At 42.4% G+C, this 71,523-nt stretch overlaps 2 protein-coding genes across 6 annotated transcripts; one reads left to right on the top strand and one right to left on the bottom strand.

The window, feature by feature from the left end:
• The first annotated feature begins 21,095 nt into the window (after nt 1-21,095).
• USP44 (ubiquitin specific peptidase 44) lies at nt 21,096-39,603 on the top strand. Of its 5 annotated transcripts, none has more exons than XM_064702092.1 (6): nt 21,096-21,127; nt 26,237-27,739; nt 36,072-36,270; nt 36,743-36,851; nt 37,625-37,830; nt 38,218-39,603. In XM_064702092.1, exons 2-6 carry the CDS (start codon nt 26,312-26,314, stop codon nt 38,415-38,417), a joined length of 2,142 nt encoding a protein of 713 aa, XP_064558162.1. In that variant the 5' UTR covers nt 21,096-21,127; nt 26,237-26,311; the 3' UTR covers nt 38,418-39,603. The 5 variants fall into 5 exon arrangements, with proteins under 5 accessions (XP_064558162.1, XP_064558161.1, XP_064558165.1 ...); XM_064702091.1 differs by having other exon boundaries at nt 26,231-27,739; XM_064702095.1 differs by lacking the exon at nt 21,096-21,127 and adding an exon at nt 21,284-21,490 and having other exon boundaries at nt 26,231-27,739.
• Nucleotides 39,604-43,951: 4,348 nt separating this feature from the next.
• METAP2 (methionyl aminopeptidase 2) lies at nt 43,952-61,491 on the bottom strand. Its single transcript, XM_064702090.1, has 11 exons — nt 61,226-61,491; nt 60,289-60,390; nt 56,856-56,921; nt 56,413-56,515; nt 50,965-51,126; nt 49,142-49,323; nt 48,963-49,057; nt 48,781-48,877; nt 48,146-48,249; nt 45,817-45,932; nt 43,952-44,741 (listed from the first exon to the last, which is right to left on the bottom strand). Exons 1-11 carry the CDS (start codon nt 61,380-61,382, stop codon nt 44,489-44,491), a joined length of 1,437 nt encoding a protein of 478 aa, XP_064558160.1. The 5' UTR covers nt 61,383-61,491; the 3' UTR covers nt 43,952-44,488.
• Nucleotides 61,492-71,523: the final 10,032 nt, after the last annotated feature.

Here is a 71,523-nt window from a genome sequence, read left to right as displayed (position 1 = left end):
AACCCCACTCCAGGCAAGGAGGGGTGGGAAAAGGTGTTATTTCAGGAATCATCACCCAGTAGGATTGACAGCCTGTTAATTGAGTACTTTTGTCTGTTATGGAGTTGGAGAGAAAGAGGTGCTGGTGTGGGACAGGATGCAGAAGCAGCAAAGGCTTTACTGGTTTGTCCAGTTTCTGGCTTCTGGCTTACAGGTATCAATAGAAGAAAGGTGCCTAGATACAAAAAAAAACAACTTCAGAGATGCACCTTGCAAAGATGATTTAAATTTTTTGCCATTTTTCAATGCTTGTACCAAGGTTTCACCAGCCTACAGCCCAAAAGTCTGCCTGGAAATATTCCACACAAACTGTACCAAAGTTCAGCAAAACAAATTTGCCTGGCACGAGCAAGAGACTAGGAGCAGGAATTCTTGCAAAATGCTAATAATGTCAAACTATTTTTCCCTTAGCTGGGAAATCATTCTGCTTGAAATAGAACAGGCAGGAAGATGACAGAGAATTTTTATAGCAGTCCCTGAGCCACAGAACACGAGCAAATTTTGTTCTGTTTGGATGGCTTAGAGAACACTTTCAGCCCTTTTGTGTAGAAGAGTTTTCCATTTAGTGGAAGGGAAAACAGCAATATTACTGGCCTCTGTTTGCATTGCCAGCCTCTGTACTTCCACAGAGATGGAGAGACAGAATTTGCATCCATTTTCCTTCGCATTGCATTAATGTGAATGAAACACATTCGCAGTATGTAAATAGAGGACTTAGCACAGCAACCCTGCTTGCATGAATAAGTCTTTTAAGCTCCTCTGCCCTTTCTGCCCCATGGCTGCATAGATAAATAAAGAAAAGGCCTTATTATATTTGTGGTGGCTAAAATTAAGGGTCTATGCTAAACAAAGTAAACTAAGCCTTCACACTTGTCCCCTATCACTTGCTTGCTGCTCCTTAAATCCCTTTGCTTAGGTTCTGTTAACTTGGTGGGAGAACACTCTTCTGGGAGAGTGTTAAAGCTGGAGCTGTGCTGACAATGGTGGGGTCTTTGCCAGATATGAGGCCCAAAGGCCAACAACTGATGAGCTGCATCCCCCACGTTCATAGAAATAGAGTGGTTTATCCACATTATTTTTGTAGTTACTGAGATGCTGTTAAAACTGAGAGAGAACCCATGACAAATTTTCAGACTTGAAAGCCCATCTGGTTTCAACGTGGTCAGTTGGGATATGATTGTCTGGGGAGTAATTTGGAAGATGATAAACCAGCCACCCTTTCCCAATTACGTATCCATCCATGCATACAAGCATGCATCCATCCAGGTGATGGCTGACAGGTTTTTTGGAAACAAAAACAGAAAGGAGAGAGTGAGGAAAGACTACTACAGCCAACACTGCATCCCACATGCTGCAAAGCACAATTTTGCCCTTCACATGCACCTCCATTCCCCTCAAGGTATCACCCAGTCTTGTCCACATCCAACTGGAGCATGGTACTGTGCACCTCCATTTCTCCCAGAGTCCTCCCAAGCTCCTGCAGCCACATCAGAACTTTCCTTCTCTCCAGATGTCCCTACTTGTCCCCTTCCAGAAGATAGTTCCGGCCACCACTCACCCCTCTCCTCCAAGCCTCTTTAGCCCTCCATGCTCTCTCCCAGTCCTGCTCCCCAGGTGTTTGGGGAACATGGCTGTTGTCCCTTCACTCCTTTGTTCCCCCATAACACTGTTCCTATCACAGCTGGTGGAGTCACCTGGCTCATCCCTTGGTGGCTCACAGATCCTGTGTGAGTGGGTGAAATCCCAGGCCATGGCACCATGCATCTTCCGGGCAGCCCCACAAGGCCATGGTATGGAGCCAGAGTTTCTGGGGGATGCAGAAAGTCCCAAATTGCTAACCCTTACAGACATGAGAGACCTTTCCTATCACTTGCCCTGACCTCTCCACCACACTCCTTTGTATTATGACAGTCCTCTCCTCAGGAAAGCACGGTGCTTTCTTTTAAGGAGTGGGAGAACTTGCAGAGTCTGTACCTCCAACCCTGTGCCTTCAGTCACCTGTTAAAGGAGCAAAAATTAGAGGCTGAAGGTCACAACAAAAAGGTGCTGGGAATGGGTAGGATGAACACCTTCAGTATCACTCAAAAATCCTCTGAGAAACACGCAGCTTCTCTGGGATGCTTCAAATGTTACTCTTCAAAGAGAGAAACCTAACAACTAAAACAAGCTCTTGGTGTTTTCTGCAGAAGGTAGGTGCCATCCCTGGGTAGCAATCAGCATCATCTTCTCCTTACTCCTGGTGCCTTTCAGTTTACTGCCTGCTCCCAGCAAACCCTCCCACCTGGCAAACCTGTGGGTTTGCAGACTCAGAGCAACTCCCACTTACTGCTCAGACCTGGCTCATATCACACTTCTCCTCACAGAAAAAGCCCTGTAGCCACAAGCTTTGCTGTGTCTTCAAGGTGCTCAGGTCCCCATCAGACCAGGGTGTGCAGCACAAAAGAAAATTCACTCCATTCCTTATCATTCCAGTAATTCCTCGGGGAAAGAGAGCCATCTCAATGTGTGGGCAGCCAAAGAGCCAGCACTAGGACTGGCTGAAAGGACTTCATCTTTTCCACACTTGCTGTCCTTGCAGCAGTAATATTCCTGCTGTGCTAATGGGATTAAAAAGAAGGGTACCCAGGCACTAAGAATTAAGAGAATTTGAGTTCAAAACACCATAGAGTTTTCTTTGAAAATGGCCATGTAAACTCACAAATTATTAGCATATAGAGATCAAAACTTCCACATTAGTAAACACAAAAATGAACTTGGCACTTACTCTTAAACTAAAATGTTATGAATGTAGCAGAGTTTATTTGTAGGCCAAGGCATTATGGTAACAGAACAGAAACTTTTGGGGCAGACAGTTATCTGGCATAATAATTCTGTCTTTACTCATTAACAAAGATCAGTAAATGCGTGCTGCAGACACCAATATTGGGAAGTGTCGGGTACAGTGGCGTCTTTGTGAATGAATCGTCTTTCTCTGAGAACTAGACCGCCGATAATTAATTACCTCAATGGCTTTGATCTATTTACTTTGCACATATTTCATCTGTTTTGGTTTGTTACTTGCATTTCAATGACCTCTCACATTACGGAGCAATTCCTTCTGTTGGGAAAATTGCCTTTCCCTTTCCCATGGGAGCATAGCAGTGGACTAACTGCTTCTCAGAGATGACAGGTCCATTTTTTACTTCTGTGAGGATGACTGCACTAATTTAAGGAATCTGCCCATATACAGCTGAGGAGTTCACTTTGCTCCTATGAAGCCTATGTGTGCATTTATAGCAAACTGCAAACTCTCTTTGGACTGTGGAGCTGTTTGCCTATTCCCTCAGTTTTAAAGTTTAAATGTGAACAGAAATGGCAAAGCATCACTTTCATTGGAGATCTGTCTCACTCATAAACAGCAAGATCATCTCTACTTCTAACTACTAGTTAAACACTTAATTGTATTTAACACAGTAATTACAGTGAGATGGAGTGTGTATTGATTCACCGTAGATTTTCCCAGGAGCAGTTTTATTAAGTATTACATGTTGTAAACTTGAGTTTTAAAAAAAGCTTGCTTGCTTGCTTTCTTAGCACATCCATGAAATCCGGGTGGGGCTTTCTTTCAGATTATTGGGATTGGATCATCCTGGGGAGTTTCCAGTTCCTTCCTCCCACAGGCTGTTATTTCTGACTATCTGCTGGTTTACTTTTAACAATTTATGCCATGCATTATATGCTAAAGTAAAAGCAGACCTGAGGAGGACTAGCAAGTATTTTATATACTTTTGGTTTCCATTCTTGAAAAACAACACTGAAAAATGTACAGCAAACAACTTTAACTGGAAGTTCTGAAATCAAATCGGAGTTAATTTTGCACCCAAAAGCTATGGCTGAATCCAGTTGTAGTTTGCTATAATGTTGCCCATTCCCATACAAACCAATACTTCATTTCAGACAAAATTAGTTCTTAGTTGATCTATATGGCACAGACTGAGCTCAAGAAAAGCGCAGTGTATTACCAGAAAAGTTATGTCACCTCATCACTGCAGGAGAGGGACAGCAGGGGTCTGCCAAGGACACTGGAGTGCAACTCACACCCTGTGTCTGAAGGCCAGGGATTCAATCTCCCACCCTTGAATGCTGCAGTGGTGTGAACAACCACAGCAACCTGGTTCTGTGTCCAGCATCACACTGCCACCAGCCCTCTCTGGTGTTTGCCTCCCTTCATCTTTTTTCCTGCAGGAAAGGCAATTTGATTGGTTTTGCCTTGCAGGGTGATACTAGGGCATAAACAACACTTGCTGTCTTTTAGTTTTTTTATTGACTGAACAGCTGCCCTTGAGCTGCACCATGAAGCAAATTAATTTGTCTGAGCTAACAAAGTGTAAAATGTCTTGGACAAAAAGTGCAGCAAAAGGATGTTTTAGCTAGCACGATGCCCAGGGAAAGGAAGGAAGAAGAGGTGGCATCCCACTGGCTCTCCCAGCTCTGGAACTGAGGTGCTTGCAGCCAGATTTGGGGCTGTCCTATCTGCCACTGCTGCACGAGTCCCTCAGCAGTGTCTTGAGAGGCAGCAGCCACTGCAGTTCTAATCCTCTTTTCCTCCACTTTTTGTGCCAGGGAGTGGCCAACAACAGCAACCAAGGGCTGGAATGCCAGTGCTTTATATATCTGACACGGAAGAGCAGTGCTGGCAAGATTTTAAGGCGCTCTGCAAGAGGCAGTCTTTGAACAACACTGTGGGAAGTATCCTGCCTCCATTCATCAGGGGCTTATGCTTAGGGAACACAAGTGCCTTGCCCAGAACCACAGAAAGATAACTTGGGGCTTAAAGAGGATGAGATTTTGTCTTCCAGATCCCAGCAATCAGACTAGCAGCAGGCAACCTTTCCAAGTCCTGTACCATGCTGGCATTTTCAACATTAGAGATGATGTGCACTGGGAGAAACTCAGCAGGAACTAGGAGGGCCATGGCTGCCAGTCCCTTTTGGCAGGACCTGGCCTTCACAACAGCAGGACCTCAGAGCCCCTTAGAAACACTTCTCTAAAGATGCCATAGCGCCCCATCCCTGCCTTGCAGTTACTCTGCTCTCTCACCATGAGCATGTGCTGCCATGTTTCACTGCCCACATTAGACCACATCGTTTTTCCACTGAAAGGAAAATCCCAAACCTGTGTTCCTAGTAGGAGAATACAGCTGGGCAAAGAGGAAATCTCACCCCCCTGACTCCTAAGTTCAACTCCTAAGTTCTGTCTCTTCAGGAAAACAGAAATTTTTGTGTTTACTGCAAATGCTTCCTTTTACGCTCATTCTATGTCACCAGTTGCAAAAATACCTTCTAAAGTTTAATCTAAGAATCTAAGACTTCAGCTCGAGACAAGTCATTAATTTCATTAATTCCTATCAGTCTTCCTTTTTTTTTTTTTAGGAAGAAAAACTCAGGTCCTTGCAAGGTAACTTGCTTGCTTATGTGGTTATCTCAGAGTGCCCTCTTATGGCAAAATTTTAAACTGTAAGGTTTCTTAGGCTTTTCGAAGGTCTTGCAAGTTCAGTTACTGAAAAGTGCAGTCTTAAAAATTACTGAACAATGAGAGGGAAGAAGCCGTGCTTGCCTGATTCACTTCTGTCCTACACAGGACCTGCCAGAGAGTCATCCCGCCAGTCCCAAGCACTGCCAATCCCCTGATCAGCAGCTTGGCCACACCTGGTACCCTTGTGTTTGCCCATCCTTCCTCCTCTGGCAGGAGCATGTGTTCAGGAATTCTTCTAGCGTACTTGTGCTTTACACACACCTACACACTGCTCTTCACATACATTGGGGCCAAAATGTGCCTTTCACGAAGGATGGAAGTTCTCAGTGGTTTCCAAATCGCTACAAACTGGAGGATTTTCTCAAACCCAGGGCTAGCTGTGACAAGGTTTTGCTGAAGCCATAGGTGAGCTCTGCCATGCTGCAGACAGCTCCAGAAAACCAGGACAGCAGAACTACTGGCCACCAAAGGACCAAAAAGACCACCTCAGCTGGCTGGGGACAAATGTGTGAAAGTTGCAGAGCTGTTCATGGGTGGAAAGGAGTGAGCAGGCAGGGTAATCTGCAGCCCCCACCGCAGCTCTCCGAGCCTGCTCTCAGCATTTTGGTCCTGCCTGCTCCTCCGCAGGGAGCTCATCTCGCCCCACACACGGCGGCCTCCTCTGTGAGTGAGGAACGACGCATGCAAAGGAGCTTCTGGCCATTTTACAGCAAGGGTGGAGAGGAATTGACCTAATCTGTGCAGTCATGTCATCTCTCCATTGTACAATTGCCTTAAAAAACCAGCAGTCACTTACTTCAAACATGCAGTCCTCACGAATGGTAGAGAGAGGGCTGCAGAGCGCACTTTCCCTGATCCCTCACGGTGCTCACTGCGGTGACTGCCTGGACATTCGGGGCCGTGCTGGGTGGCAGTGACGGCTGGGATTCCCACCCGGTGTCCCGCAGGCCTGGGGCGCTGTGATTCCCACCCGGTGTTCCGGGGGGACTGAGGCGCTGTGATTCCCACCCGGTGTTCCCGCAGGCCTGGGCGCTCTGTCATTCCCACCCGGTGTTCCGGGGGGACTGGGGCGCTGTGATTCCCACCCGGTGTTCCCGCAGGCCTGGGCGCTCTGTCATTCCCACCCGGTGTTCCGGGGAGACTGGGGCGCTGTGATTCCCACCCGGTGTTCCGCAGGCCTGGGGCGCTCTGTCATTCCCACCCGGTGTTCCGGGGTGACTGGGGCGCTGTGATTCCCATCCGGTGTTCCAGCAGTTTGAGGCGCTTTGATTCCCACCCGGTGCTCCGGCAGTCTGGGGCGCTGTGATTCCCACCCGGTGTCCCGCAGGCCTGGGCGCTGTGATTCCCACCCGGTGTTCCGGGGGGACTGAGGCGCTGTGATTCCCACCCGGTGTTCCGGGGGGACTGGGGCGCTGTGATTCCCACCCGGTGTTCCCGCAGGCCTGGGCGCTGTCATTCCCACCCGGTGTTCCGGGGGGACTGGGGCGCTGTGATTCCCACACGCTGTTCCAGCAGTTTGAGGCGCTTTGATTCCCACCCGGTGCTCCGGCAGTCTGGGGCGCTGTGATTCCCATCCGGTGTCCCGCAGGCCTGGGCGCTTTGATTCCCACCCGGTGCTCCGGCAGTCTGGGGCGCTGTGATTCCCACCCGGTGTCCCGCAGGCCTGGGCGCTGTGATTCCCACCCGGTGCTCCCGCAGGCCTGGGGAGCACCAGCGTGCCGAGGTCTTCCCCATCCACCCAGCAGAGGACAGCAGGAGGGTGGGAATTACTTTCAGATTTGGTAACTCCCACAGCCAGCCGCCTGTCACCGCCCGCAGGCACGGCGGGGACATCCACCTGGGTGTAAACACCTCGAAGGTAGCAGAAAGTAGTCTACACGTGAGAGCAAGGAGCTGATAGCTCAGGTGACATTTTGGTAGCAAGGTCTGGCTCAGGAAGGAAACAAAACCGCTCTGCGCTCAAGTGTTGACAGTTTAAGCCACTACTGCTTTCTTCTAGGACAGTGTCCTGGGTCTTTTGTAGCTCTGTGAGGAGGAGAAACACCAAGGATGTCACCTTGCCAATTGCTCAAATTCCCAGGCAGAGAAAGGAAACTATAGCAAGGGCATTGCTTGTTCTAATAGTGACCTGGAGAAAAACTATCCTTCATTTCCAACCATGCAAAACCAGAGATTATTTAATCCACAGATCTATTTACATTCCCCATCCAGCACCAGTGGGTCCATTTACATTATCCGTCCAGCCCTCTCCTGATGGCAGCAATTTACAGGCTGGGGAAGGCACATACATCACCTGTGTGACCATACAATCCTCTGGAAGAAGTTATTTCCTCTTACAGCTGATTTATAGATAGCGAGGTAAGTGGAGTACAGGAACAGATACTTGACTCATCAACATTTTTTTTCAGTCCCACTTGGCTTCCAGCTCTTAATGGATGTTACCTTGCCTGAAGTTATGAAGCCTCGATGTGACCTCTTTCATTTAGATATTCAATCTGGAAAATCGATACCCTGTGCTTTTGATTGCAAAACCAGGAGTCACACCTGGTTAATGCATTACAGTCCTGCATGGACTGAGAAGGGAGCCCATTTATAACCACAAAACAGCAACTTCAAAACTTTTCTATGGATTTGACGTGAGAAACAGTTATATTGTATGAACGTCAGCAAAATACCTTCCCTCAAAATTAGAAGAGTATAAACAGTTGCCAGAAGATCAAGATTCAACCCATGAAACCAGTGAGGAAGCAAAATAAATTAATGAGCAGGTGCCCCTGCTGTGAAAACTCTTTTCCTCCAGGAGACACACGCTTACCTGTGAATTCATCTTGGGAAATGGGGCTGCACTCCCTGTAGTGACTTAGAATAAGTAATTTCTCTCCCTCAGCCATCTGCTTTCCTGTGTATCAAGTGGAGATTATCTACTTGATCATCTCCACTACGTTTACTGCCTTATCCATCTTGGATGATGGACTGCATGAGCCTGAGGATTTTACAGGCTCCATTGCACTTGTGCAGGGAATGTAACATTTGAGGCTCTCTTTCCAGGCTGCTGCCTTTGGTCCATGAAGCCCAGACTGCAGTCCCCCAAACAAGAGCAGGTTTGAGCATGACACAGTAAAGGGCAACTGTGTTTGTGCCAAAAGACACTCTGCATAGTCCTGTGTGGTTCCCTTTCCAGCTGTTTCCTCCAGAGCTGCTGTGAATGGAGTTTGTTTCCTGGTTCTTGTCCTCAGGCACCCCCAGATCCAGCAAACCCTGATGTTTGCACACAGGACCCAAACACATTTTTGCCCCAGTCCCTGAGCCAGGCACCCTTCCCAGGCCATGACTGCCTCAGTGAACCTTCAAAAAAGCTCCCTATTGCCCTTGGGATCTTGCAGGCTGAGGCACAGAGTCTGTGTTTTAGTTTTTCCGGGCTATTTTCCCCCACATGGTGTTGCAGATGTACAGGCAGCATGATGTGTATCTTCCCTCATCCTTGACAGAGCAGCTTGGAGCCCCTGACAGCCCTCTGTGGAGGGCATGCAGCATCCCACACCTCCTGCCTCTTCAGAGAGGGACAGCAAACTGTGCACAAGTTATCCTGGGTAAAGAAAGTTTTTAAAGGGGTCTTTAAATCATCAAAACTACTGAATATGTGACATGATTCCTTTGACTACATAATTCCTTTATCTCCATTCTCACCCAGTAATAAAGTGGGTATGGCAAAAGCAGGAAAACCCCATGCAAAATTCTTAAATTAAGAACAGACCAACTCAGTGCAGTGCAATTGCCACTTGTAGTGAGGATGAGGAGCTGCCTTCGCTCCAGATTAACCTCTCATCTGGACCAGCTACGTCCAAACCTCTTTGGCCAGCCTCATCCAGCAATGCTTCAGTTTAATCAATTTTTTGACACATGCTGACATCTAAGAGACCTGAATCATGAGAGGTTGTGAGAGCTCCAAATGAAAACACACCAGAAAGACAGCATCTTTTCCCCATGAGGTGGGAGTAAATCCTCTCCTTAAGCTGTCCCAGAGGAGCCTGAACAGATCTGGCTCTGGGGCTTATGTACCAGGGAGAGCAGAGGTATCTGCAGACCTTTAGGGATTAGTTTATAACCAAATGAAAGCAAAGCCTGGATTTCCTGAAAAAATTTTGGTCAGTGTTTAACAAAATTGCCAGGAAAAAATAATTGAGAATTTTTTTTAATTTTAAAAATAGCTCTGTTAACTGAGACTGGTTAAAATGGGCACTTTCTGCAGCCTCAGCAACTGCCTTGTTTTCCCTTCAACAGTGTGGATGTCTTTGCAAATGCTCACAGACTCCTGCTGGTTTTACCTTTTGTTTCAAATAACAATTTGAAAGCCCTTCACTGTGGTTGCCTTCCTTCTGACCACAAACTATTACAGTGGTCACCACTGGAAAGCCCCAGTTTTTATCACCAGTGACCACACCATTTAAGGCCTGGACATTGCAATTTGCTGCACAGCAGCAGTCTGGCAAGTCCATGTAGTGTCCCTTGTGTCGTGTCCAAGTCACCACAGCATCTATAATTAGAGCAGGACATGCCTGTGGCATTGTGGTGAATGCTATCAACAACTTCCTTTCTGCTGCTACTTGCAAGAGGTTGCTTCTGCCATTCCCAATGACTTACAAGCTGAGATGCAAGGGCAGTCTTATTTTCTCCATCTTTCTTCCTACTTTCCTGTCCGTACTGATTTTTATTTCCTTTGCTTCTGATTTGCTCTAAGTGCCTCAGTGGAGGGACCATCTCTTCATCCTGCTGTAGCAGCATCTGTGACTGTGATGGCCCAGTCCCTGCTGGACACAGTGGCAACACAACAGCTCTGTGTCAGTGACGAGCATTCTGCCTGTGACTATGGAGAACCAGCACTCTCCAGCACAAAAAAAACCATTTGAAATGGGGCTCATGAGGTGTGTAGAAGGACCCAGTTCAGTGCTGTATTCCCAGGTCAGTGTATGCCCCAAGGAGAGGCCTACCAAAAAGATTCATTGTCGTGAAAAGCCTGGGAAGTCAGAAAGATGGCTTTGAAATCTAGTCAGTTTTAAAAATCAAAGTAGTTTCTAAAGTCATGTCTGCCAAATGCCCTTTGCAGCAAGCAGTGATTTCACAATCTTGTTCTCCCATTTTTTGCATTATTTTTTCACCTTTATTTCATAAAAGGCTCACTTGTGTGGTGGGGCACAAAAAATCCCCCAAAAGTCAGAGAAAGGATACAGGGAGTAAATTCACAAGGTTGTTGACAGTTTGAAGTAAACAAACAGGAAAGACATTTCCTTGAATTGCTTCAGGCTCCAGTACACCAAGGAGGTTGTTTTGCCCATATTAGGAGAAATTTTTTTCAGAAGTGGGTTTTTTACTGTAATTTCTTAAGGAGACAGCTTGAATTTCTCACTGCCCACAAAGAGCACAACTAGGTCTGCAGTGAGTCCTGGTTCCTGATTAATCTGGCAGTAGAACCACAAAAATTGCATCATCTTCTCCTCTACGTAAACTAGAGCGTCACATCTGTTTTGTAACTCCAGTTGCAGCTTTTATGAAACTTTGCAACAACACTGGGTGACTGTGTGGTAAACTGTGCTAAATGTCAGCATCGGATAACTAGAAGTTGTCATAATCCTAGGCTAGACTCAAAAGTCAATGCTTTCTTTTTACATTTTTCCCTGCAAGCAACAAAAAGCGGAGTAAAGAGAAGCGTCCAAAAAGTTTACAAAAAGTGAAACACAAATGTAAATTATTCTATTGCCATTATTATTACAATAGTATCAGGCATGCTCATTTTTAAAAAAATGAGTTGTTACAGGAAGGAAGAAGTGTGCCTTCATGTACAGAACAGTGGGAGCAGGCATTACAGTGACGGGCTACCCTAGGGGCTGAGGGAGCACCCCTGCTCCTGGATCTGGCTACCGTTTCCCTTCCCTTCTCTTGTTCACAGCCAAGGCTTGGGTGAGCAAAGAGGCTGATTTCAGAGCTCCTTCCATGGGGAAGTCCAGCCTTCACTCTGCTTTCCTGGCCTCTCCCCATCATCAGGGGAGGGAACTTCCACCCTCTGAGAAAACATCAGTAATTTTCCACCGTGTTTCCAGATGTTCATTGTTTGTCTTTCTACTTTATGTAAGGGTTTTCTGAAAGACACCTCAAGGTTTGGCAAGCCAGCTGTCACCCAGAAGAACTTACTAGTACTTAACCCCATGCAGGTGAAGCAACCTGAGAAGCGGGATGAATACAGTAAATTAATATCATACACTTCCTCCCCTATCCCCTGTGTCTATATCATCCATTTAAATGCAGTCCCTTCACTGTAGGAACTTTTTCTTGCTATGCATTCTTACCATGCCTAAAGGAGAAGGATGCTGCCATCAGTCTGTCATCTTGTGGGACACAAACATGTGCATGTCCGTGGGCATGCCCTGATCTTCCATCCAAACCTGTGAAAGTTTCCAAATACACAAATACCATGGGAAAATAAATATATGAAGCATAAATCATCCTTCACGACCAGGTTTGTAGTTTGTGCAGATCCTCAAGCTCCCACTGGAGTCAAGGGAAATGTTGTAAGCACAGAGAGTGCATGCTGCATTCTTTGCTGTGCAATGGGCTCATGTGAGGCAGCTGTTGGCTCTCCACCCCCAGTGTTAGGCAGTAACAGAAGGGAAATGAAACAAAATGTGGTCTGAGCCCCTGGAAATGCACAAGTAGATATAAAGAGCTGGAGTTGAAGAAGGAATTTTTTTTTCTGTGCCTCTGTAAGATTTTATGGTCTTTATTTTTCCCACAGAGGGGTTTCTAGGTAAGAGTTATCTCAGCCATGACGCATTTGAATTATTTGAAAGTCTGGTGACATTTCTATACAAAACTGTTTAATTGTTGTGACCAGGAAGCTGAAACTGTCCGGGGCTTTTTTTTTTTTTTCTTTTTTTATTTTTTCTTTTTCCGTTTTTTTTTTTTCTTTTTTCTACTGAAACCGCTTTTTCCTGCCCCAAAGCCCTCGTTTTAAACATGCAAGAGGAGCAATGTCTGGCAGAGAATTGACTGATCACATTGCAAACGTGTCACCGGGTTTCCATTGGTTTATTTGGGGGACTGTAGCTGTGTCAATGGCAGATCTCTTGCTGTTTCATATGGGCAGGGTTTTTGTCGGACACTACTGTGGGCAGGGGACCAGGGGAACCAGAGGGCTCCTATTTACATCCCAATCCACCTCGATGGCAAATTTTTTATTTCCTGGTCTCTTCTTATCTGCATCATCCTCTTCATATGCTTGTCTCACCAGCTCTGAATTCTGGATAACTAAAAAAAGCTGATTTAAACTGCTGTTCTGGCAGGGAAAAGATAGGCAGGAAACAGGCAGCAAAATGACAAATTTTGGGTTTACAAGTTGTTATCAAAAAGCAAGTGCTTTTACAGCAAAACTGCCTTTATTTTATGTGCCACTTTCACATTCTGGTTTTGCTTCCTGTCTGTAATTTGGTCAGCAGGGGAGAGACATATAAATTTCCTGTGCACGCTGCTAGAAGTTTTTGCCCTCGAAAGCTCAGATCAGCAGGTAGCAAGCTGGGGGCTACGCGGGATCCACACGACAGCAGCAAAATCAGCGCCAGGATCCGTAGGAAGCAATGAAAGTGTAATAACTTGGTAGAGGTGTGATTTAGGAAATCTCTCGTTGTCACATATCTGAGAAGATAACAACCTTAAGACCGATAATAAAAAACGTGATAACAGCAATAGTGTTATCTTTACATTTCAAGTTAAAAAAAAAAAATAAAAATTAAAAGCCCAAAACAATCTTTCATTGTTTCGCAGGACTGGTCTCTCGCAAGTTGAAATAAAGTACTGGAGCAATATACTGTTCTCTAGGGGTTAATGTTACATTAATCAGAACTGACAAGCATGAAAATCATTCTTTGTTGTCTTTAAATTGCTAATTTAAGATTGAAATCTAAAACGCTTGAGCGCTGATCGTTAACACTGACGCTCAAACAAAACCCAAGTAAAATCTTCTCTCCTATGGGCCACTAAACAATTGTTTTACATTTGGTTGAGAAAGCAAATGCAAAGTCTGTAACTAAATCCTAATGTATCGTTTAAGTGTTTCAATTCACAGGCTTTCTTTGGCTAAACTTCAACGAATTGTACTACAGTTTAATTGAAAAGCAGCATTTGCACAGGCATTTACATCTGAAGGCAGAAATAGTGGCATTGTACCATGTGGTGCAGTGGCAGCAAGAATTCCCCCAAACCCAATTTTTTTACAGGTATTTTTTTTCCAGTTGCAGAGGTATTGCAAAGAGCTGTCTCTCAATTGAGATACCGAGCAAAGTCTAAGACACTTAGTAATAAGAAGCTTATTTAATAAGCTCATTAAAGTTTTAAAAACGTATTAAAGGGTACAGTCAAACCTCAGTGCAATGGAGATGGACACCAGATAAAATCAAGGGGAATAACACACCATCAACACCGCAGCTACAAGACTAACCCAAAAAATTGTGTAGCTGCAAACCAAATGGACAGGCATGTCCTTCTTCTGCTTTTTTAATTGAATGGCTGTGTTTGGCCCTTAACAAGCTGTGTTAGGGGCCAAATCAAGTCCAGTTTCTTTTGCCAGTTTGAATATTTGCAGGTTCAGATCTATTTGCAGACACAGCTCCCATCAAAGTCCTTGGATATGCACATTCGCCACTGAAACAAGCTAAGCTGAATCTCCAGGCTAGTTGAAGCAAACTCTCTGGCCTGAAACCATTGAAGTCCAAACCCATCACTGCATCTGTTTTGACCTGTTCCCCGGTGATGAGGAGGGTGGAATAAAGACATCTGTGAGAGAGTCACCTCTGTGAGACTGTACGGATGCTCCAGTGGAGGATGAGAGTAGGAGAAGGGCTGGGGGGGAAAGCAAGCTGTGCCCTCAGTCTCTCTGAGGAGCCAGTGAGCTACAGTAGCTGCATAGCCAGCATCCAGAGCGAAGAATGTCACATTTATCACATCTGAGCACTTCGCCTTTCTTTGCAATTACAGTAAAGCAGGCTTGAGCTATGCAGACATACTTCCCACATCCATTGACCTCGATGGGAGATCCATAGCAAATCCTAGGGCAGAACCTGCGACACAAAAGACGTGTTAAAGACAGAAGCACTGTCATGCAGAACAAGCTCTTAGAGTAGAAGAAAAGGACTCAGCATTTGGCCAAGGAGAGGGGTCATGCACTGAGGGTGCTTTGTATTCTGGGAAGGACGTGGGACGATGACTCTCCAGGCTCATGGGGAGCAAAGGCAGAAGAATACAGGATTCAGGGAAAGCGAAAATGCAAGAGATCTGAGCACTCTCTCATGTGGCAGCCAAATCCACAATATGAAGGCTTCTGCAGAGGAGAGCATGTATCTTTCCTTCTTATTGATAGGAGTGCAACATTGTCCTTGAATCAAGAATTAATTGGAGCAACATTCCTTTGTTAACCCCATCATCACTAAGAAATCTACTGCTGTCTGGACTCAAAGTCGGTTCAAATCTATGTATAACTAAATGAGATATCCATCATGTGCTATGCTCCTAGAGCAGGACTCAGTGGAGCAGGTGAAGAAAATATTGACAAAGGTGTGTTCACCAGTATATTTTGGATTTATAGTCATAAGGGATAAGTCCTGAGTCCGAAAATTAAAAATGTTTCACCCTGTACACTTGTTTTTACAAGAAGTAGTGGGAAGATTTGATTTATGTAATTCTGTTCCATTAAATTCTACCTCTTGACACGTCCAGTGCATTTTAAACTGTTTTCTATGAAAGACTGGCAGAAACAGGACCTGTCTGATTACTTTTAGTAACAATACTTGTGTTAGAGTTGGGACTCAGAAGCTCACCAGCACCACAAGGAGAACAAGCCAAATAGTTAATCATGAAAAGGAACCTTAGAGTCTCAGACCTTTCAATTAATATCAACAGCACATGCCTAAACAACCGTTTGTTAAATGTTCATTTCTATTTTAAGCTCTTTGAAATGAGAGATACTAAGCAAAAAAAAACCTCTACCCTAAAACGTCATTAAATATATTCTTGTACTTAATGTTGTTAATAGGCCTTCAAAGCCCTGAGTCCAAATACTTTTATACTGTTTAACCATTTTACCCATGGAGATAGGTTTGACTGCATTTGTCTGGCAAAGCCAATGTGAAGAAGTAAAGGGAAATCAAATGGGAGGAAGAAGGATTGAATAAGCATGGCATTAACCTTGACAACGACACTTTTCACTCAAATCAGTATTAAAGTCAGTATTTTCTGTTTTCCTTATACTTATGAAGGAAAGTATAAAAAGTCTTGGAAAATTTTCTAATGATTCATAATGTGATATGTACATCTTACAACTTTTGTTTTGCTATTAAATCTGAAGATTATTTGAAAACTCAGGAATCATCACAAACTTTCCCTCTGTTTTTGAAAAATGCATCTTTGGAAAATACATCTGTGTTTGGACCCAGATGAAGTTTGATCAAATGAGTAGGGGTGGGATCCAGTACATCGGCAGACACCCAAGCACAAGCATCCCTACACAGGCCAGTGCAGGGCTCAGTTGCCTAAGGACAAGTAAGGCACCTGCCATCCCTGAGGCATCTGGGTTGGGGAGAGGTGCCCAGGCCCACAGGCAGCTCCAGGAAGTTTGGTTCTTCTCAGACTCTCCCTCATGCCAGTCAGCCTCCAAGAATGCCTTTGGTGCCCAGAGGCATCTATAGAGCTATATTTAAGCAACTAAGCATGTCTGCATTCCTGCTACAGGCAGTGGAGATCCAAAGCTTTATTCAGTTGCCTACAAGATGGCACCTAAAGCAGTGTGAGAACCCCTAAGTTCTGAGACACGTGCCCAGAGCCAGCAGATGTGGCACAGGGCATATGGGAACTGATGTGTTTCCAGAACGATACTCACACACCAGGAAGGACATCCCACAGCCTCCCAAGTGGCACTTGATGTTCGCAGAATTAAATGAGCTCTTTGTGAGCAGATTCAAAGGAGATTGCATCCTAGAGATTCATTGAACCAGCCATCAGCTCCCTGCTTAGGGTCAGCCTAAGTAGAGCTGCAGTGCCCAGTTCAGCACCAGTAAAATTTGAGAAGTCACAGGTTAGCCCCTGTTGTCTCCAGAAGGACATTACAGTCCTGCAGGTCACATCCCAGGTGGGCCAGGCCTGGTTGAACATCTCACACTGCAGAAGTACCTCACAAGTTCTCCCACCTGCCCCCCAGCCCTACTAGGAATTAAAACATTTAGCTGATATCTAGACACCAACATGCAAGAGTCTTCATCTGAACTCCAGCACAAAAGCTTCACAGGTGATGGAGAAAATCCTGTTATTTTCAGGGTTACACACAGAATTTCTCTTTGAGCCCTGAATCTGTTTGTAGATAAAATGAAGGGGGGTTTTGTATCAATAAACATGGCAATACAACAAACTCCCACTGCAGATGTTGCATGAAGGTAAGCATGCAAATATTCCCCAAAGAGGCAAATACTGGTGCATATGTGTTTTGAGCTTTGAGATATGTTTTCCAAAATTTACCTTCTTTTGTGCTGTTTTAAAATGCTCCCACTGTTTCGGAAAAAAAAAGGTTTTCATCAAAGGCTGAACTAGAAAGCATTAAGCTGCTCATATTAACATATGTAGATTTGTGATTTATTATAGTTTCCCTATTGTCACCTATTTTCTGTGTCTCAGACATGCAATTAACTCCATGTAGTCAGGCCCATCTGCCAACATCTACACAGGACATACTGTACTGTTGTAAAAGCAACAGAAGAAATTTCCTGATCACCAAGATTGCCTTGAGCTTCTGGGAAGCTGGATGGCTCTACAGGAGGAGAAATTTGATACAGGAGCAGCTTGACCCCAAGACAGCTCCTGGTGCAAGCAGTGTGGGTGCAGGCAGAGTGGAACCAGAGCAGTGACCTCACATGGAACGCCATGGCTGCCGGGACAGCACCGTACCCTGCAAGCACGGGGACATCCATGGGCACCACCAACCGGGGAGCTGCCAACAAGTCAGAGTGCTCACACCAGCAAGAGCAAAAGATGACTCCATGTTTGTTTAAAGCTTGCTTTCCTTTCTTTAGCTCATGTAAGATTTTATCTCTTTCCTTTTTCACCAGTTTTGAGCATTCAAAACCTAAAATCAGACCCAAACCCAGTGGAGAAAAAGACACCTGGTATCACATCAACTCTCTTCAGATAGACCCAGGAGTCTTGGTTAGCCTACCACTTAGAGTATCAAAAGCTATTATTATTATATAATCACATTTATATTTGCAAAAAATTGACATTTTATATATGAGCAAAAGTTTAGATGCCCCTCTTGGAATAGTAGCTTATGATGCTTCCTTCTATCAAATGCACTAAATAAATATTTTTTCAGTAGTATTAATGCAATAGTTGTATATAATTCTAACAACCATTTAAATACACATTAAAACTATTTGCTATACTGGAACATTTTGACATTAAGTCAGAGGTGGTGTTTCAGTTAGAGGGGTTTTCCCCTCCAGAGAATGTTTTCACACATCATAGGAGGTTACTTACTGCTTATAGGAATTTATTACATTTGCTTGCCTCTTGACAATATATTCTGTATCTGTCATCCATTTTTATAAATGCCCAATGAATTTTAAATTAAACTACATTTGGGAAATCAATTTCAGTCTGTCTCAATAAATCACAACATTCTAGCTGTAATGTCTGGATGGTGGAAATTACTTGAGTCTAAGTAATGTCCCTAAGGCTCAGGAATTCTCTGATCAGCCTTGAATGTTTTTAAGGGGGATGCTACTTAGAAGAATAAACACATGACTCAGAGAAAGGTTAAAGGAAGGTGAAAAATTTTAAGCGGGATGTCACTAAAGGCACACAGGAAGCAGAGCAGATATGCTAAGAGCAGCACACAGCAATTCAGTGATTTATTTGTTATGCCAAGGCCAAATCCCAGCTCCAAATCAGTGTTTTGCAATGGATTAACCAATGTGGCAGGAGCGAAGATGGAAGTCTGCCTTAAACATAAGGCTATGAAACGTGCTTAGTGAATATCAGCTGAAATGTTGTCCATTAACACAGGGAAGCCACACATGAACATGAAAATAAAAAAAAATACTAACTTTATTCTATGTTAAATCAGATACTTGCAGAAACAGCAGAGGCATGGCAAATCTGTGTTATCACTGGAACAGGCTTTGGATGTATAGGCACTGTTTGATGAAAGAGAAAGGAGCCTTAGAGAGATGATAGGACTACAAAATTTAAAATTCCATAAATAAAAAAGATTTATTGAGAATCATAATCACTTTGGGAATAGTTGTTTAAAGTGGCCATTTAGGATATAAAGGGAGCTGGTGACAAGGCCTCAGGCTGTGTCTGAGTGAGTTGGGAGTGGGGGTAAGTATGTGCATAGCTGAGAGCCACCATTTCTCATTTGCATTCCTGGCCTCAGCCTTCCTGTGAGCAGCCAGATCAAAGTCTCCTCAGGATGCTTAGGAAAAGCAGGATTTGGGATTCTTTCTCAGTGCCCTGCATGGTAATGCCCTGAGCCTCACCTCATTCACCCGGAAAACACGGACAAGGCCTCCAAGGTGTGTGGAGGCATCAGGACCTTGGAGTGCCCTTCTAGAGGCGCCCAGAGCTGAGGAGCCCTGGTGAGAGCAGCCTGCAAAGGCAGCTGAAGAGGTCGCAGTAGGGATGGCCAGTCTGATCTGGGCAGCAGATCCAACATCCACTTAACCAACGCACAGGCGTGCACACACAGCTGGACTGAGATCCTGACAGTGAGGCAGCAAGAAAAAGCATGGAAGGGTTAGTTTGCCAACCATGACTCAAGAAGAAACTGCTGGTGTTAAAGATGAAGATAGGAACTTGACAAAATAGTTATTTGAAAATTGTTAAAGTTGTCTTAAAACACCTAATAGGGATATGCAAATGTGTGGAATTACTAAGCAGGAACAATTCCAATAAATATTTTGATTAGGCAACAGTATTTCTCACTTTAAAGTTAGAAGTTTGAAACAGATTTGAAGCCTGGTGGCTTTATCTGTATACATTTTTTATGAGCTTCTGAAAGCACCATGATAAAGTGACCCTGCAGACAAATGGCCACATCCTGCTAATACCATCTCAGCAACTTCATCAGAAACAGAAAGAACGGGAATGCACTACTGGAGCAGAATTGAGGCAACCAGGGCCTATAGATTTAAACATTTAAACTGAAACACATTTCCTCTGATGACACAACTAGAAACACAGAAACAGATGTGTGAGATTTTGATGCTGTCATGAAAACATCCTAATGCATAATGGATCCAAACTACGTCTGGCAATGGCCAGAAGCACTACACTGACTTTCTGAGCAGGTTCACATAAACCACAAGTCAGCCTGCTTCCGCATGGATGCAGAAAATTATGCTGCCCAGTCAGAGGTGTTTTTCACCAGATTCCTCTTGCCCCAAACACAGCCTGCCTGAACACAGAGCAGAGCAGAAGGCATGCACAAGTGTAAATCAGTTCAGCGCCGGCAGAACTGGAAAGCAGCTAAAAACAGTTGGCTACACTTCAGAAACTTTAGTTCTAAAAGTATGAGTGTAAAGAAGAGTCAAATTTAAAAACCAGGACATCTGCAGGACGTGAGTACACAAGTCTTTGCCAATTTAAGTTCCTGTAATGAAACCTGAGACTGAAAAAGTACTCAATACATGGGTAACAAGGGCCTGATAAGAGACTGTGTTTTTTTATCACGTGAGCTGCCTTGCAGAAGTTTCCACAAACAACACGCACAGAGATATGATATGAAGGAGTTTCACGGGTTGTGATCTCCGGTACGGTGTGTGGCTGTCACGTCCAGGCAGCGCCCAGGCCAGAGATGGCTCCTGGTGGCACCTGCGAACCGGGGAGCCAGCGGGCGAGGCCTGGGGCGCAGGGCGGTGCTCAGCCCACGGAGCTCCCTCTGTGCTGGGCTCGGACAAGGATGAAGCCACCGATGCCAAATCACGGGAGAAAATGTAGGAAGCAAAAAGGACACCCACTCCTGGGGAGCCTAAGAGCCCGCTTCTTCCCGGCTGGGTACGGACCCACCTCGGGGCAAACAGGTGCCCCGCGGGCACGGCCGGGGCAGCGGCAGCTCCCCGGCACTCCGGGAACTGACCAACGGCGTTTCCCACCGGGCTTCCCGCGGCCGGCCCCGCGGGACCGACCCGCTCGGCCCGGCGGGCGGGGGAGGCCGGGGGAGGTGGGAGGAGACGTGGGAAGGACTTCAGTTGCCACTACAAATGTGGTGACAGAAGCGCCGCCGGCACATGGCGATGGGCAGGTGGGTGCGGGGCGGCGGCAGGGCCCGGGGCAGCCGCAGGGGTGTAGGTGGTGGGCGAGTGCGGGGACGTTCGCGGCGCTCCCCCACACCGCCCCGCGTTTCCCCGCGGGCCCCGCCGCGCTCCCCGGCCGGGCGGGGGCGTGGGGCGGGCGGGGGCGGCCCCGCGCGGCACTGACGTCGCGGAGGGGCCGCTCCGAGGCGGCGACTGCGGCTCGGGTCGCCCAAGATGGCGGCGGGTGAAAGGTGCGTGCGGGACCGGCGGGCGGGAGCGGCAGCGGCGCTGCCAGCCTGCCCGGGGCCGGCCTGCGGGGAGCAGGTGCCCGGCAGAGGGGAGCGCGGGGCGGGAGACACCTCCCCGCCTTTTCCTCGGGGAGGGGCGGTAGCGGCGGCGCGCTGTTTGCGGAGGGACACCTGAGGAGGAGGTGCTCGTTATCGCGGGGGCGAGCCGCGCACGGCGTGCGGTTGGCGGAGCGGGACCCTGGGACCGCCACCCCCGCCGGGCAGCAGGGGTGCTGCCGCCTGCCCGCCGCGCTCGGTGTGTGGCGGGGAACCCCTGCATGGGGCCCGCTGTCGTGCGCGTCCCTGAGGGGCCGGGAGGACGTCGAGGTGAGGGAGAGCGCGGGAGGAGCGGAGGGCGGCGGTGAGCAGGGCCCGCTGCTCTGGGTTCCTGCCTGTGGTGGCCGAGGCGAAGTCGCGCCATGTCGCGGAGCGCCGGACCTGCTGCGGGACCGGCCCCGAGCCCGGGCCAGCCTTGCCAGGGTGTCTGTACTTGCAGGGCTGTCAGAGCTGGAGCTGTCAGAGCTGTCAGAGATGCTCGTTTTTCTAAACGAGCTCAACTGTCAAGTGTAACTTCAGATGAGTAAGAAGTTCCTGTGTGTTTTAATCAGTGTTTTTGGTGCCTGTGTGAAAGTGCTTCAATCTGTGTTGTTTGTTTATCGTCGAGCCTGCACTGCAGGAAACGCGCGGTTATTTGCAGCAGTAGACATCCAATGTAAAGCTGTGCCGCTCTCTGTGGTGTCCTGGGCTAAATGGCCACTTCTCGGCAGCACACTGCAACAAATAGAGCAAAAAAGGTTAAATAGCACGGCTCCAAGGAAGGGAGACTGGGGGGTTTCTTGTCAAAGGCTGTTCTGTTAGAAATCGGAAATAATTCACAAAATTTCTTTTTGAAGTGCTGCTTTGATTTCAAGTCTAAATTGTTACGCCTGCAGGACTGTACTGCAGCTGGAAGTTACGCACATAAGTGTTTCGTTGAGTTGTTTTCTTAAAGAAAACTCGTTTAAAAAAGCAGTAAAGCAGTACATCTGCCTTCTAGTTACTGAATTTTTTATCTAAAACTTTTGAGTTGTTTAAGTACCCATGATTCCTGCGTTTTCAGATATTCTGCAGGTACTCTGAACCTCATGAGAATCACTTGGTAAACAGTCATCTGATTTAAAAGCCAGAATATAAATGGGGCACAAGAGCACACACACGTGTGTGTATATAATTGTAAAACTCTGTACTGCATTTCTAGTCTAGTGTTGGAGACTTCTCATTTATGTGTCAGGCAATAAATTACACAAGTAGTGACTAAGGATAAAATTCAGCCTTTCGTTTATAGTTATATTTATAAATTTAGCTGTGAAAATCACCCTTAAATTGATAAAATCTTGATTTTTTTTTATGGAGAAGAAATGGAAGAAAACCATCATTTTTCATGACTTCTAAGTTGGTTTTGGCATCAAGTGCTTTTTCAGCTCATTAATTACCCAAAAATTTACATTTTGCCAGCCTTTCTTGAGTGGAACAAAAGGAATTAATGTGTCAGGAAGGCTGAAATATGGTACAATAAAAAAATCCTTTTCTATATATCTTTGTTTCTAGCTTGTGAAACTTTGGTGCAAGAAAAAATTTCTGTGTATCTCTCTGTTTCCATACAACTTAGTGCTTTCAATAGTACTATTCTATATGCTAGTAGTTGTTATTTTGCTTACTGCTTCAGCTCAGGTCTGTGGTAAGAACTCAGAGGGGGGCTTGATCTCTGAAGTGCTGGTCAACTAATTCAAAGTTTCTTTGTGTGTGTGCACAGAACTGAACCTCAGGAGAGAAGAATGCAGAAACTAGGGCTGAATAACTTCCTTTAGGGAATTTTAACATCGGAGCATTAGATTGTACTATTTTATTCCAGCTGCAGTTTTCAGGTGTGGAAATGAGTGTGCTGTATTTTTCCTGTTTCTTCCATCATTGTCACTTCACTCCTGTTTTTTACCCTGAGATCTTTTGCCAAGTTTTGCTTCTAAGGTACAGTTTTTAAATGTTGTGGGTTGATGCAGTCTCAGTACTTCAAACATTCATTATGTCAGTGTGCTGCTTGACATTCATCTGAAGTTTTCTTGTCTCACTTTTGTACTCTAAGCTTTTTTTGCAGTGTTTTCAGATATTGCTGCCTTTTTGACCAAACTGCATTTTGATTTCCTCCCTTTTTTTCAAAGAAAGGCTTCTCCCATGCTAAGATGTTTCCTCCCCCTCCCCCTTCCACGCTCTTTTCTGCACACATCGACGTAGGTGGGAAAATGTCATGCTGGCTTGCTTGCTGGTGGGGGAGCTGGGGCTTTAGGTTTTCCCCTTCGAGGTGCTGATCTTGCTCTTTCGTAGAATTGTGCTGCTTTTGCATGAGGAGCTTGAATGTGCAGTCCTGATTTGCACAGTGGCTGTCTAGAAATCAATGGACTGTTTTTGTCCTCAGTCCAATATCTGCTTAAACTGAGGCATGTAAGCAGTTTTAGTCTTGAGAATGTTTTTAAAAATGTGAAAAAAATAATCTGCTCATATAGTATTAAAAGGAAGGAGACATAAGGCACGGGGTTTACACAATGACTTTAACAAACCCAGAAAGAGTTGACCCCTCAGATTGCTGAGACTGACAGCATTGCTGTGTGTGACAGCCCTGTGGCAAGGCAGGGTTTAGTGTTCTTTTCTGGTCTGCTGGAAAGAGCTGTTACTAGTATATTATGCAGTAGAATCTATATATGTTAGTCCAAAACCAGAAAGAGAAGTCTTGTCCCTTAAAATTCTCTGTACCATATTTAATTATTGCAGCACACTTTACATACGTATTACTATCCTGAATTTTACCAATGTTACAAAAGTTCCCCTTTGCTGTGGAAAAGAGGTTGTCAGACTAGAAGACATGAGATAATGCTGATGATCTTATTTATAAAGACAATATAAAAAGCAAACTTCCTGTGCACAGTTATTTGTAGAAGAACTTAATTAGCAGCCTGCAGATAAGATTGCCTTTTAGAAGGAATGAATGTTATGGGTGGAACAAGATGAAAGAGTTAAGCAAGCTCTTACTTTTGAGGTCTGCTGACCAATGCACACAGGAGATCTCCATGTGTGCTGTGGCTGGTACTTGGTCTGGGAGCTGCTGGATGGCTCCCCAGAGGTTGTGGTGCAGTCAGTATGGACTGGAAACAGCTCTTAGCCAGAATGTGAGAGAGATTAGTAGTAGAGATTAAAAGTACCGTTTTTTAGTTTCTCTACAGCTGGTTCAAGCTTTTCTTCATTACAGAATAAATTCTATACAGCACATGCAATGCTGGGTGCTGATTATGGGCTTAGAGACTTATTATGACTCTTATGTTGGTATCTGTATTGTAACATTTTAAAAGGCACTAGCCATGGGCCAATTAACCAAACAAAGCCATTTTTGGTTGAATCTTTTAATGACAGTTTTTATCAAAGTACCAGATGAAAATTAGAGCTTCTCTTCTAACCATCTGCAACCTTTTACTTGTTTCCCTTCCTTAGTGGTGTCGTGTCATTGTACATTAGGATTTTCTCTAGCTAATGCTTATTTTACACTAAACATCTGTTCTATATTGAGAAACCTATTCAGTTTTTCAGAACTGTAGAAATTGATAAATATTAGCATATTTAAGGCTAATAGCAGGAATACAGGTTTTTTTTTTGGTTCTATCTAGAGTTGTGTTAATCACTCAGTGTTTTTGTAGTATGGTTTATTCAGCTGTAAAGCATAGAATCCAGGACCTTTATATTGTACAGCCTAAGCTGGGTCCAGAGCAAGTATTTGTAATGGCAAACTCATCTCACTTGGCATAGACTGAATATTTGACAAAGCCTTGAACTCCTCAGGTGAATTAATTGTTTCATCTGGCAAGCACTGTACATAATGGTGCTGGTGCTGGGTGCTTTTTGGCCCTTCTGGTCAGTGATGTATATGGTGGGCACAAATGCCCCAGATCAAATGTAATCATTTCCTGATGCATCATAGTGCTGTTACCATTTTTCTCTAGATGTTCAAGATATTCAGAATGGTAAAAACAAGGATGAATCACTGTCTCTTTAATTTTTTGCTAATCAGAGACTGTCTGGTTTGGGTAAATGCACCTTACAGGAAGAAGCAAAACCAGCAGCTTTGAACAAAAAAATACAACCATACAAACTTAAAAAAATATATAAGGCAGTGCTAGCCAGATTTTTAAATGAACTTTTGAAGAGCTGAATTAGAAAGTTTTTATAAAGTTTGTGGTAACTGATGTAGATACCTCCTGGTACTTCTGTCTTAAGAAACCAAGTTCTGCTTTGCTAAGTTACTCTTTCAGAGGTGTTAGGATGTTGTGTTAAAATGTAGATATTTAAGATACTTTATTATAGAAATAGTATAATGGGCACAGAGGAGCAGAAAGTTAATTAAAGGTATGGATTAATTAAGGGTTTGAGTTGTATAAAGCTTCATTTGTCTGAACTGTTAGCACTGTGTAAACATAATAAATTTAAGTGAACTTTGCACTTCTGCACCTGTATGCTTAGAGGTAGAATTAATAGGAGAATTTTGGAATCTCAGAATGGTTTGAGTTGCAAGGGACTACAAGGATCCTGTAGTTCTATTCCCTGCTGTGCAGAGGGACACCTCCTATTAGATCCAGTTGTTTGACATCCCATCCCACCTGGCTCTGAACAGTTCTAGGGATGGGAGCATCCACAGTGTCTCTGAACAGCCTTTGCTACTGCTAAGTGGGTATTCTGTAACAGCATCTTTTAACAAAATCAGTGCCGCTTAATAAAAAAATCCAAACCAGGCCTAAAGCGTAGCTCGTATGCTTCAGTCCTGAGCCACAAAGCCCTGGCAATACAAACAGGGGTATGCAGGCAGTTTAGTGTGAACCTGGAGCAGCTGTTGAAGGTGTGTGGCTCCACGTGACCGATTTCTGTCACGTGTTTGGTGGCACTCAGCTGGATGATGATAGTGATCTCCCATCTTAATATGAATTTGGTACACCGACTCCTGTAAAAGGGATACAGTTGGGTATTTATGAACTATAACTTTTTTTTTTTTAGTTGCAGGTTGAAATATCATGGGCAGAAAATAGTTTGGATGATGTGTTTTGCCAGCATATTTCTGCAATTTCAGTTTTAACGATGGATAAGTGTAAGCACGTGGGACGTCTGCGCCTGGCCCAGGATCACTCCATCCTCAATCCTCAGAAATGGCATTGCATGGACTGCAACACCACGGAGTCGGTGTGGGCGTGCCTCAGCTGCTCGCACGTGGCGTGTGGCAGGTACATCGAGGAGCACGCACTGAAGCACTTTGAGGAGAGCAGCCACCCCGTGGCGTTGGAGGTGAACGAGCTGTACGTGTTCTGCTATCTGTGCGACGATTACGTGCTCAACGACAACGCCACCGGAGACCTAAAGCTCTTGCGGAGTACGCTGAGCGCGATCAAGAGCCAGAACTATGAGTGCACTACTCGAAGCGGGAGGACTTTGCGTTCCACGGGCACCGGCGATGATTCCTACCTTGCGCACGGCGGCGCCCAAGCCACGCTTCGCAACGAAGACAGGATGTTCACTGCCCTCTGGCACCGACGGCGCGCCGTCCTCGGCAAAGTGTTCCGGTCGTGGCTTGAGTTGACACCTACTGGAAAAAGGATTTTGGAAGAGGAAAGACGTCAAGAAGAAGCAGAGCTAAAAAAGGACGAAGCTAGGAAGAGGAGACAAGAACGAAAGCGTGAGTTGAAAGCAGAGATGGAGAAGATGCCTCCAAGAAAGAGCAGTCGTTTACAAAATCAGATTAGAATGTCCTCAAAACCAGAACCCTGTCCTCAAAGAACATCACAGAACATGGAATTTTTGGCACAGTTGGAAGAAACATATACCTCAGAGGAACTGAGATTGAAAAAAATAAGTGACTCTCCAATTAAACGAAGGCCTACAGTGACTCCTGGAGTAACAGGGCTGAGAAACCTGGGAAACACATGCTATATGAATTCTGTCCTGCAGGTATTAAGCCACTTACTTATTTTTCGAGAATGCTTTTTAAAGCTTGATCTCAACCAAACTCAGGAACTGCTGGCAACAGCAACCAATGGTAAAACAAGATCTTCATCCAAACACCTGTCAATAGCTGCCTCGACATTACACGTGAATGAAAACCAAGAGAAAGTAAAGGGATCATATTCTATGAGGCGGCCTAGTTTATCCTCTGGATTAAGTGGAGGAGCATCAAAAAGTATGGAACTTATTCAGCCCAGGGAGCCCAGTTCAAAACATATTTCTCTCTGTCATGAGTTGCATACTCTATTCCAGGTTATGTGGTCTGGCAAATGGGCACTGGTGTCTCCTTTTGCCATGCTTCATTCTGTGTGGAGACTAATTCCAGCCTTCAGAGGGTATGCCCAACAAGATGCTCAGGAATTTCTCTGTGAACTTTTGGATAAAGTACAGCAGGAACTGGAGACTACAGGGACCAGATACCCAGCTCTCATCCCTGCTTCTCAAAGAAAACTTATAAAGCAGGTTTTGAATGTGGTTAACAGCATTTTTCATGGACAGTTGTTAAGTCAGGTATGTTTTATGATTACTTTTTAAAAGGTGTTTGACTAGAGTAAATCCGGAACTATAAATCATTAGTCAGGTATGGACATACTTCAAAGGTTTATACGTTTATAACTGTTGAGGGGAGATGGTGAGGATATATTACACAGTTTCAGAAGAAATATTACACAGTTTAAATAGAAGCTGCCTTGTAGCCCTCCCACTACCAAAAACTAGGCCATTCAACCCCAATACACCTGTTAATCATAAAAGTCTTACATTTGTTATTTTAAAACACACCTTTCCACCTACTGAGAAATACTTGTATTTGCTGTTAAGCACCAACTCAGAAGAATTTACAATTTCAAGTATCTGCCTTATCACTATAGTGCTACTAGATAAAAGGTGTTAAGGAAGGTTAATCTAGTGATAGTAGGAACTGATTAGGTAATGGATGTCAAACGGGATATTATTTCACTAAATAGCTTGAATTTGAGCTTGATTACCAGTGAGTAATTGCATGTCATGATTTTATGTACAGAAATACTAATACTTCTTTTCTATTGCAACACAAAGATGGAGAAGGCTCTGTCAACACAGGAACCAAATTTGTGGGGTGGAGGCAATGGTGGTTCTCCTTTCTGCATTACTTCTTTTTTTTTTCCCTACTTCTCAGCTCCTTGTTAAGTATTTCAGTGTGTTCACTGCTATTATGCATATCCCAACAGTGTGTATAAGTGTCTGATTTCTGACTGAACAAACAAGTGCTTTTTTCTGTTAACTTCATCTAAAAACTAACCACATTGCAGCAGGAACAGAAGTTGGGAAGCTCCTGGAATGGATCTGTAGTATACATGAGCATGTTAACTGAGGGAGTGTGGAAGCATTTGATGAATATTGTGTGTAAAGAAAAGGCTTAACACAAAAATGTCTGTTCCTGGTATTCTGACTAGTTGATTGATGGTTTAATGTTTTAATATGTAAAGCTAGAAATGCAAGTGCTTTTTGACTAAGGTAGGGTTGTTTGCTGCTACGATCCCTGTAAAATTCATAGGAAGGTGACAGTCATTTCAAGTTTTGTGAAGCTACTGGAAACTGTTGGATCTATCAATAAAACTGGATCATCAGCCACCTTCTGCCTGGCCCAGAGTACAGCACTTCTGTGGCATACTTCCTTTCCTTGGGCACTAGGTATCTTGTATCAGTGTTGCACAACTGGAAGTGTTTAGTACATTATGTCATTAAAGAGTTTTTTGTTGGAAAATTCCATTCCTCTCCAAAATAGCAATTTTGCCAGCAAAATAAGGTTATTTTTTTAGGAATAGTCACAAGGTTTGCTTGCATTGCAAACCTCCTTGCAACACAAGGATTCATTGCTGTAGTAAGAATTTTCAAGGCTCTAAAGACACAGCATCATTTCAGTAATAACTACTTTCACATATTTTTTAGCTTTATATGGAGAAATTTGTGACTAGAAACCCTCCTACCTTCCTGAGACCAGGAGAGGAGTAGTGAGAATTCTCTAATGGGTAAACTAAAACAAAACCAATACAAAACAAAGAAAAAATCCTCACTTCCACACTACTGAGTAAGCCAGAAAGGGAATTAGGCAGTTTTGAGGTATCCTCTGAGTTCTGTGACTACATCCAGCTCTTACTGCAGCTGCTCCATGTCTGTGTGCAGAATACAGCCTTGATCAACTCAAGAATGCCTCACTGAAGTGAGAGGAGCAAGAAAGTGTATTGAGGCTGTTATCTAGTAATTTCTCCCTGGCTCATGAGGCAGTTCCCACAGACTGTTCAACATTTTACCCCTCCCTGTGGTCCCTTTGTCTTTAGCCACTTCTTTTTTTTATTAGTTTTGTCTTCACCTGTGGTTTTGAACATGATAAATATTATAAGGAAAAGGTAAGCCCTGAAGATTTAAATTCCTTCCTTGTAAAATAGATTCAGGTCATCTTAACAATTTAGTCCCTGGTGTTTGCCCATGGAAAGATGAACTCTAGAAACTCTGTTAGGCAATTATTTTCCTTTCCTCAGTAAGATTCCTACATCATGATTTCACTAGGCGTTTGTCAGAACTGCTTTAATGAAGTTAACAGAAAAGGCAAGAAACACCCATGCAGGGCTGGAAAAAAACCCCAAACTTCTTGCTGTGTCATTGCATCTTGGACAGGGTTAGCTCTTAAAAACAAGGAGTGTATGTTTAGTCCTTACAGGCTTAACTTTATCTACTACAAGATAAAGTAAAACTGTGGTAAACATAGTAATAAAAATAAATATAGTAATACTGTGACAGTATTACAGTTTCTCTCTAGAAGATAACTGGAGCTGTTCCAAGCTGCCCTTATTAAAAATAAGACAGGATTTTATTCTAGAGTGTTAAATTACATCTTACTCGATTGAAAAAGGGGGATTGAGGAGCATGTTTCTGTGTGCAGTTGCCTTCCATTTTAGAACCCCTGAAATGTTACTGTACTTATTCTTTGTACAGAGAATATAATTTCAAGATACTTGATTCTGTGAGCTGCTCAAGTGCCATGAAGTCAATATTCCTGACCTTCAAACCTCAGGAATACTATGAGCTACTCTTGATAGAGAGCCCAGAGGATCCCTTACGGTGCTGATAAGCTGTGTGTTTACTTAGGTATCACATTACTTTCACATGTGCAGCTCAACTTTTCCCCCCTTCTTCTAGTTCTAATTTCACTTGAAGGGAAGTGATAATCCTGAGTTTGCCATCAGTCTGTTGCTATTGAAGTGCTGCCTGGTTCAGCACTAACTGAATTTAGGATCTAAGAATAAGTAAGCAGAGAATTGAGTGTTTGAGAATCTTGTGCTTTTTGATAACTAGATGGATAGTTTCCTAGATAACTAGATCTTGTGCTTTTGATAACTAGAAAAAGTTTTGGGTGATGTCATATATGAGGTAGTTGTTTGTTTTGCTATTTTCTCAGCTGATTTAAAGTAAGTTTTCTTCATCTGCTGCTTGAAATGTTTTACTATTTTATGGAGTACTAGACTAGGCAGTGGGTAACTCCAGGAATAGTATGAGCAAATTGCCTCTGTTTTTTTATTTTATATTTATTCTAATACCTGTTCTAGGACTTCAGCCTTTACTTTGCAGTACTGTGAAACTGCAATAACTGGTATGTCTAAGAGAAGTAAAGATCTGCATTGTAGGTGGCAAACCCTTCCCCTCTGCTCTGTCTTCACGTGCTAGTCTTTCTGCAGTGATTGGAGAAAGTGGCTGAGACCTCTCAAACCCATTGGGGTTCTGAGGAGATCCCAATATGTCTGTTAAAACCCTAGTTCTTTTCACTCCCTCAGTGCTTGTACCCTTGTGGAAGGTACTTACTGTCTGCTGGCCTCAGTCCTTCGGTGGGAAAGGAGAAACTGCTGTGCTCTGAGCTCATGTGGCACTGGTAAACTGACCCACACTGCCTCACTGATCTCTAAAGTACGCTTCAAGAGCTCAAGTAGGTTAGCTGTTGTCTCAGGAGTTTTTTGGCTTGTGTTCTTTTTAAATGGTACCAACTAAATAACACAGTTTGTAACAATTTTTAAAGTATCTTTATCTCAACTTTGTCCATATTAAGCAAGGAAGGGGACAGGTATGTTTCTAAAAATACAGAAATTGAAGTAACAGATTTTATTGTGTGCCACATGTACTCAGAAGTCATATGAGCAGAAATTCTTGGACAAGGATGAAATCCACCTTGAACTTCCTTCTCTGGGCTGGGCAGTCCCAGCTCTCTGGGTGTTTCCTTATATGTCCAAGGCCTTTCATCATCTTCCTGGCCCTTTGGGGGACTCAGTCCAGCATATCCATGTCTCCCTTTCTTCTGAGCACCGGGCCCAGCAGCTGTGTGGGAGCTGAGGAGAGGGCAGGGATCACCTGGACCTGCAGAATGCAGCTCCAGAGGCTGTTGGCCTCCTCTGCATAAGGGCACCTCTCTGGCTCCTGGACTGCTTGTCCCCCAGATCCCCTCTTCCTGCCTGTTTTATGAAAAATCCTTTCCTTAGGGTTTTTCCTCCTGAGAAGCTGGGAGGCCTCAGGAACAACATGTAAACCATGATTATCTGCTGCTGTGGGATGCAACAGGTTCATCTGTGATTGGTCTCGTGTGGTTGTTTCCAATTAACGGCCAATTACAGTCCAGCTGTCTGGACTCTCTTGGTCAGTCACAAGCCTTTGTTATCATTCTTTTTCTATTCTTAGCTAGCCTTCTGATGGAATTCTTTCTTCTGTTCTTTTAGTATAGATTTAATAGAATATAAAATAATAACTCAAGCCCCCTGAAACACGGAGTCAACACTCTCATCTCTTCCCTCATCCCGGGACCCTGCAAACACTGCCCCACCCACCCGGCCTGTACTGGGGCCTGGGTGATTCATGCCCAGGAGCAGGACATGCTGCTTCCTTTTGTAGAGCTGCATAAGGTCCTGTTTCCCAGCCCTGTCCCATTCCCAGTGGGTGGCAGTGCCCCAGCCAGCCGTACCAGCCACTCCTCCTGCTTGGTGTCATCTGCAGACTTCTCTGAGTTCAGAAAAATTGCCTCCAGTACTTTTTATAGCAGTGCCTGGTAGGAGCTAGCTTCTGATACCTCTAGGCGTGCTTAAAACTTCCTTAGCAGTTTGATGACTTCCTGATCATTTTTAAGATGGAATCCGAGCAAAATCCTTCTCCCTGCTCCTGCTCAGCACAGCAGAATAACAACGTGCAGTGCTCAGAGAAACGAATGTGCCAGGTCTCGAGGAGTGAAGGAGGTTCTAACCAGTGTAGTATGTAAACTATTCTGAAAGCATATTTCAGGACAGATTGTCTGAGAAAAGGGGAAATGTGATTTTTGAGTTGTTTGAAAGCCTTTGAGTAGTATGCTGTGAGTTGGAGTTTGGGGGGGAATGCTGAGGGTGGTCTGTGTACTGCTGGGTTTGAGGTCTCCCGTTGAACAGACTGTTAGAAAGGCAGAACTTGAGGCAGGCAATGGGACACTTTGCTCTTAAACCACTTGATGTCATGTATACTGATTTCTATATTTTGGTGTTAGTCTTTGTGCTTTTTTGTTTAGCCTGACCTACAAAATGATTGTCAAGTTGTTTTCCAACTAGATGAAAGTAATATTTAAAATTAATCTATAAGAGGCCATTGAATCACAGACTGCAGTTACCTGTGGTTATGCTTTATGTTATTCTGCTAAATAGATAAAGATCCTTTTGAGGATACCCTATGCTTATCACTACAAAGTTCAGTTGTTTTTTTTATACTGACTGTCATATGAATTATACATTTTAGCTGTATTCCAGAGATCTCCTTCAACTTCAATTACTTTCCTGTGCAAAAATTGAGTTACTAATCATTATATATATGTCTCATCTAGTGAAAGCACAAAAATGGGACTGGCTATTTTACTCTTCTTAAAAACAACAAAGCAAAAAAAAGAGTTGGGGCAGAGGTGGTGAAGAGTTTTGTTTCTTCCACGCAAGTGCAGGGAGCATAGGCAAAACAGTTGATGATGAAGCTGGCTTTTACTGCAGCAATATGTTAACTATTTTCTTTGGCTGCATTTACACTGAATGCCATCCAGGGCAGTGGCTGTCTGTCACGTTATTGTGGCCACAGTGGTGCTTGTCTGAGCAGTCTCCGTGCTTTGCTTGAATCAAGCAATTTGATCCAGCTCTTTTCAGTCTGGCCTTTGGCCCATGATTGAATACTAAGCTTTAACCAAACAATTGTGTTTAGTACCCGTGTTTCAAGGCATGAGAGGGTGGTCAGGGCAGAACATAAGGTAGAGATTTCAGACTAGTTAAAATCTGTAATTTACTTTGCTCTAGTGTGAACTTTTCATTTGCTTTGCTATAAATGACAGCATCAAAGCTTCTTGTAATAGCAATGCTGAATTACAAAGGGAATGTGGAATCGAACTCTGAATTTATAATCATAAATGTAGACATAACTAACCAGATTGCTAGAGTAGACTCACTTCCCTATTACTACTGTTGTGCATACTTTTACTAGACAAAGTTACACTGGACAAATGTATGAAGTTTTTGCCCTTTGAGTTCATGTTTGGGGTTGGTTTTGTGTTTTATAAAATCTCAAGCAGCTTTTGAACAGTTTTTACAATTTCTGCCCTTCTCATGGAGAAAGAAAATCTGTGTGAATGCTAATGGAGTTTGAGATAAAGGAGCCCCATTTAGGACAGAAAGAAGAGTGATGGCAATGTCACCAAGCCAATGCCAGTGGACAGGCCAGTGCAGATGAATTCCACAGAAGGCTGGGAATCCTCCTGCTTGTTGAGCAAGCCACTTGGTAAGCCCAGGCCTGGCTGTGACAAACACTCCCAGCCTTGCTGCAGCCGTGCCTGGCTGTGCTTTCCTTTCCCAGCACACCCAGGAGCAGGGAGCACACGGGGGCTGAAGGATTGGCTGCCCTTGCCCGGCTGGGTCGGGTTACCGAGCTGGTGGCACTACAGGAATCCCTGAGTTTAACTCTGCTGCAGTGAGGACCGGCCTGCATTGGAGGGAATAAGTGCAGCTGTGTGTCAGTACAGGGGTTTGTCCCCACAAAGCAGCTTTGCTCACAGTTGCATGACGAGATGAGAGCAGATTTATTGCATCTGTTTGTGTTCTTCAGGTTTTTTGACTGGGAAAAACTGGAAGCTGGGTCTATTATTCATGTCTTTTTCTCTGGGACAGTACTCATTAGCTAGTTGGGAAAGAAGATCTTAACCTAGATTATTAATGTAATACACTAAATTTAAAACCTCAAAATGTGTTAAAGTTATCTGTGTTGCAGTCACATGTGGTCTACATCCTGAGCTCCTTCATCTTAAGTGTGCATTCATGCACAGCAAATTCTTACATAACTCATCAGTTAAATAAATTTTTGGCCCAGCAAAATTACCCATTTGTACAGCAGAAATTTTATTGGTCATTCTGGGATTAAGTTGGAGTGTGATTGAACTGTGGCCAAACACACAATTTTGTCTCCCATGTCTAGATTTCAGCTCTGAATTACCAATAATTTGTGGCTTTGTAACGTTGCCAGATGTTAGCACTTGCAAAAGACAGTCCTGACAGCATAAATTAAAGCAGAAGAATCTCCTCTTTTCTGCCATGTAAGTTTTGACGTTTTGATTTCTAAGAACAAGGCAGTGGCATTTTCATCTTAGAACTTGAAGCAGTGAAGAGCTTTCCTGACTGCACTGCTGAATGTTCATGCTGGGACACAAACCCACTCGTGCACTCGGTGGCTAATGCAGAGATGGAGGATGAGCTGTTGCACTACTGAGTGCAGCTACAAGAACACCTAGGAGGAAGGTACCATGAGGTGACAGATAGGGACTTATATAAATCATCATGAAATACCAAACAGGGTGAATAATTACCTACCAGCAAACCTTCAGAGGAAAATAAAGGAGCATCTGAACAAAAGTGAGTGTCCTTTCACACTTGTGTAGGCTTACTAACCAAACTGAAGGGAACTACACCAAATTTGTGTGGAGCAGCAGCAGTTTAAAAGGGTCCCTGTGAAATAACAGTCTTTGGATGTCACATGAATTTTCATTCCTTTATTACTATGTGTTAGTTGTTCTGAACAACTTGTGGTATTTTCCTAAATAGGAAGCATGCAACACCTAATGTGTTGTCTTTCCAGCTTAGAAGAGCTACTGCTTTTAACTTATTTTCCTAAGTATTGGATGTTATAATGAATTAATTGTCCCCTGCCTGTAGTATCTGCATTTTCCAGGTTGACTCACTTCACTTCTTTACATTTTATTTATGTTGTCTTACTGCTTGTCCTTTCCCTAGTGTGACGATGGATCCACTTACTGAAAGAAGAAATAAATTCTTTTTACCTGTTAATTTTTCTTTGAAGAAGTGTGCTTCCTAATCCAGGCTTCCCTGGAAGACTTACAAAGTAAGAAGGATATGACTTTAAAATCCCCAACTGTTCATTTTTTTTTTCCTTTTGTGCGTGTGGTTTTGATTTATTTTGGTTTATTTATAAATTAACCTATATTATAATTTCTGATGTAAATTTTCCTTTTTGAGAAAAGACTCCTGAGACTTCACCAGCTGCTTTCTTTTGGACAGTCCCAGACAGAACATTTTGACACTGTTTTTGTTTCTCAGTAAAACATAAGAACACTTACTTGTTTGCGATAACGGTTTTAGACATGCTGCTTCAGAGAGAAGAAATGAGGTGTATCATCTCTGTTGCTAAATGACTTTGTCTTGTCTTTGGTTACCCTTGGTTATCTCTAGGGGAAAAATCTCTTTTTAGAGCTATGTAATGATACATGTTTAGCAAAGTACATTTTTGAGTGTAAGCAGCTGGTGAAATATGTTCTTTACAGGTTACATGCCTTGCCTGTGACAATAAATCAAACACCATAGAACCTTTCTGGGACCTGTCCCTGGAGTTTCCTGAGAGGTATCACTGCAATGGCAAGGAGATGTCGTCTCAGTATCCATGTCTGCTGACAGAAATGCTGGCCAAGTTTACAGAAACTGAAGCTTTGGAAGGAAAGATATATGCATGTGATCAGTGCAACAGTGAGTAAAGGCAGTATGTACTCATGCATACGTTCTCTGTGTAAAATATAAACTGACAGTGCGAGTATGGGAGTCTTAAAAGTATATTGCAGACAAAGACCTTCATCTTATGTCCTGCTGTGGTCACTTGAGAGCTGTTACTTGCCCCCTAGAAGATTAAATTGTTCAAAAGATGTTTTGAAGTGTGATGCTTCATTCAGATACAGTCTCATGACACACTAATGGGGTTTCTAGTACTCCCAGCTGAAGAAGCCATCACCTTTTTAAATTAAGGTGACTAATGTAAGTGACCACAAGTGTTTTTTACTTGCATCATAAAATAATCATTGCAAATCAGCTCTCAGAGCATATCCTTTTTAAGGAGGCACGTACCGTAAATATTTAGGTCCACACAAATTCTGTGGATAAATTTAGACTGAAATACAAGGCTGTTACCAAGATTTGTATTGTGTAACTGTGTGTTTGACCTCAGCAAAACGAAGGAAGTTTTCTTCTAAACCAGTTATACTCACAGAAGCTCAGAAGCAGCTTATGGTGTGTCGACTACCTCAGGTTCTCAGATTACACCTTAAACGGTTTAGGTAAGTAGTACCACAACAAAAAGTGTTGCAAACTGGCAGATTGAGTCTTGCTCCACCATTGCTTAGGATCAATGTTTTTCAGCGTCAGTTTTGTTTCCCTTTACTAGTATGGTGAGAAATAGTTACTAGAAACTTCTTTGCCTTGTTCACTTGAAACATCAGTAAGATATGTTATTTAATTTAAGCTTTAACTTTTAACTTTTTGGATTTCAGTACTTGCTCCTTTAGTACCAACAATATTTTATCCTTGTTTTCAGTCAAAACCTACTAACCTTGCTCTGAACTCTGTTGGTAAAAATTAATCTTGTGGTAGAGTAGGATGCTCATAATCACTAATGCACAAACCTGGACTGTATTCAGTGGAAGTCTCAGATAACAATCCTAAATATATTTAGCCTCAGAGAAGGGAAGTGGACACTGCATCTCTGTGAACTTACAGCACAACATCAGTACCATCTGTCCCTCGTACAAAGGAAACTGAAAATGAGATAGAATAAATGAGAAATACCGAGGAGGTATAGGTGGGAAATACTTCCTGCTCACCACTACAGAGATCTTAAGGTAGATGTTTCAGAAGATGAGAACAGTAGGTACCATAGACACATTTAAAAGGCCTTGAAATAAAGAAGTGAAAGAGGAAGCTTAGAAAACTCTAGCATTTATTTTGTGCACTGAGTAATGGTGAAAATATTATGTTATGTTCAAACATAATTGAGAATGCTGTGCTCTTTCCTTAAAAAACCCTTAAGTTTTCATTTGCTTTAACTTCCCAGGTGGTCAGGGCGCAATCACCGTGAGAAGATTGGTGTGCACGTTAGTTTTGAGCAAATGCTGAACATGGAGCCTTATTGCTGCAGGGAATCTCTCAAGTCTCTCCTGCCTGACTGCTTCATCTACGACTTGTCTGCTGTGGTAATGCACCACGGCAAAGGATTTGGCTCAGGGCACTACACTGCCTACTGCTACAATTCTGAAGGAGGTAGGAACCGGCTGCGACTGAGCAGGAGGGAGAAAGGGGTGTTCCTAATTCTAAACTGATACAAAGAGAGTCTTTTCTCAGAAGCAAAAGGGAATCAATTGTAGCTGATCTGCCTGAGAGGAGAAGTGCAGCTCTGTAGAGCAACAGTTCAGTTTCTGTATTGCCTTGTTAAATGGGTTCTAGCTATAAACTCTCTTGTAAATCTGAGGAAGCTGAGCTGGGCTTTTAAAACATTGAGGTAAATAAACCAGATCAACTGAAACAGTTTACTATTTGTACACAACTCATTAAATAGGACCAAGCACTAATTAATTATTAAATATGATGCAATTACTTAAAATCAGTGTCCTGATGACTTTTTTTTTCTGGTATATTTCCTTATTGCAGGATTTTGGGTACACTGCAATGATTCAAAACTCAACATGTGCACTATGGAAGAAGTATGCAAGGCTCAAGCCTACATTTTGTTTTACAGCCAACGACTTACTCAGGCAAATGGACATGGTAGAGTCCCTTGTCCTAGGACAGCTGAAAGTCAGCAGCACACAGAATTAGCTGGCTCTTCCATGGACAACAGTAGCAGCTAATCCAAAGCCAGTTAACTGTGTGTGTGGTAAGGGTTTAAATTGTCATAACTATGTATTTTTAAAAGGAGGTACAGTATTGTACCTTTCCAATGTTTATATAGTTTTGTATTAGTTGAAGTACTCTTTACAATGGTTAGCAAAAGTTTTTATTGACAATAAGTAACTTTCAAAGTACCTAGAATTTCAATACAGCTATTTTTTTAAAGAAGAGATTGCTATGTGCATTTAACTTTTACCTCAGGCTATTTTTTAAAGCTGGTTTTGTATTTTGATAATATTTTTGAATTGGTTTAGAAGATTTACTTCAATGGGCAACTGATATTTGTCTGGTTAATTTTCTGTATATGCTTGTGTACATTTTATAGTATAGTTCTAATGATACCGTGATTCTTACTGTCTTGCAGGAATTGCTACTAGGTCTTAGAATATTGACATTCATCAGCAAGGAATGTTTAAAACATGTCAGATAGTAACTGAATGTTTTGTAGGCAACTTTCTGTGAAATTATTTTGCAAGCTTGAATGACTATGCTAAAGATACACTCGATAGAATTTCTTAAAATCTGAACTTGAGGAAATAGAGCATGAAGTTATTTTCATGTAAGTGTGTAAGAGGAGTGTTTAATAACACAAGAATGTATCTTTATCAAGACTTGCATGTTTCAGCCTTAACAAACCTGACAGCTTAAAACTCAAGTGCCAAATTTAAAGTAATTTAACAACCAGGGGCTTTTTTATTCCAAAAACTTAAAAAGTTTTCTTAAACAAACAAGTAAAAAGCACAGTAAACCCCCAACAATAAAACCACACTTACCCCACTGTCACTGCTACAAGAACATTAGCATCCCTTTTCTTGAATTGAGCCAGCTTACTTCAGGCTGCAGCAAGCATTGTCTGCCTCAGTCACCCCTGAGCACACAGCTGATGAGAAGCAGCTGCAATGAAAGCATTCTCAGTCTGGTCTCATTACCCACAACTGCTGTACCTTATACTACATGGTCCTACCACTAGCATTAACAGAACTGTGCAGTGAGGAGAATTTAACAGGCAGAAATTACCAGTCCTCCACATCCAGTAGTTAATGCCAATTAAATTTTAATTGTGAAGTTATTTTGTGTAAGTCCTATGCAAATTGTTACCTCATGTTCTGCAAAGTTTATACCTCAATAAAATGCCGTGATATGGACAGAAAAGCGGGTGTGTACTGGAATCAATTCCTACATTATCATTACATTTGTAAAAATAATGTTTAGATTTTGTCTAACAGGAGTTAAGGCGTTAACTATACAACTGCTTTGGCCATCTGTCAGTGATTTAACAGCTGGGTTTGCTATAATTTCTGTTTCTGAAAGATGCCATATTATAGCAAGCACATAGCAGCCTCAGATCTCAAACTTCTTGGTCTTGTGCTCATCCTAATTAAGTATACAAAACAGTTCATGTGTTGGTTTGGGGAAATTTTTGGTTGGTTGGGTTTTTTGTGGTTTTGTTATTGGTGGTTTTTTTTTTTTGCTTTTTTCTTTTTTTAGCCAAAAGCCACGTGCTGGAGTGATCTGTTCAGTCTTTCAAATACTTTGCTCTGCTGTCCTGGCTGGTGAGGAAATGCATGTAATTTAAACACCGCTTTCTACTGACAGGTAGTTCAGAAAATTTGCTTTTTAGGCTTCTGATACTTTTTCTTCCTCCAAGCACATCTCTTAGGAGATCCTTAGGGGTCTTCAGAGACTCAGGCATTAAGAATCTGTCTTTGGACATGTAGAGAGCAACTTGGGTGTGAGAGTTAATTGCTCTCAGTCGTCACTATTAAGCACATTGAAGGAAGCTTACCCTGCCATCTTTACTAGAAAGATTGCCTAGGTTCTGCTTCCAGCTCTTCCCCTGCATTGCAGCAAAGATTGCTGAGTCTCCAGGCTTTCTCTGAAAGACATCTTTAGCTCTGCAGAAGCAACTCCAGCTTTCTTCCCAGTGCTCCTCTTGAACAGAACAAGAGAAGGGGAGGAGAAAGAGTCGTAGCCCTCCTAATCAAGGCAGTGGGGAGGGTAGAGATGATTAGTGCAGTGTACCACAAGGATGAGCTAATTCAGGTGCTCTTCTCTACAGCTTCTGCTTCAGTTCTTGATGTTTAACTAGTTCAGGTAGTAGCTGTGACCCTTTAACCAGGTTAAGGCTGTTGGCCTCTCTTGCCAGAAGGGCACGTTGCTGGTTCATGGACAGCTTCTACCCCCGGTCCTTCTCGGGGCAGCTGCTTCCCCCCCAGCCTGTGCTTCCTGGCCAGGAGCAGGAGTGGGGATTCCCGGGATAGGAGTCCATGAGGTTCCTCCTGCCTCATTCCCTGGGCCTGTCCTGCTGCCCTTGTGTGGCAGTGCCCCCAGCTGGCCTGCCCGCCACTCCTGTGTCACTGCAAACTCACTGAGGTCCCAGGGATACAGCACACAGGCCAAAGCAGCCTCACTCTGAACTGCAAAACAGTAACAGTTCCCAGGCCCCGGTGGTAATGGATTTGTGCATCCTGACAGCACACACCTTCACTCTTCTCTAGTGATGAGAAGGCTTCTATAGAGCCCTCTCCCATTTAAGGGATTCCGAGATTTACCCTTTCTGAAAAAAAAAATAAATTGTAGTTTCAAAAACTAGGGACACAGGAACTTCCAAAACAACTAGGTAAAGAATTTATTGTTCATCTGAACTGCTGACTAGCCTACACAGCTTTTGGTTTTTTTTCCTAGAGCCCTGTACCTTTGTAAAAGAAGGGAGATGTAAGCATCAGTAGAAATGCAAAGCAAAGCTAAAATGAGTATGACTTTAAGTTATAAGAGTTGGGTGCCTGGCAAAAACACCAAGTCAAAAATGATAAAAGAGTCAGAGCAGAGTTGTCTTTTTTCTTTTACTTTTAAAATACTGAAACACTCAAAATTATAAAAACAGAAAAGCCTCTTGAATCCTTGTGGGAAAAAATAACTATGCATAAGTCTTGAAAAAATATAACCTGCTTCAGAGCATGCCATGCTTTTGGCAAGCTACATGGTCTTTATCTCTAAACACACCTTTGTGAAAGTGGTTTGGACTGAGGAAAAGACACTGCCCACCTCTCATTCTGGACAGCTGACTGATGTTCCACAGAAGGCTGAGTACCAACAGTGCATAATCCTGGGAAATAAATAACAGTGAAAAGCCTTCTTTTCTTTTTTTTTGGAAGTAGGATCTGGCAAAATTCCTCTGCTGTGAAACTCAAATTCCAGTTATGTTTACACATCCCATCATTAAGTTTGCATACCATCTTACTGTGTTGTGGTAGTGTTCTGAAAGTAGCATTTTGATACACTGCAGCAAACATGCCACAAGCACACAGAAAGACACAGCAGCAGTTTTCTTGCTGGAACAGGAACTCCACGTGCCTCCGCACACGCTCCACTTCAGCCTCCTCTTTAAAATGCTGTGGTTATTCTCACCCAGCTGTGCCTGCTGTACCCACCAGCCCTGTCTTAGCCACATCTAAGAGGAGAAGCATGGCAGTTGAGTCTAAAATTAGGAAAATCTTAGGCCATGCCTTCATCAAAAGGACACGTCACTCAAGGTACACTGCGCATACTCTAATGTATTACAGGAAACAAGACCCCATCCTCTGCGTGTCTGACAACAGACCTCAACATCTGGCTCAAAAGGCTTTTGGTAAACTTTTGTTTTTTGTCTTATGGTAAAATTTTGTCAAGTGACAAGAGCATGGTTCACTTACCAGACAGCATGGCCAGGACTTCTAACACTTAGAGCAGCAGGAGAAGGCAGCCAGAAGAGCACGAGAGCAGTAGGAAATTTATTTATTTTAAGGAGATAGAAATAGGGCTTGCCTTTTATATGGCAGGCAGGAGGATGGAGGAGGGCCAGCAGCACAGGACACTTGTATGCAGAAACACCCAGTGAAACTTATGGGCAAGCCATCACGCTCTGCAAGTATTTTTCTGACTCATTTCTACTTCAACCTGTTACACATGATGATCAGCCTCTACATGTGAACTAACAAACAGCCAGCAAATTAAAAAGTTAAAAGAGGCCATAGTCCAAACTAGCTCTGCTAGTCCAGGTAAAAAACCCCAAAAACAAAGGAAAGAAAACACATCATTGATTTGTAAAACTAAATGCTTTTAAAGTTACTATCAGTGAAGTTAAGCCTTAAGCTATAGAAACAATACCAAGTCACACTGAGCTACTACTAACCAGGCACCTTCTAGAGAGAAAAGTCTGGAAACTGCCAATAAGCAGGCAAGAACTAAACCAGATTTCTCGTTTCTAGTGGACTTTGTACAAAAATAGGTGAGCTGGAAGGCAGCCAGGCTACAGGAACCTGCTCGTGTCACATGGAGAAGTGCAGAAGAGCATGGTCTTGTTAGCATCAATAAAAACAGCAGCTGCAATGTACCCAGCACAGATTCTTTCAAGTGCCAGCTTTCACTTTGCAATGCACAAGCACCCACACTAGCTACTGTTTCTTGGGAAGCTGAGACACATAAACACACAGCTGCATAAATTCAAATTCATTGCTGGGATGCCAAGATGCCCAAACAGCAACAGCAGAAATAAAAACACATTTCAGTATCCCATTTCATCCATTTCTGCAAGTTTAAACAGTACTGAATTTGAACAATACTTGCAATTGGGGTAAAAACCCCACCAGTGTCTATTATTTTTAAACTGTAGGCAGTACATGACACTGCTCCCCTCTAAATTGCAGCTCACAATCAGGTATGGAAGGACAAAAATGCAGCTTTTACCTAAAGAGAGAGGAGAAAATAACTGATATTTTTAAGTTAATATGAACTCTTCTATAGATACAGGCTGACTATAAAGGAGCAGGTGAAGTGTGTTTTCTAAGCACTTATGTTTAAGGCACTGTTACTGACCTATTAACAGAGCTGTCATTTTTATCACCAGTAACTGCTGATAATTTGAATATGCAAATGAGGTAAAGATACAGCATTGGAAGACACATTGCATATAGGCCTGCAGAGCCATGGGATTTAGTTTACCTTTACAAATGAGATTCAACAGTCAGATTTCACTGCAGCAGGAAGTCAATGACTTTTTATGTCAAGGAAACATCAAATATTCCAGATTGTTTTGCCTGCATGAAGTAACTCTTAAAACCCAAAACTAAATAGTTTTCCTTGTCCCCACCACTTGTGCAATCAAATGTGAACTGTAAAAAGACAGGAAATCACATGAAATTTGACTCTGGGCAAGAGGGTATGCCAATGGCAAAGATTCTGTAGGCACATACACCAGAACTGAGCTGACTTCAGCCCAAAGCTGCATCTTGATGCCAGCAGCTGCATGAACAGAGCTGCAGTTTAAACTAAAGACTGGCACACTCAAAACCCTTACCACACACCTTTGCTGGAGTTGTCACATTTTGTCCTGTAAGGTGTTGATGACTTCTTGCCCTGTATCCCCGCACTGACAAGACTATTTCAACAAGCATGAAAGGCCAAGTTTCATATGAAGGGTAAGACAAGGTCCAGTTTCAAGACAAGAAATGGCAAATCAAGTTTGCAAAATATTTAATAGAGCAGTTTCCCAGTGGACTCCTGACCAGAATCATAACCAGACTTCTAAAAATTATATATATTTTCAGATTTGAAAATTTATCTTTATTTTTTACAAAATGGATTCCAGGAAGTTTAAAAGGCAATATCATAGAGGACTGGGGCGCAGAAATCAGGTGTAGTCATTCAAAGCATTCAAGTAGGAATATGGTCATATAAATATTTGAAAAGCATCTTTTATCATAAATGTTCAGAACAAAATGTATAACTCATTCCAAACTAAAAATTGAGCTTTATAGCACGTATTTCCCTGAACAGAAAAAATAAGTAACTTTTGAAATATTTCTAAAGGCCTGAAAGCTTTTTTTCCATGGTTAGTTACAATTAGAAGACTTGCCTTAGATTAAATTCCTTCCTTTCCAAATACGGAAAGTATTAACATCGGTCCACGGTTCAAACAGACAATGTGTTGCAAATGAATTGTGGCAGAGCAGTTCCAGACAGCCTGGACACAAGGTGCTGAGGCGGCTCTGAGTCAGTAGTCATCACCCCTGCTGACCACCTCCTTGCAGGTGGGGCGCAGCAGGATGGTGTGCTCGAACTGCGCCGTGTAGGAGCCCTTGATGTCGCACAGGGGCGGGTAGGGGTCCACGATGCCCAGGTCGCACAGGTTCTTCAGCGCCATCAGGTACTTGCTCTCCCCCAGGCGATCCAGCCACCGCCGGCAGAAGGCCAGAGTACCAAAGTTCTCGTTGATGACGTTCAGCAGGTGCTTCGCTCTTGGAAGCCTTGGAGGGAGAAAACCAAACAAGAACGTGTTGGAGAATTCAGAGATATCATCAGCATGCATTCACTACAGAAATAAAGCACACCAACTAAGAATAAGGTTAGACTGCAAGGTCTTTTCAGAGTGCCTAGACTTGGGATGAAGTGCGCTCTCCTCCTGCAAATAGATATCCTTCAAAACAGACTGTGAACCTATCTGCAAGCTAAACTAAACATAGGGACAGAAATCTCTCTCTTAAAAAATAAAAGGACATTTCATTTTATAGAAAAACAGAATTCTTCCTGATTCAGAGTGGTCAGTAATCTGAACTAATTTTGGAAGAAGCTTGGTGGTTTAAAATGCTGAGTTTTCACTTCTGAAGTAAATACTCAGTAAGCTTTTTATTCATACTTCTTACAATATACAGGCATAAAATATATATATATTTAAAGATCTTCTAAAAACTAAGCTTATTTGCAGTCAAGCAGTTCCTTTGCGATCTTTAGTCTAATTCCTCCTATCCTCTCTCACACTCCTGGTATGTGCAATGGAAAAGCACGTCTGCCTGCTACGTTTCTGACCAGAGTGGGCTTTGTTTCAGAAAATGTGCTGCACTCCTACAAATGCCAAAATGCAAACTCAGTGAAATTAAAAATGAGGAATTTCTTCTTTTTACAGCTATGCACTAAAACAAAAACTCAAAACTCTCAAAATATCCATAAAATAAAACAGATGGCACAAATAGTTTAATAGATTCTGGGAACAGCAGCAAGACAAAGACTGTGACACACCACCACAGTACAGATACTGACTAAAAAAACCACTATACATTTAATACACAGGTGAATGCACAAATATAATCTATATATTATGAATATAAAAAAAATGATGGCAGGAAGATGGTATTCCCAAAACATATTTTCTCCATTTTCAGTTTCTTGGAAATAATTCTGTGTTATTCCACACTAACAATGAGAGTGTATTTTGCAACAATATTGCAAGTATTGCCAGCCTTAATTAGGGAAGAACATGCATTGTATCAAAGTTGAATCCCAAGGGGGTGGTAGCTCTATCAAAATACACCAACAAAATCCAACCTTATTGGCACATGCCCGACATCAAAGTTCTTCATGTAATGAGAGCACTCCATATCATCATGAACAACTCCTTTTCCTGTGCTGCCAAAGGTTTCTATGGCATACACTTCACCTTCCTAAGGAGAGAAAAAAGGAACACGGTGCAATAGGAAAATGTGACACTGTGTCATTGTGATACAACATTTCAGTATTACACTTCTGAACACGAGTCATTAAATGAGAATAGATTCAATTGTCAAATCAATGTAGAAAAAATTCAGCATGGAGATTTCACACATTAGAGTTACAGCTACCATCAACTATTTACATTAGTAGCATTTTATTTCAAGCCAGAAGCATCAGCATGTCTCTAGTCACAATTTCTCGAAGTCCTTGCAGTTAAAACATTGTCAAGGCACACATCTAACACAGCTAAGAGACTACTTTTGCTACCTGGAAGTACTTCTCCTGTGCTATTCAGGTACAAGTCCTAGGAAATGTACAGTTTAGACACAGCAAACAGATGTTGATTACTGACACATACTGCCCAATTTCTGCAAGAATTCTCTGGTAACAGGTGCTAGTATATACCCTTAACCTGCTCATTTTCATTCCACAAGATGAATTTCTTGAACAAATGAAGGTGATACATATCTGCAAGGGCATTATCAAAATTCTAGGCAAGAACATACTGAAATGCCATTATACAAACTCATTTCTGCCAAGTGCATTCACACACCCTTAACAGCAGGACTGTGACAGGGACTTAACAAGCCACGGCATCCAACACTGACGGACACTATGAGTTCACTGTTTATTTTATTAAGCTACTTTTAAAGTCACCAGCCCAGAATGAGAAGCCATATGAAAAGCAGTAACAGGCTACAAATTCAAGACAAACTTTTGAAGATGTCCCTGAATATTCAACTGACTCGTTTAAAAAACGAACCCTCAAAAAGCCCCATACAATGCTGCCACAAGATTCACTTAAAGCCCACTTTTTCTGAATAAGGATCATCAGAGGCTCTGTTAGTCACAAAACACTCCCTGGATTGCAGTTTGATACTATAATTAGCACAGTACAGCAAGACCTTGGCTATGCTTCACATTCTTCACTGTCAACCTCACCGTACTTAACGATGTGGAATTGTGTCCTAAGTAACCTACAGAAGCTGAAGAAATTAGAAAAAGTCTTCTCCCCAAAACTAAGGCATTAACTAAGTCAAATTAAGAAGAACACACAAGTTTTTCTATCTTCCTTTTCCAATACTCTTAATCCCTTTGCACAGTCTTACAGATAAGATAATTTAAACTTTGTCTTTTGTGCACATCATAGGTAAACAACTATGATACAAGTTTTGGGTGATGACAGTGAGCCTACCTCAAAAAACAATCCTGTCCAGACCACACTTGTGCCTATTCAGCTCTGGCAAGCCTTATCTATCCTGACAGACTTACTGGTGATCATTGGTGATGAAGCTTAGAATAAAATTAAAAGCATCCAGTCTCATCACCCATCTTTTAAATCTTTTCTCATGAGAACAAGAGCTTCAGTGACAATCATGGCTAAATCTCATGTTCCACGTTTGAACACTGCCTTCCCAACCTGTACTTTGTCACATCATGTACAGCCATTGCCCTTTCCCTGCTCCAGAACACTGCCCAAACAACATCTTTGAACTAGCCTCTCACGTTAACTACAAATACACTTAATTACTTTGTATCTGCAGAGAAAAACTACATTGGAAGCTTTTCAAGAAAAATACTCTATCTAACAGTACTCACAAAGAGTTATCCAAAACTACACTTCAGATGTATTCATCAAGAATTACTTGAGTGAGAGAAGATCTCATTACAAAAGAAACAAACAAGGAGTTTGAATGACCTGCAAGTCATTCAGGAAAACTCTCATTTCCTGAATTCCAGTTCACCCCTAAATATGAATTCCTTTTCATGTTTCTTTTCTTTTCCTTAATGTTCCTAATGCAACATTTCAACACTCCATTAATAACAAATACACACAGAGAAATAAATATGTAGGAGTTTTAGTAAGTATTACTGTGGCATTCAGACTTCAACAGTGGTGGGTTTCTTTTGGTTTGTTTTTTAAACAGCAGTGTTCCAAGGTTTCAGTTTCAGGAAGTGTTACATACCTGAACACTCCAGGGCTAAAATGAAGAAGGCACTGAGACAGAACTACTCCTGAACAGGAGCATTACACATTACAGCAGTTATTCCACTGCAATTATTCAGCAGAATGACAAAAACTACAAATGAAAAGTGCACAGAAATACTATTCTTGCAATAATACTGGGGAAATTTAACAGAAGGAATAAAGAACTCAACTGACCTCCATTCTTGTGGCTTCTCCTCCTTTCACAATGGGTACTGTTTTTCCTGCATGTATCCTATAGGGCCCAATGGAGTGTCCGTTCAAATTGCGGATTGGCTTCACTTTGGAAGAGAACACGAATATTACAGGCAATTTCCTAACAAATGGTGAACCCTTTAGGGCAATTTGGTTTGTTATCCCATATTCAAAGTGTAATAGTGAGTCATCATAGTGCACAGGAACCAAACACAGAACTATCCACTATCTTGTACAAACACCAGCCAAAACACAGGTTAGTTTTGTAGGCTTTAGCAAGGCTTCATTATTAAAGAGCAGCAACTCCAACAGTAATAAAAGCTTATTAATAAAGCCAAACAGCAAGGACCAAATTATCTGTACAGTTCAAAACTGCTGTTTAGCATTCATCTTATCATCTTATCTGTTAAGAGATGCAATACTTGGAAGTATAAGCCAAGACCATTTCTCCAAAGGAAAGGCAAGCCAGCCATAAACATGTATTTATGCAAGACCCATACCATACTTCTAGCAGAAAAGTCTTTTCAATATCTTATGTTGAAATCAATATTTATACAAATTTATATACAGGTTCACACTTCTAAAACAACTATCCCTAGATGAAGAAAATAACTTGCCTTGGTATGTTTTGCCATCAATTTCAACTTCATAAGACTCCATAACTTCTTGTATGGCCTCTCCCACATCACAGAGACGTACATCAATTCCAGCACACTGAAAAGAAATGCAAATACAAATGGAAAAGAATCACAACATTTACTGAAAAAGTCTTTGTAAACTACTTACATAAGGATCATACCTTTATTCCAGTATTTGTGGCATCCTTTACAGCTTGTAATAGTCTGTCATATTTTGGATTGAACGTGACTGTAAAAGCACAGTCAATAATTCGACCTGAAATCAGCAGAAGTTAGTCAGCTTCACAGTATTTGCACCGAAGAACATTCTCAAAGTTTTAATTAATAAATGAAAACTAACCACTAATATGTGTTCCAAAATCTATTTTGCAAATATCATTGTATTGCAGGACTGTTGGGTCTCCAGCATTGGGAGTGTAGTGGGCAGCACAATTATTCAGAGAACACCCCGTAGGAAATGCAAGACCTGCATTTAAACCATTTTCCTTTATCAGCTTACGTGAGCAGTCTTCTAGTTTTTCACTGAAAGGCAGAGGGGAGGGAGAAGAAAAAAGGAAGAGGAGAGTTGTCATTAGTCTTTTTTATGACTACTTCAAATAAATCAATGCAAGAACAAAACCTCAGAAAAATATTAAAGCAAATGTTTTTACATCAAATCAAACTATTTATATGCTAAGTAGACAGACAACCCTAGGCTGAAAAACATAAGCACAACACAACAATCTTCAGTTCTTTGTGTTGTTTCCTCTACCCTTTCTTGGGCAAAAATGAGCCCTTCTCTATTGTTTTTAATTTAAGTTTAAAATATTTACCCTTACAAGGTACATTTAACCAATTCTTCCTGAACAGCAGAGGTTAGACAACCAAAGTTTAGGCAAATTAAATGCATTCTTTATAATTACTGTGATTTAAAAAGTGGTGGGAAAAAGGAGGTAAAGCCTCTTATTTATTAAAAAACTGATTATAAAAGGACTTTTTTTAAAAAAACTGAGTGGAAACTATGATAAAATAAAACTGTGTGAGACTATCCTTTGTTTTTTGGTTTTGTCTAATCTCAAGATGCTAGCTACTGCAAATCCACAAATACACATCCAACGGTGCATTCTCCTTCAGTGTCAGTGAATGAGGTAAACTGCAGCTCACTGCAGTGCACCAAACTCTGATTTTAAGAAAGCCAAAGAAATATGAAAAAAGAGAGCATATTTTAATCAGAAAGGCCCCACAGTCTGAGGTACTTCAGCAAGAACAGTCATGTTTTGAGAAAATGTGTGCTTAGAACAGTCAAACTGTATAATTCACTAAAACAGATTTGTTTCACCCAGACCAGTGAGCTGCCTTTCTTCTCCTTTCCCTCATGGCATATTATGTCTTTCTGTTATCCTTGCACAGTTACCTTGGGGATCAGCTCTCATTAGCTTTCTTACTATCCTACTCTTGTCAGCACAGTCCTCAGTCACACCAGGCTGAAAGCACCTGATTTTGGAAGCTAAACTGTTCTGGATCAGTGCAGTACTTGGACAGTAGACATTCAATCTAGATAAACTGAAGGACAGAAAAAGTAATAGTTGGAAGAGTCACAAAAAATCAGTCCAGGCTAATTCTTTCTTTAAACTTAATCAAATTCACATTCATCCGAATCCATTTGCTCAGTTATTTCTTACTAACTGAGAATAATAAAAACCCCCACTGTGCTTCCAGCAGAAACAGCAGTCAGTCAAAGACAACTAAACACAGTCCAAACCTTCCTGCCCTGGACTGAATACACAGCCATGCTGGTTTTATGCCTCCTCTCCTTGCCCAGTCCCCAGCACAGACTGCACCTCACTGTCCACATTTCATGACAATCCTGGCAAGCAGCAACAGCAGTGCTGCAGAGTAGCAAAGGCACCGAAAACTAAATGAAGCATATAATCATGAACATCATGGAAAGCTTCGTTTAAAATTCAGTATAATCCCAGGCCCTGTAAAGCTGCATAAGCTAAAAATGCAAGAAGAAGCTTAAAGGAAATAACTGGCAACAGTGGTTGTGTACTTCAAACACAAATCTCCTCAACATTCATTACACAGTGAATTAAGCACACAAAACTGAGGCTAAATCTCTCCCTCTCTGGAAAATGAAGAAAAATCTACAGCACAGGTCTTCTAGAAGATGTGTGTCCTTACCAGATTTCTATCATTGTCATTCCAGGTTTTATCCAGCTCATAACATATTTCCTCACTTGTCTGTGTGCCTCTGCAGCCTCCCGAAAATCATTCCAGATTTCCTCACTGGCTTGGTCTAGTGCTTTCTTTTCTTCACTAGTTGTTCTCCAAGCAGCAGTTCGCCTTGAAAAGAAAGGAAATGTTTTAAACAAGTTACTGTAATCACAGCAGTCATTACAACCTCTGTCTAAAGCCTGCAAAGTGTTTATTAACCAGTCAGGTCTACATTCCCCTGTGTAAGAAAAGAACCTGATTTATACAATTTTCAGAATAAAGGAAGCCTATTAAAAATAAATAAATAAAAAATCTATCAGTACCGCAGAGTAGCAGCTGTGCAAGGCAGTAACATCCTACCCAAGGCCCAGACAAGCAGGGTGCTTGAAGGTGCCCAAGTTTTCCAAGACACAGAACAGGTGTACAAAATTCATATTAATACCTGCAAGTCCACCTTAAGTTTAGCAGGGCAAAAAACTGCATCAGGCTCTACTCATGCAAAAAGTTTATTTTTTTCACAATCTTATTCATTCAGACAGCATTGTTCCTGTACAGAGATGAACCTCAGCACTGTAGTGTGGCTGCTTGGCCCAGAAACTGCTGCTGACACAGACAATAAGCACCTTCAAAATTTAAGAGCTTGCAGTTCCAGTATTATTTTCAGTCATGCTCAGAATATTTAAGTAATAACACCTAACACAGTGCATGGTAAGTATGACACATGCCAGAATGTTACTTTCTAAATGGGCTGGATGGTGTGTTAACATTTGTTATGGGAGAGCACCACTCATTGTGGCTCTTTGGTAGGCTCATAGAACAAAGACAGAAATAGTTTTTAATACAGGATTAAGTATAAGATTAGCTTTGAATATATTTTGTATTATGCAAAAATCCAATGTGACTAAGGTTCCATGAAAGCAAACAAAAACATAATTAAAGTACTCCAATAACTGTCAGAACTTAGCTAGAAGACTACTCTGACTACAAAGTAGAGATAACCCTTCAAAAGGTGAAGCTGTAGCCACACAATAGTGCAAAAACCCTAGTGATGACTCAAAGAACTCTGCACATGCTATGCCAGACAAAAAGTACTAGAACAATACACTGCTACACATGCCAGCAGGTGGGTCTTCAAAGAAAATAGGTGGTGGACAAGATGGACCAAAGATGTTGAAATACACTGATTTTCAAATTTAGAAATTAATGTAAATGAGTTGATTTTAAGCAAACAACTGAGTACACAGAGTGTAAAGATTAGCTTTTGAAATCCGAAGGTGTAGCTTTTTACCTGTTCCACAGACATCTTAGCTCCACTGTGAGTTTCCCTTACAGCCAAGAAACTGGTACAAGTGAACCAAGGGACTATGCCCTTGAGTTTTGCTGCATTTTGAACTAAGAATATATATACTTATATACAGATTTATAAGTATATATATTTATACTGAGTATTTCAGTATAATAGTTGAAAAGACAAAGGAAGATAACAGGCTATTCCATTAATCTTTCTCAGGATGATCAGAGGACACAAAATATTTTGGGACCCTTTTGCTTGTTTCCATTGAACCTTCTGCTTCCTTTCAGATAAAAGTGTAAAGCAGAAATCCCACATTTACCTTTCTGAGCAGTTTTCTTGCTCCAGTAGCAAGCATCACACATACCACTCCTACAATTTCCCTCAATCCAGCACATTCTACCAAGAAAAGAAAGCAACGTGCTGTAAAACCTGGACTCCTGCCAGCACAGTAGTCACTGAAGATGGAAAAGGTGCACTGCAGAAAAACACCGGGGACAGAGACTCAAAGATCCTTTCAGACTGTTCTGGATTCCAGCAGCGAACACCCCTTGGTAGCAAGAATTGCTGACAGAGTCTGGGCAGCTGCTCTGCCATCTGTCACAGACTTGAGTGCAACTCCAGCAAACTGGCAGGAAGCCATCCTCACTCTGTCTTACTGTATTTCAGCATATTGTCACTTCACACAAGTCAACCGGGGGGCAGAACTGCCTCTACATGTAAAAACACTGTAGCACACCCAAAGCATTTTGCTGAAAAAGCTGCACTACTGCCACCTGGGAGCTCAGCAAGGGAGGCAACAAGAACTTCTGCTAGGGCCTAAGCACCTCAGGACACATGGAAAATCAGTTGGTCAGAAGAAGGCCTCACGCCAAACATCAAGTGAAGGCCTCACGCCAAACATCAAGCCCTCCCACAGGTACATGAGCTAACACAGGTACATGAGCTAACAAGCTTTTTTTTTCCACTAATGTGCTGCCTGCCACATGTCAGCTGAAGAAATTCAACTCTTGCTCCAAACCATTTGGTCCAGCATTTTACTCCAGTTCACAGTCTGCAGTTTTCACCAGGACAAATCTTTACAGGATCACACTGTAATTTAGATTACAGTGATCAAAGAAATCCAGAAGAGCATTTCCTCAGATTATCTTCCCCCAGATAATGCAGTCATGCTGGAGGGAAGGGATGCCATCCAGAGGGACCATTCCAAGGTTGAGAGCTGGACCTGTGCAACCCTCATGACGTTCAACAAGGCCAAGTGCAAGGTTCTGCACCCTGTCCTGGGTCAGGACAATCCCCTCACAGACACAGGCTGGGTGAAGAACGGATTGAGAGCAGCTCTGAGCAGAAGGATTTGGGGATGTTGGTGGACAAGAAGATCCACATGACCAAGCAATGTGCACTGACAGCCCAGAAAGCCAAATCACACATTGGGTTGCATCAAAAGCACCGTGGCCAGCAGGTCAAGGAAGGTGATTCTACCCCTCTACTGCATTTTTGTGAGACCCCACCTGGAGTATTACACTCAGCTCTGAGGCCCCCAAGACAAGAAAGATGTGGAGCTGTTTCAGTGAGTGCAGAGAAGGGCCATGAAAATGATCATGGCTGTAAGCACCACTCCTGTGAAAACAGGCTGAGAACAGGTGGGGCCCTGCAGCCTGGAGAAGAGAAGGCTCTGGGGAGACCTCAGAGCACCTTCCAGAACCTGAAAGGGAGAGCTTTTTCCAAGGTCATAGAGTTACAAGACAAGGGGTAATGGCTATAAACTGAAAGATGGCAGGTTTAGATTAGAAGCTAGGAAGAATTCATTTACTGTGAGGGTGTTAAGGCACTGGAACAGGCTGCCCACAGAAACTGTGGAAGGTGTCCCTGCCTATGGCAGGGGGGTTGGAACTAGCTCAGCTTCAAGGTACATTCCAAAGCAAACCAGTCAGTGACTCTGTAACAGCAAAGAGGCAGAAACAAGTAGGCAGGGTCAATAATTCCTGAATTCTACTTTAACAGAATTGGTGTATCATGAAATACTGCTTATTTATTTTCTGCCCGCCCAGTTGTATCATTTCAAATTCCCACATCTGCAAGAAAAAACACAAGCTTCAAAAAAAAAAAACCCAAAACAACCTCCCCCCCCTGCCCCAAACAACTGGAGATATAAAAATGTTAAACCTGTTAGTCTGTTGTCTATGGAAGCATTGATTATCTGCTATTATTTTTAGGCTGAAATTTGAATGACGCCTACTTCTAGCTGAACTTCTCACACAAAATACACAATTGTGGGTTGATGAGAGGTAACTTTAGAAAGCACATGACATTAACAGTTAAGAATAGAAGTGCAACTCTTAAAAAAATCAAAGGCAAAACCCTACTGACCTCAGCATGAATAAGACATGGCACAAAAATGCTCCACCAATATATAAAATGAAGGAATTACTCAGAATATGAAATGTCCTGGCATTAATGTCAGCTACTAATTTAAGTAGTGGCTTATATTAGGAAATACTAAAGTAGCATAGCAAGATTTGAATATTTAAATTAGGAAGAAAACTAAGCACATATTTGCTTAAGCACATTACATGAGGAAACTATTTCAGGTTCCTTAGAAGCATAAATTCTTCCTCCATAGCAGAACATCAGGTCCAGAAAAGACACCCCACTTAAATTCTGTTATGAAAGGAGGTTTGTTTTTATGGCTTTTGTCCTTTTTCTTTTCAATAAAGAGTAGTTAAACCAGAGAAAATATTTTAATCTTCAACAGCTGAATACGTATTAGAGGCTGAATACGTAAGAAGAGTGTGTTATTTGTTAATAAACTATGTACATGATGAAGTTGTTTATTATCTAATTTCCTGGTTTAAATCATATTCTTATGAACATGGCCCAGGTTAAATACTTAAAGAAGTGACTCTTAAAGAATCACTCCTGGATCAGCCTGCCAGAGCTACCCTGTGCAAGCACTTCATTAGCATGCTGATGAAATGCTGCTCTTGGAAATTGTGTTCAAACCAAAATAATGAAAAAGAAGAAGCAGCTTCCTTGAAAGCAAATTTTCCTCTCATAAAAATGAAACCATATTATCTGAACACAATTTATAGGGCGTACTGGCAGCATTACCTCTCTTACTTATTTTACTTACATTCCATGAGAAATAGGCACTGAGTTTAAATAACCAATAAAAACAACATTCCAGAGTACTTTTATTCTGAAGTAAAAGTCACTGAAATCTAGACAATGCTTTCAGACACACAAATATCTACCTACTCTCTCCCTTTGGTTTAAACTATTTTTTCAGAGCTTTGATTCAATATTTCCTGGAAGTCTAAAAGTTTCCAGTAATACCTAGTCTTTTCATTCAAGTTTGCATACAATTCAAGCTAATTCTGTGCCATGCATCCTCTGTTTCCCCCAGGTAAAATGTGACCTTCCACAACACTTCACATAGGAAAAAAAATCAGGAAAACTCATTCAAGTTGGTATGTCTTAGTTTCTAACAATGCACAAAGAAACAGTAGTCTCCTGTAAAAACATAAGGGTGCAGATCTCTGTTCCAGTGAGCCACTGGAAGCTGTTGGTTGTTTAGAGCAATTGCATGTTATTCCCACATTACTATGAGTTACAAAAACAGGTGAGGTTACAATAACTACACCTTAATTCCAAGAGAGAGAAGCAAAGTACAGAATATACCATGTAGGCTTTTCAATTAAATGGACAGATTGATATGTCTCTACCAAAAAATAAGTAGCAGAAAGTTTGCATCTCAATGGCCACAAAACTGCTGCATAATAGTGTCTCACCTCCCTGAATTTTAAACCTTCACTCACTTCTAATTCAGACAAAGTTTTTCTTACAAGCTGCCTGCTGAAAGTCTGTCAGCACCATGGGTCTCAAGGGCCTCCTGCCTCACAGCAATTCTGCTCATACTGGCTGCACCTTAATTAAAAGGGTAGGGAAAGACAAACATTTCTGGCCTGAAGACTGGTATTCACTGAGTTCCTTGATAATCCAGTTAAAGAAAAAAAGGGCAAACCCCAAAGTACATTACTCATTTTGTCCATTTAGTTGCACATTAATATTTTTTTCAGCACATCAAAATGAAAGCATTTCTTCCTTAAGCTTAAAACACTCACCCATCTTGTGTTGGTGGATATTCACATTCTTCTCCCTTTGGGAATACATTGCTGGGAAACAGATCACATATTGGAATAGAAGGTGGATCTGTCTGGACCTTGGCTGTTGAGTACAAGGAAGTGTTACACGTGGGACTCTGGAAACACTAACCCTCTCATTTCAACCATAAAAGTTAAACTGCAGAAGTTATTGAAGATCCCCTTAACTAGAACCTGGGCTTCTACCAAGACAACATTGTATCACAATGCCCTCATATGACTTCATTTAGCCAATGCTGGAGGCCAACGAATGCCCTCAGTGGCATTCAGGGATACCAGAAAGAAGATAACTTGCTAGACTTAGCCTAAAAACTGCACCCTTCAATTTGTTTCAGCTGCAAGACCAGCACTTGCACACAATACCAAATATTCACATAGTCTGTATTTTTGTGCTTGATACCTACGTCCTTTCTTCTTTTTCTTCTTCTTCTTCTTTTTCCCAGTTGCTCCATCTCCTTCACCATCTCCATCTACAGGAAAGAAAGTGCTCAGCTGAACACAAAATAATCTTAAAAGAATCAATGTTTGAATAGAACACAACAACATCTGGACTATCTGGAAACACTTGTCTTACAGCAGAATTTAATGGATTAAAAGACAACATCCAGAAGAGCTGCCACCAAACCATCAGCATTTTCAGTCCCTACACCAAACACAGACCTAAGAAAATAGTTTTGAAAGCTGACAACAAACATATCACCAAACAAAGGAAAAAAGAGAGCTCAGGTAAAGTGTTTTCAGAAAGTCCTACCTCATATTCCTCTGCTCTCAATTCAGGCAAATAGATGCATGGAATTGTTAAAGGACACTGTATTAGACACAAGAGCTAACAAAAAGCTAGAAACTACTGCTTCCACCCCATCTTCTGATCCTCAGCTACAAGAACTTACTGCATCTGGAAAGGTAAAGACCCCAGAGAAGTAAAGATGCCAGCACTCTAGGCCAGGGTAAATTTAATCTTGAGATAACAGGGAAGGTCACAAACAACAGTCCCAGCAAAAGCAGTGAATGTGTGAGGTACAAGGTGGCCAAACCCTGGAACAGCCTTCCCAGAGAGGTGAAGATGCCCCATCCCTGCAAACAGTCAGGGTCAGGCTGAATGGAGCTTTGAGCAACGTGATCTGCCTGAAGATCCCTGCAGGGCCTTGGACCAGAGGACCTTTAAAGGTGCCTCCAACCCAAAACATTCTATGAATCTCCACCAGTGGGAGGTTTCCAGGGAGCACAGCAGGTAAGCACCAAGAATCAGCCACATCTGGGAGGTAACAACAACCCTGCAGACTTCACATTTGGCAACACCTAATCCCTACTTACTTCATACCCAGTACTTCAGGTGCCATCAGCTACCTAAACCTTCTGGTGCTAACCACAAATTCTCTTCAAAGTAGACAAGTACTACTCATCTACATATAGAACATTTTCAACTACAGCAAGAAGGAAAATTAAAAGAACTTCTAGAATCAAGTCAGAGCATTCCATTTTGAGTCTATTTATCCAGAAGCTGGCACTTAAAAACCAAACCAAAACACTGACCAGCTGCTCCAGTCACTAGATTTCAAGCCTCTCATGATGGTCAATATAATCAGCAATTCTATGCCATGGTGAGTGCTGTAATTCTGCAGCTGGGGCAAATTTCAGTGGTGTCACTCCTGCCCCTCCCCAGCTCATTTTGGTATTAAGTATTTTAATTTAAATTTCTGTAACAAATTGCAAATATAAATATTTTGTATCTATAACATGGTCCCAGACTACCAGATTCTTCATCAATCTGTATTTCATAGGCAACCAAAAATCCTTACCAGTGCATATAAATTTCTTTAAAATGTGATAACTTTGTCACATTTGTCCTGACCTTGAGCAATGCCCAAACCATTCATAAAGAAATTAATTAGGCATACTCCAGTTCATTCACCAAGAGATTTCTGGATTATTTTTTCAAAGGCTAGGCCTAAACTGAAGAGAAAAAAAACCCCAGCATTTCTTAAATATTGCTGCTGTTGGTATCTGGGTATTGTAGCTCTTTCATACATCACTGCACGTGAAACTGCCAACTGTGAGCCAAAGCAGCCCTGCCTATGCTTTCATGTCCTTGAAGGCTGCTGCAGACTAACTGTGCTGCCAGGAACAGAACTACTGCATCTACCAACACTGTTTGTCTTCAGCTTACTTAGCTGCTAAGGAAAAAAAATTGTCACCAGAAAAGCAATTTCAGGTCTTTGTGAAACAGAACTCCAACCTTATATCATTTTGGTAAAGCCATTTAATAACTTTGCACAGTATCATGCAAAAATGTTACATATCAGCATATTTTAACATGGCCAGGGAAATCCAAAGAGCACTTGCTAATCTCCCCTAGAGTTCAAAAGTTAGTCTCCTTTTTGAGGCCACCCAGTTACAGGCTTATCAAGAGGAAAAAAATAAAAGGCAAAAGGGAGTAGGTATTTTATTGACTTTGATCTAATGCAGCATGTCTTATAAAAACAATTCTGAAACTACACAATTAAGATGGCAAATAGTGACAACCAGTACAGGCAAGAACACAGCTGTCTTCAAAACACTTCAATTAGTTGTAATTTTCCTGCAAAAGTATCAGTTTTACTAAAAACACATCCAAGTCTAATATGTGGGAAAAAAGAGATTATTAATTCAGTCATAGCATCACTTTATTGTTTTATGCTTTCTAACACTGTAACACAATTACAAATACTGTAAAGAGGCTAGGAGAGCACAGCACTTCATCTACAACCAGCATTGTTATTTCTCCCAAGACAGAACTCTAACTATTCTCATGATTTCAAAGATTTCTTTCCATTGTATACAGTTTTCACTACCCTCCTCAATACTTCTTCCTAAAGTTGCAATGATGGCAAAGCACATATTGCATTCATTTCAACTCCACAAAACAAGCCATAAGAACAGAATTCTATGCAAGGTACCTGCACTAAACTTGATGCTGCAGATTGGTAATGGTCAAAGATAAATTTGTTACTTAATATCTCAGCACTCTGAATTTTTTAAAACTTCCATTCCCAATTCATTAAAATGACATTCTGGAAGGACAAATTCCAGCAAGTGAACTAAGAAGATTTCTAAGCAGACTGCTCAAAGTGTTGAGCCAACTTTATATGCTAATTCAGAAAAATGAAACTAAATTACCACTTTAAGAAATGTGCTTTCTGAAACATCCATTTCTGTTGAGAACCATCCATCAAACCAAAGGAAATACAGCATCTTAACTGGATCTCCCTACAGAAAAGATGGATTTGGTCTGGATTTCAACAGAGAAACTTTCAAGGTTCTGGCTTAGAAAATCAGCTACACAGCACAAGCAACATCCAAAGTGTGTGTCTCGCTTATGTATTAATTTCCCCCCAATTCAATTTTAATGAAAAATTATAATTACAGATGAGCAGGGTTCAAGTCACTGGTAAAGACTGTAAAACCTATTAATTAAAATGCTCCCCTGGAATTTTCTCTGTATGTTTTAAGCCAAGAATAAGAGACATAATTTAGGACATAAATGTCTACTGGCTATGGTAATGCAAGTGAGAATGATTTATAGCTTATCTTATCTCAAACTAAACATTCCCCTTCAGCAGGTAGATCCTTGAAAACACAAACTTTAACAAAGCCTGTATTGCTGTTACTTTTATATGTACACCTGTGTGACAGCAAAATCATTGACAAAAAGTAGAAACTATAGATAGTTGCATCTCACCTCTCTAAAAACAAACCCAACCAAAATCAAACCAAGACATCTGTAAACAGTCTGTTAAAAGGGAGTCCTGGAAGAAGCTGAAACTGGAAATGTTAAGAGAAAATGGAAGTTATACTTGCCATCATCATCATCATCTTTTTCTTTCTCCTCCAGGGCTTGCTTGTCCAATTGTTTTGCTACATCATCAAGAGCACCTTCCATTTCTTTATCAGTTTCTTGTCCTGTTTGTAAAGTTAAAGTATGACTTACTGTAAAACATTAGCTCCGTGTTAGTAACCAAGAGCCCCCAAACCTTTATAAAAACATTATGTTGTACTCAGCCCACAGACACCTGAGCACCCAATGCCTTTTTCTGTCCTAAAGCAGCCCCAAAGTGTAAGGCTGTAGAACAGCACAGTGACAGGTGCTGTTAATGAAACCTGCATATAAAGGTAGATTAGCCTGACACTTCTGATTACTTTTTTCTGCCACGGTAACTAATTCTTCTTCCCATAGCAGCAGCCTGCTCTTGTGAGATAATATGGGCGTGAGGTAGATAATTATAAACGCACAGCACGATCATGGCTAACTGATGGCCTGCTAAAACAAACCCAAACCATCGCGCCTTTACGCTATTTGCCCAGACTTGCTCCAGCTCTCCCCGAGAACTTGGGAGGGGTGCAGAGCCTCCATCAGGCGGGATGACTTTTGCAGCGGCAGTCTTACACCTTTCTCCCCTCGGGGCATAGGAGAGGGCGAGGGAAGCGGTGCCTTCTCTTGCGCACACCGGAGCGGGGAGGACGCCCCGGCCGCAGCCGACCGACAGCAGCATGCTCCGGGCACCGCCAGCCCCTCCGAGCCGCGGGGATCCCCCTCAGCCCGCCCCGCTGCCAGGGGCCGGGACAGCGGCCTCGGCGGCGCCCGCACCCGCACGCCGGGACCCCTGAGCCCGCCGGGACCCCTGAGCCCCCCGCGCCCGCGCAGAGCCGCGCCCGCTTCCCGGTGTGCGGCCCGAGGCCCCTCACGCCGCCCAGCCCGTCAGCGCGGGGTCGCGGCGCGGCGCGGCGCGGCCCCTACCCGCAGGGCCCGCTCTGCCCTTCTTCTTCTTCTTGCGCTTCTTCTTGGCGCCATCGTCGGCGCCGAGCCCGGCCGCGCCGTCCCTGTCCTCGGGCTCGGGGGGCAGCTCGCCGTTCAGGTGCTGCTCCGGCTCCTCCGCCCGCCCCACGCCCGCCATGTCGCCGCGGCCGCGCCGCCTCGCGCGCACGGAGCGAGCCGGGAAGAGCGGCGGGGCCGGCACCACGCTCTGTGGTGCGCGCGGGGCACGCCGGGACGGCGGAGGACTCGGCCGGGAGGGCGGCAGGGGGCGGGCCCTCCGCCGCGCACGCGCGCCGCCGCCGGGGTGCGCGCGCGGGACCGTGAGGGGGAGGCGGGGGCGGGGCCGGGGTCGGTCCCGGCTGCGCGGTGCGATAAAAAATGGAAAGCAGAAATCTCATAAAAACAGCCTTTTCCCTCAGGAGGAACAGCTGCTACGGTCCCCTACAGCACGTAAGACTTTTACCATTTGAGAGCACTGAGGAATGTGACTAAGGCGAGAGATAACTGGTGTACAGAATGAAAATAATACAAGGGAAAAAAAAAATCACTTGTTCCAAGTCACATAGAGCAAAAAAGGGAAGATTCTAATACATGATAAGGACACTGCCTTGTCCCATTTCCACTACTCTGTAGAAAACCAAGGCAAAATGCCAAATTTGCCAGCACCCACTAATGAAGTATTAAATCAGCCCAGTCCTTAAAATTAATTTACTGAGTTTATACTTTTCACAGGTTTCCTACTAGTATAACCATGCTGGCTGAAAAGTACTTTTCCTGCTTTCTATACTTGAACATAGCATGGTATAATATAGTGCCATTATAATTTATAACATATAAAGGTTAAAAGCAGGCCTGGTGTTGCATAGCTATGTTTTAAAACGCTTCTGCAGGCAGGCTTTGGTAGGGAAAGCTGGTAGTGCCTGGTTCCTCGCTGAGGTCCAAATTCTGCCCCCTTGGCCCCACCCAGGCTGGCTGGTTCCATCTGCCCCTTCCCTGGCTCATACCCATGGGCATCTCCTCACTCCTGGCCTGATACAATTCCCTGCAAGAACAGGGCTCAGAAGGACTGAACTAACGCTGTAGTACTGATCCAAGGCTATCCTGCTGCAGCAAGTGTCATGGCAGCATGATTTCCATGCACTGCTCTCACACTGACAATGGATGACACGATAGCATGGGCACTAATGCTGCCTACAGCACTCTGGATTTATTGCTTTCCATTCTACTCTTCTAATTAGGTAGAAGCAGACTCTACAGAGCTCGTTTGGATTGGGGTTTTATTGTGGATGGTGGCAGGAGAAAGGGGGGAGCATCAATGATCAAGTTCCCTGAATTCTCCATTTTGAGTCATCTTACATCTTCCTGTGGTGTGTTTATTGTAGTTGGGCACTGTAATGGTCCCAGGATATCTGACAGCAGTGATTTTGTGGTTTGCTTTAGTCCATTAGTCTCTCATACATCAGACTGCTCTACCCCTTGCTCTGACCCCTGCAGTGCCTTTGAAAGCTTGAAAAAGAGTGATTGTGCTGCTGTTCCATTCGATCTGGTGTGTGCCAAAACAGATTGCCAGACCATGGATTTTGTTGACTCTGGAAGTGAAGTGACAGGTAAAGGAGTCCATAAAGTCTACAGAAGCCCAGGGAAGACAGAAGGGGACATATTGGAGACAGATAAAATAAGAATAAATCTCATGCAGAAGTTGCAGACGTGAGATCTGGAAATGCATCAGAGGAGATAAAATCACAAGCAGAATAAATGTTTCTGTGGTCAGCTGAACTAACAAAGGCAGTTTTCTCAGAGCATTATTTCTTTCCATCCCAGAATGGACTCTGGCACCATTCACAGTCACTGTGATACCCCAACTGAGAGGGAGAGATGGCTGGTGCCACGTGGCTCAGCAGTTTGGCCTGTCTCTGTTTAGGTGGGGACATTTCTTTGAGCTGCTCTTGTTTACTCAGCTGACGATTTTTGGAAAGTGTGTCCAAGTGTCATTATGTTTGGGCGTGTTATTCCACCAGTTTTGTCTGAAAATGAACCTTCACATAAACCTCCTTTCTTTAAAAGAGTAGGCTGAAAATAAGTTGTAGAGTGGTGTCACACTTAACTCAGCATAGAATGAAATAAAACCCAGCAGAGTGAAAGCAAGCTGTGAGTGAGCTAGAAAAAGCAGGATTAACCCAGTCTCTACAGTTTGAGATGGTGTTATGGGACCAAGGCTGTGCTCATCAGGCTCTCAGGGGAGAGGGCACAGAGCAAAGTTAAGCATTTTCCAGGTTATGCTGCTTCCAGACCCAGAATTAGCACCATATATAAGAGAATATGGATAACTAAGAGGGGGATGTCATGATAACCAATGTGCAAAAATAGGAATGCTCTGTAAAAAAAAATTGCAAAGTGGGAGTAAGAAGCTGGCCTGACTGCACTGGCAAAGCAAACATTAACATGAACAGGCCCACAACTGGTTCCACATTCCCCATCTGGCTGCTTTTAAGAGGGTCTAAGCTCATGGATGCAGAGGGTGACACACACCTTGTAGAATGCCCTTACCAGCTGAGAGTTTTTTGTCCTTGTTCTGTTATTGCCAGTCAGCTGTTCCTAGCGTTTCATACACATTATATTAATGGATTCTATTTTCCCCAGTTGCATGCTGTACTAGACAGCATGATAAGGGGAAAACATTGGCCAGGCTGTAGGCCAGGAGAGACCTGTGAGTACCATTTTGAGCTGGAGGTTTTTGTTTTCTCACTATTTGTTTTTCTTAACCAGCCTCCCAGACAAAGGCAGGCGGTGGCTGGGGAATTAAGGGAAGGGCTGAATGCAGTCCAAAGCATTCAGCAGGATTTGAAACACTTTTCTGAAAGACAACACAAAGAGTCACCTCCTCTTGTTTTTCTTCTAAGGAGACTGCTCCAATTGCACTATTTTCCGAGCAAACACAGTTATGATCTTCAGAAAAAGACTTTTTTCTTAGGGCATGTTGTGTTTTCTTTCGTGTTTTGTTTTCAAATCGTATGTAACTGTCAAGAAATGGCATGGAATGGAGGGGGGAGCTGTCCCTGCCAGCTGTGGTTTAATCCTGGAAGGAGGGTGTGCAAGGACAGCTAGGGAGTCAGTGGCCTGTATCAGCCCCCAGAAGAGTTGAGCAGTGGGATGTTATATTTGTTTCTGTTTGTATTTCTGGGACTGATGCCATTATTTATGTGTTTATGACACTTTAATACTCTTTTTCCTAGCTGAGGGCCAAAACTCATAGTCCTTACTCAGCTGTAAAAATTCACTGAAGTCAGTGGGAAATTTTTTTTGACTAGAGGTTTAATACTAGGCCTAAATGCTGGAAGTAGACAAGGAAATGTTTCCTGCATGAGAGCAAATACGTCTTATGGACTCTAGAAGGAATGATGGTCCTTGTCACCCATTGCTGAGGACAAAGGATTCTTGTACTTCCTCAGCCATCTCTAAAATTTTCTTATGATCTAGATGAAGTAGTGAGATCAACATGGCAAAACCAGACAAAAAATTCACATTTAACTCTGTTCACTGTGGTCTTCTTTCCACGTTCCTTAGTGATTGGAGTTTTTTTCTTCTTTTTGCTGAACACCAGTTAGATTACAGCCTGTCAGCTGTGATCCAAATGTACTGCCTTGCCTCAGCTGGTGTCCCAACATCTGTGTCCCTGGGAGGACAGGTTTCAAGGGATGCATGAGCGCTTCTGCAAAGAAGGAAATTTCTCCTCTCTGAGTGGTGAAAGTCACCGTGAGAGGCACAGTCTGCTGTGTGTGCACTCAGACTGGGACAGAGCAAATGCTTCTCAGTTTGCATCAATAGATGCATGCTGTGAAATGTGAAAGTAAGTCAGCTTTAGAGCTTACTTTTCAAATTGCTTTCAAACGACAAGATTCATGTGAACAAAACAAGTCAGTGCCTCAGGAAGACTCCTGAAATTTCTGTGGCAAGGAGCTATTGCATTAGGCAGGAATGCAGAAATTAGAAATACATTAGGACATGCTGCAGTGAGCATCTCCCTGACAGCACATCTCTGTGCCTGTGCCTAGTCTTGGTAAGGGATGAAAGGCTACAGAGACCCTAGACTGCTGTTTTTAAATAATTTTTGGGTATTTATGATGGAGTCAAAAATTATTTTTTATAATAAAAGCATCTTTCTTGATTGACTCACTGAGCCATGGCTGCAGATGGAAGCAGTCTTTTTCAGATAACAAACTGAGACATTGTATAGCCTCAGAAATAACTGCAGGTCATATCTCCTGAAAACCCTAATTTAGAGTGGTATGAACCTAAATTATATATATATATAATAAATAAATTATATATATATATATTATATTTTGAATTTGAGTTTGTAATCAATTTTATATAATTTAATACACCGATGTATTAGTGTATTCTTATTCACACAGTGAAGGTTCTTTTCTTGTCTGAAGAAAATTTTCAAGACCTCACCCAGAAAGTAATTTAGTGTGAAAAACACTATCAATTTCTTTTCCACAGCCTGCTGATGTAACAGCTTTCCTCTGGGTTCTCTGCTCCACCCCTTCTGCATTCTGGGGAGTAATGGAAGTGATGTTTACAGCTGCAGTGCTGGAGGTAGTACCTGTGTATTTCTCTCACCAGTTATTTTCTTTTATATCCAGGATAGTCTTCTATTTCACCTTCACACCTCCTCCAGTCTTAAATTGGAAACAATCATTCATTTTGCTGTAGATGAAAACTAGAATGAAGGAGAAAGGCAAGAAAGCAGAACTGTTCTTGTATTTCACTGTAGCTCTTCCCCCTGGCTTTACTGCTAGGTAATGGGGTGACACCATTAGTGGTGGGAGCAAGGAACTTACTTTTCCAAGGAAAGCACAAAACTTACCCCCAAGGTAGATGTGGCCAGGACAGAGCAGGAGAGCCACTCTGGCACTCTGCCATGCAGTGTGAGCAGAGAGAGAGAAGTGGGAAGGTGACAGTGTCCTACATCTAACACGACCTCCTTGAGCTGTGATACCTACTGTTCATTTCTGCTGCCAGCATTTCAGGAGTCTAATATATTGAATTTTAAAACTCCGAACAGTTAGTTATATAATGCCACAGAACAGCTTTGTTCTATTGTTTTGGCTTGGACTGAACAAGAGCATATTGCTGGATGCAGAGCTCTGTGGATTGCATGAAATTCATATCTGCTGACTAAGGTACTGGGAGCCAGTGTTCACAGCATTCCTCTGGGGGTGACTTCCCAGGATAACTGGGTTTTAAGTTCAGATCTCATCACATTTGCTTTAAACTGATATGTTTGTTCCAAGGACAAACCTTGTTTTGCTGAACTTGCTTTGGAATTTCAGAAATTTACTCTAGATTCTTTCAGTTTATGAACTTATTTGTATGTATTCAGAGAGTGAAGGAAGCTACCATTGAAACTGGAAAGGATAACTGCATGGTTACAGCAAAGCTTGTTTGTGTTTAGAGGCATGAAGACTAAGACTTTTCTTTGTATTTTAGATTTTAGAACTCAAAAAAATTATTAAGAAATTTTCCACATTGGCAGACCTCTAATTATAATAAATATGACCCTCTCAAAACCACAGAAAATCACAGTTTCCAAACTGGGAAAAAAAAAAAAGCCCAACAGAAAATAGGATAGATAGAATGAGTAGCTGCTGGAGAAAACCTTTTTAGACACTCAAAGTTTTATTACATCAAAAAGTTCTTTGCATGTGACATCTAAGAAGGGAAAATTTTAGATTTATTTGGTTATCATTCTCTGGAGCAAGAGTAAATAATTTAACATAGGAGAGGAGAAATCAATAACCATGTTAAATTACATTGTATTGCACTTCAGCGGGGATCCTGGTTTGGCATTGGCTGCACCAGATCTCCTGATGCTGCTCTGCACAGGTGTTTCTAAGCTTGTTCTAGGAGTGTCTTCCTTGGGAGGAAATGTGGCTCAGTCTCAGCTATGTAGAGCAGTTGGCACTCTGCCAGCCTGGTCACACACAACTGTGGCAGCAGAGATAACCAGTTTGCTTTCTGGGCTTTTTAACTGGGACTGCTCTCATTGAATAATACAGCTGGTTTTTCCTCCTCAGCCCAGTTCAAGGCAGGAGTGTCATCTGTACAGAGGAGCATACTGAAAGGCATGAAGATGCTTTCTTAAAGAGTGATACAACTAGAAAATAAAAATATCCAGTTTTATGATGTGTCCCTGTGTGAAACCACTCTGAATGGCTCAAGCCCAACATCTTTGATCCCACAGGTAGATGAGCCCTCGCCACTGAACATATGGAGTAAGTCCCTGGCTGCCAGCATATTGCAGGAGCTTGGACAGAAATTGCAGCTCCTTGCTGGGTATGAGACTGGCAACATGCTAACCTGTTGCTGGAGAGAGCTCACTGAGGGCATTGATTACCATAATTAGCCCCAGAAGTCACTAATGTACAAAAGTGTGCAACCAGGTGGAGCCAAGTCTCAGAGGAGGTTGGAAGCGGTGCTCTTGAATCCAAGTGTAGAGTGTGAAATCACTGCCACCAGAAGAGAGCAATGCAAGAAAAGCTTTGCTTTACCAGCCTGCACTGCAAAGGAAGGAAGCAAGCCTGAGACAGCACCAAACATGTCTGGGAAGTAAAGGTAAGGTCATGGTGTGCAAATGTGCTGTGTTGCAATGTTTGGCTTCCAAAGGGTAGAAAGCACTTGCTGTTAAGTCTACACTCTCAGCTGGCTGCTTAATCCAACATGCTCCACTTTACAGCTTGTTATACTGCAGTTCTCTGCATAGCAGTGTTTTAGGACATGATGAAATAACTTTGCAGCTGAAGCAAGAGGTACAAACACTTAGAAGAACAAAGCCAGTGAAACTGGGCAATGTTTCAAAGCGTTTATCAAAGCATTTTTAGTCTCCTCTTTCAAGGTGAGTGATAGAGTCATAACATATTGCGCCAGCAAAAATATTTGCATCCAGAGCATTTCATTCAGCAAGTGTAAGTAATCCTCAGTGCAGAACCACAGGTTGGGGTCAAGCCCATTCTAGCTCTCTAGGTGCTACTGTAGTCTTCCTCTTAAAAAAAAACAAAACAAAACAAAGCAAAAAAACCCCAAAAGCACCTTTGTGTTTTTGAAAGCAGACTCGCCCTTTAATATATGATCTAAGCACTGCAATCTGTTTTCTTCCTGTCTAGCTCCTGCTGTGCAAATTGATGCCAGTCAGGCACCCATCACAATCAGCTTCTCACTCTCATCCAACATCTGGGAAGAAAGAGGCAAGGGTTATATGGATCTTAGCAGAGGTGGTTAGAATTATGCAATACCTGAATAGCTATTCTGAATGTCTGATTTGACTGAAGTATGGATTAGCATAAGGGAGAAATTGTCAACCAATAATTCTCCTTGATTTTTGGATATAATTTTTTTTTAAATATCCAGTCTTTCTCTGATTATCTCTGATCATCTGCCAACAAGGTTTTCTACATAGCCACTGCAGATCCACTACTCTTTGCTAGTAGAATACAGGGTGTCTAACTGCTTTCAGGTACTATATTTATTAAGCCTTTTCCTACTGGAAATCATCTGATCACATATATTTGACATAATCCCACTTTTGCTCTGAATGAGAGAACTAGTGGACTAACTAAAAAGTTCTTCACAAGGCATTGTATCTTAGTTTAGTTCTGCCTAAAACATGGACAGACGATCTGAGGGAAGAACTGCTTACTCTGCACTGATCTCTTGATTTCTTTAAGGACATTGCCATGTGAAAAAAAAAGAAAAAGCATTTGTTCATTTTCTTCCTAATGCTGGCCATGAAGTTGGTCAGGTGCCACTGGGGCTGCAGAACTGAAATTCCTTGGCTGGTGAAGGTTAAAAGTGCTGCAGAGACATCCAGCATCCTAGCATGGAGGATCAGCTCCATAACCAAATAAACGGGCACTGAATGAAACGGTGCCATCTCTTCTGTTGTTTGCTGAAAATGGGGCATCCACTTTTTTCTGGCTGTAACAAATCATTTCTGAAACGCTCTGGTGTAGAGTTGCATGCTCTTGGTGTCTCTGAGCTATTAAGTTTGCCAGAGTGTTGATTCCACCCTTAGCTCCTGTGCTCACGGACAGCCTCTTTCTCTTCTGTGTCAGCAATCTCAGGATTGTGCACGCTTCTCTTCAGCACTCTGCCAGTGCTTCTGCAAGTGCACTGTACAGTCTGGCAGCTGTTGGAGTTTTCCTAATCCCAGATGAACACCTGGGTTGAGACAACCAGCTTCTACTAACCTGTCCATACCCTTTCCTGTCTCTTGGGAGCTCCCATTTTCTTGGTCTGTCATTACAGGCTTATTGTATTGATTTGATGAAGGGAATGACCAGCAGGAAGTCATGGATTTCTGTGTTTTCAACTCTTACCCACTAAGTTCTTGTTTCTGAATAATTTACTAAATAAAATATACCTGCCATAGTGCAGTTGCAGCCACAGTTGTCTTACAGGACAAGCTCTAGACTTCTTCATGCTGCTTATATTTAAGCCTTCTATTATAGTACAAGATTGCCTTAACACCCTGGAGGATCCCTGCACAGAACTGGACAAGTGTTTAAAATATGTGGTAGCTTCCAAATTCATCATCCACTCTCTGATTACCAGCTAGACTGCTTAAATAGTATAAAGGAATGGGGAGGTATCAGGATAGTTAAGATTTACACTGGTAATCAATTCTTCAAGAAAGAAACATTGAAATTTATAAAGCAGGCTCAGTTTAAATGAAAAAAATCTTTGCTGATAAGTAATTGTAAGTATTAATTACTTACAAGTTATTAAAGTTAACCTGTAGAATTTTGTATCTGCAGCACAGTTTCTGAATTTCTACTGTTGTATCTTGCTATTTAACTGACAGTTCCTGTACACTAGCAAAATTATAAGTGTATTCAGATTTAATCTTACATGGACAATCATCATTCATAATAATAGGTTTAGTAGTAAGAGGCTGTATAAAATCAGCAGTTTTCCATGTGTATATGCTACAATGTATTGTATAATATAGTACACTGGCACATTATTCCTCATTAAATGGGTTATTATCACTGCTTGACTCCTTGGGGAACTGAGTAGCCCAAAGTCCAGAAGATCAGATGCTGCAGCAAAACATGGAGTTTGCATTTTTTGGCTGGCCTCTGTATGTCACCTTCCAATTGCTATGTAATGTGTTTGCAAAGCCAAGAAAAAGAAGAGCAACAAAAAAGCTTACTGTCTGGGGCTTTCCCAGGACACATCATATTTTCTGATTATTTAAACAAGTGCTGTTGTCTTCCCACCTATGAGACATACCATGTCTTAGAATTACCTGTTTTAGAGAACTCTCTGAATTGTATCTGTCATTTACTCTCATGGATTCTGGATCCTGGCCTGCAATTGTTACAAGAAGAGCACAGAGCTCATCCAAATACCTGAGAATATCTGAGACTGTCTGTGGTGCAAGTGCTCTGGGGTCTTCCATGTTACCACCTTCCCCAAAGCTCTGCAGTCAGCTGCTTTGATCATCTAGTTGTAGGTAACTTTTATGGCACAAATAGATCATGAGGTCTCCCTACAAGCAGAGTGTTACCTTCCATAGGACCTGAGCATGTTTGCAAGGATTTGCAGACCCTGTTGGCCTATCAGGTTGGAAGTAAAATTCTGTTTCTGATAGTGCTATATGCTGATGCTGTCCTGTGTTAGTGCCATAAGAGTTGGCTTAGTGTTCTTAAATATTTATGCTTAGCCTGGTCAGCAAAAAGTTTATACTGAGCAATATTTTATGGCAAAATTGGAACAGCAAGAAACATTGGCTGAAAAAATAACATTACTTTGATTTTTATCAGCTGATGTTTTACCTAATTAGCTTACCTCAAAATTGACCAGCTTCTGTGCTCTTTTTTTCCTTTAGTGGTTTTGTTTCCCTAATACCACTGTGATGACCTGCACATTTTTATAACTTCTTCAGGACTAACAGATAAAAGTACTGGAGGCATGTGCCCATATATACATGTAGAACATAGAACATAGTGCACACAGAATGTCTGATTGAAAAAGATGTCAGCCAAAAGCAGGACTAAATACATGCCTCCTAGGTTTGGGTTAGTTTAGCCAGCTTCAAACCCTCTCTGCTTCTTTCTCAAGATCAGCCATGGTACTGAAATAGATTTAAATTTGGCCGTTAGATAAAGAAATTTTAAAATATTTAAATTATTGTTCTTTCTCAGAAGGATAAAGTAAGCAATAGCAATGAAGAGCTGCACAACAGGTATATGGAATACAAGGTGGTGAAGGTG

This window comes from Zonotrichia leucophrys, chromosome 1A (assembly GCF_028769735.1).
Source record: "Zonotrichia leucophrys gambelii isolate GWCS_2022_RI chromosome 1A, RI_Zleu_2.0, whole genome shotgun sequence".
In the NCBI taxonomy this organism is placed as follows: domain Eukaryota; kingdom Metazoa; phylum Chordata; class Aves; order Passeriformes; family Passerellidae; genus Zonotrichia; species Zonotrichia leucophrys.
Note: the sequence above shows the minus strand (reverse complement) of the source record. Positions and strands in the feature narration are given on the sequence as shown.

Excerpts from the sequence above, each read along its gene's own strand:
- USP44 (XM_064702092.1), top strand. The coding sequence starts at position 26,312 with ATGGATAAGTGTAAGCACGTGGGACGTCTGCGCCTGGCCCAGGATCAC. Across the intron at positions 27,740-36,071 it reads ATGGACAGTTGTTAAGTCAG|GTTACATGCCTTGCCTGTGA; the intron begins GTATGTTTTATG and ends TGTTCTTTACAG. Across the intron at positions 36,271-36,742 it reads TGCATGTGATCAGTGCAACA|CAAAACGAAGGAAGTTTTCT; the intron begins GTGAGTAAAGGC and ends GTTTGACCTCAG.
- METAP2 (XM_064702090.1), bottom strand. The coding sequence starts at position 61,382 with ATGGCGGGCGTGGGGCGGGCGGAGGAGCCGGAGCAGCACCTGAACGGC. Across the intron at positions 48,250-48,780 it reads TGATGGCAAAACATACCAAG|TGAAGCCAATCCGCAATTTG; the intron begins GCAAGTTATTTT and ends TCTCTTCCAAAG. Across the intron at positions 45,933-48,145 it reads GAGAAGCCACAAGAATGGAG|GAAGGTGAAGTGTATGCCAT; the intron begins GTCAGTTGAGTT and ends TTCTCTCCTTAG.